This window comes from Papaver somniferum, chromosome 3, assembly GCF_003573695.1.
Source record: "Papaver somniferum cultivar HN1 chromosome 3, ASM357369v1, whole genome shotgun sequence".
Taxonomy (NCBI): domain Eukaryota; kingdom Viridiplantae; phylum Streptophyta; class Magnoliopsida; order Ranunculales; family Papaveraceae; genus Papaver; species Papaver somniferum.
The window spans coordinates 99046537-99111969 of record NC_039360.1 but is presented as its reverse complement, the minus strand read 5'-3'; the positions used below and the strand labels follow the sequence as shown (position 1 = coordinate 99111969).

General features: G+C 38.4%; 5 protein-coding genes across 5 annotated transcripts; 2 read left to right on the top strand and 3 right to left on the bottom strand.

Annotated features, from left to right (window-relative positions):
• Positions 1–22312: 22312 nt before the first annotated feature.
• Positions 22313–24286, top strand: LOC113356945 (serine/threonine protein phosphatase 2A 57 kDa regulatory subunit B' beta isoform-like). The gene is made up of 2 exons (XM_026600182.1): positions 22313–23572; positions 23668–24286. Exons 1-2 carry the CDS (start codon positions 22532–22534, stop codon positions 23974–23976), a joined length of 1350 nt encoding a protein of 449 aa, XP_026455967.1. The 5' UTR covers positions 22313–22531; the 3' UTR covers positions 23977–24286.
• Positions 24287–24510: 224 nt separating this feature from the next.
• On the bottom strand, positions 24511–35609 carry LOC113356944 (transportin-1-like). The gene is made up of 29 exons (XM_026600181.1): positions 35255–35609; positions 34121–34408; positions 33896–33985; positions 33694–33771; positions 33514–33594; positions 32858–32908; positions 32525–32610; positions 31681–31747; positions 31526–31582; positions 31401–31430; positions 31235–31294; positions 30924–31040; positions 30330–30443; positions 30103–30201; positions 29788–29913; positions 29634–29708; positions 29415–29486; positions 29180–29290; positions 28298–28381; positions 27390–27497; positions 26876–26977; positions 26724–26786; positions 26561–26635; positions 26137–26208; positions 25925–26049; positions 25570–25621; positions 25422–25490; positions 25283–25342; positions 24511–25182 (listed from the first exon to the last, which is right to left on the bottom strand). Exons 1-29 carry the CDS (start codon positions 35435–35437, stop codon positions 25099–25101), a joined length of 2679 nt encoding a protein of 892 aa, XP_026455966.1. The 5' UTR covers positions 35438–35609; the 3' UTR covers positions 24511–25098.
• Positions 35610–35901: 292 nt separating this feature from the next.
• LOC113361512 (chromatin-remodeling complex subunit ies6-like) lies at positions 35902–37877 on the top strand. The gene is made up of 4 exons (XM_026604738.1): positions 35902–36061; positions 36856–37041; positions 37301–37368; positions 37587–37877. Exons 2-4 carry the CDS (start codon positions 36867–36869, stop codon positions 37716–37718), a joined length of 375 nt encoding a protein of 124 aa, XP_026460523.1. The 5' UTR covers positions 35902–36061; positions 36856–36866; the 3' UTR covers positions 37719–37877.
• An 864-nt stretch (positions 37878–38741) lies between these two features.
• LOC113356943 (probable prolyl 4-hydroxylase 3) lies at positions 38742–43358 on the bottom strand. The gene is made up of 8 exons (XM_026600180.1): positions 43021–43358; positions 42833–42920; positions 41925–42022; positions 41585–41682; positions 41183–41312; positions 40883–41070; positions 40615–40701; positions 38742–39132 (listed from the first exon to the last, which is right to left on the bottom strand). The coding sequence occupies exons 1-7, from the start codon at positions 43221–43223 to the stop codon at positions 40628–40630; spliced, it is 879 nt and encodes a 292-aa protein (XP_026455965.1). The 5' UTR covers positions 43224–43358; the 3' UTR covers positions 38742–39132; positions 40615–40627.
• A 15081-nt stretch (positions 43359–58439) lies between these two features.
• On the bottom strand, positions 58440–61962 carry LOC113356942 (RNA pseudouridine synthase 2, chloroplastic-like). Its single transcript, XM_026600179.1, has 8 exons — positions 61577–61962; positions 61349–61492; positions 60528–60788; positions 60175–60377; positions 59729–59807; positions 59282–59457; positions 59078–59174; positions 58440–58865 (listed from the first exon to the last, which is right to left on the bottom strand). The coding sequence occupies exons 1-8, from the start codon at positions 61919–61921 to the stop codon at positions 58848–58850; spliced, it is 1323 nt and encodes a 440-aa protein (XP_026455964.1). The 5' UTR covers positions 61922–61962; the 3' UTR covers positions 58440–58847.
• Between the last annotated feature and the right edge of the window lie 3471 nt (positions 61963–65433).

The window sequence follows — 65433 nt, the reverse complement described above, 5'->3', positions numbered from 1 at the left end:
ATATATACTGATCATGCCGCTTTGAAATATCTTCTGTCTAAGAAGGATACGAAACCTAGATTGATTAGGTGGATCCTTTTGTTGCAAGATTTTTCTCCAGACATTAGAGACAAAAAGGGTGCCGAAAATGTTGTAGCAGACCACTTGTCTAGGCTAGTTGTTAGTTCCCCTGATGATTCCCTTCCTATAAGGGATAGCTTTCCTGATGAACAATTTTTCTTTGTTACCCAACTACCTTGGTATGCGAATATAGTGAACTATCTTGTTACTGGTCGAATGCCCCAACATTGGGGTAAAGAAGATCGTTCTAGGTTTTTAGCTGAGGCTAAGCACTTCTTTTGGGATGATCCTTATTTGTTTAAGTATTATCCAAACTAGATTATTAGGAGATGTATACCTGAGAGTGACCAGTCCAGTATTATTTCCTTTTGTCATGATCATGCTTGTGGGGGTCACTTTAGTGCTAAGAAAACTGCTGCTAAGATATTGCAGTGTGGATTCTATTGGCCTTTGTTGTTTAAAGACTCCCACAGTTACTGTGTGACTTGTGAACGTTGCCAGAAATTAGGAACCATATCACATAGTAACATGATACCCTTGAACCCTATTTTAGTTGTTGAGGTCTTTGATGTGTGGGGTATTGAATTTATGGGTCCGTTTCCTAATTCTTTTGGTAACTTATACATCCTTGTCGCTGTAGACTATGTATCTAAGTGGATTTAGGCGGTTGCGTGTAAAACCAATGACCATAGGGTTGTGATTGAGTTCTTGAAAGATAATATACTTACACGTTTTGGTACACCACGACCTATAATTAGTGATGGAGGGTCGCACTTTTGTAGTTGACCTTTTAGGCTTTTGATGAAGAAATATGGTATTACACATAAGGTAGCTACCCCGTATCATCTACAGACTAGTGGTCAGGTAGAAGTTTCTAATAGGGAGATAAAACGTATATTAGAGAAAACAATTAATCCTAATAGGAAAGACTAGTCGTCTAGGCTTACTGATGCCTTATGGGCTTACCGTACTGCGTTTAAGATCCCCATTGGAATGTCTCCTTATCGGCTTGTTTATGGCAAGGCATGTCACTTACCTGTTGAGTTAGAACATAGAGCTTATTGGGCTGTTAAGCAGCTAAATTTTTCACTCGACAAGGCAGGAGCCCATAGAAAACTCCAGCTCAATGAGTTGGAAGAGATTCGTAGAGATGCATACGATAGTGCTAAGGAGTATAAGAACAAAATGAAACTTGTGCATGATAGAAATATCTTAAGAAAGTCATTTCTCCAGGTCAAAAATTTCTTCTGTATGATACCCGCTTGCATCTTTTCCCTGGGAAGTTACGTTCTCGGTGGACGGGTCCTTTTATTGTTCGCACTGTCTTTCCTCATGGAGCTGTTGAAATCGAGACACCGGATGGTAGTAGTTCTTCGAAGGTTAACGGTCATAGATTGAAACCCTTTTTAGAGCCCTTTCCTACAGGTGATATTGAGGAGGTCCCTCTGGAGGACCCTGTTTACCCTTGATTGGCCATCGAGGCGATTGTGTGTTGTATATTAGTTTTTGATTTCTCTCTTCACTCAGGTACTATCTTTCCGACTTCTCTCTTTACTTATTCCTCGTGTTACTTTATTTTTTGGTATTGCTCTTTCATTAGAAACATTGAGGACAATGTTAGATTTAAGTTTGGGGGTGGGAAAGAAACTTTTTAGCTTTTGGTTGCAATAAATAAACTCCAGAGCCTAGAAATTTATGCTTATTAAGGTTGGCACTAACCAATCTAAGTGGATGGGAACATATTGGTTGTAGGAGTTGAGGAACCAATTTGATTATATGGAAACATCTAAAGAGTCTATTCATAAAAGCACAAATCTCAGGTGTTAGAATTTAAAAAAAAAATGATAGTTTCGCCATTTTTCGTTGAATCCTAATCCTTCTATTTTTTTTAAGTGATTTGGTGGGGCACACGATTCAAGTTGTTACCATTGTTAGGGTGAAATAGAGTGATTAAGATTCAAAAAAAAAAAGTTGAGTATTGAGACCAGACCATCAGACCAACCGAAATAAATTCAATAAAGTCGACCGCTGGTGCCCTTGTGTATGCCAGTTGTGTTGACTTAGAGTTAGGATTATCGACCGCTGGTCCCCTTGTATATGCCAGTTGTGTTGATATTAGTCTGACCGGTATCTCAGTCCATTATGAAGGGTTCATCCTGGCAGAGGCCTTCAGACAGATATGGGAAACACCGTTCACTTTAAACCATCTTTTTCTTTATCCATCTTCTTAATCTTTCCATGTGATTGGTTGACTCCGGTTATGATGTCCAGAAACTATCTGAGTAGAGCTCTGTCACTTTATATGAATTTTAGTATGCTTGAGTGCAAACTCGTGTACAACAATTGGAATTTCGCATCAGGGTACTTCCTGTTGTAGTCAATGATTGTATGCCAACCAAGGAGATTCTTTAGTGCCTTCCAAGGTTCTGTGTAGATAGCTAGGGTTTGGAGTAATGGTTTTGTGGGTACACCTCTGGTAAACCCTCCCGAGATTAACTCGGTTTTATTTATTTTTTTAGTTTTGCTCGAGGACTAGCAAATAATAAGTTTGGGGGTATTTGATAGACGCATTTATGTGCCTAATTTGTCCTCAATGTTTCGTATTGTTAGTACTTGTTTTCGTCCTTATTATGGTGTTTTGTGTGTTTGTAGGTATTTTTTGGAAATAAATATTGATGGAAAATTCGGCTCAAAAAGTTGTTAAAGGCACCCCGGAGGACATGTGTTATTCGGACTCCAGCAACGGATAAGGGGCGACCACTGGATAAGGGGTGACCTTCTTTAACAAATTCAAAAAAAAAAATTGGCGGGAAAATGGTGAAGACAACTGGCAGATTTTCAATCGGATGTTTGGACGTGATTTAGGAGATTCAATCCCTGAAACTTAGTGGGTAGAGTTGATATGACCATATGAAGCTGTTATGGGTGTTCGTATGGATCAGAATTGGCTTAATCGTGTCATGGAGCGAAACAGGGACGCACGTGCATGAGAGAAACATTTCACGGGATTGCATGAGTTTTGGAGAATTTGAATGTGTTCTGAACGTGTATGATGACTAGAGCAACAGTTTGGAGCGTATATAACTTATATTTGGAGATTAATCCAGCTGCAGACACGTGATTGAAGAAAAAAAGGAAAGAAAATATTTCCGAATATGAGAGAATATTGGGAGTAATTGAGCGAGATTCAACGGGTTGTAGGTGTATAAATAGGTTTCTGGTAAGTCGAGAGTTGGGTGTCGAGAGTTGGAGGTCGAGAGTTGGAGGTCGAGAGGATAGCTCAGGAGCAAGAAATCACGAGTTGATCAAACTCTGTTTCTGCCGCTGCTGCTGATGAAGAACACCAAGAACACGAAGAACAGACTCGCGGAGACAGTCGTTTATCAACAGTGATAACGACACAGAGGCGGGGGTCGTAGAAGCTTAACAGGGACAGTTGGCTTTAATTGTTTTATATAACAGTGTTTTGCAACAATTAAAAACGTTGCAAACACCCGATTTTTAATAGTTTTTCTCCAATTCATCATTTGTAAACACTTTGAGCAATGAAATCAACTTTTGAGCGCGTTTCCACAATAATGAGCTAAACCCAATCCTTGGGGCGACGGAGGATGCTATCTTTCCAATGAAAAAGTGGTAATTCTTAATTATTTAATTTGTGCAATTTTTATTTATGACTATTTGCCTAGATTGAAAATAGATTTTATGGTTTTTGTTAAACAATTGTATTTTCTTTTGATGGAACATGCTTAGCCTAGGGTTTTGATGTCTCATGCTTTGGATTAACATTTGTTGTTTCTAAAAATCTACTTTTGCAATAGTTGAGAATTAATTTGAACGTATGAAATTGCATGATTATAATTAGTATCACTTTGGAATTGGTAAATAGCGGAATCCTAGCCCCAGTCTCTCCATAATTCTCACAACACTTTTTATTCGAGTTTGTTATATTTTTTTATTTATAAAAATTAAGTCTAAAAAAATCTTCCTTCACAAGTCTCAACGAACCATTTTACTACAACAACTTGAAAACACATCAAATTTTTGGCGCCGCCGACGCGGACTTGTCTTTAGGCTAGAGTTTTTAGATTTTTTTTTTAGGTTTTTATTTATTTGTTCTACTTTACGTTCTTGGGTTTTTGTCTTTTTACTACAGATTTTGGAATTCGGAGCGAAAGAAAAATTTGCCAAAGCTTTTGGTGAAACTTAAAGATTTGGAGTTAAAGATAAGCGAAAAGAGCGATAAAAAAAAAGAAAATTTTTTATTAGATTTTGTTTTTATCTTTTTGAATTTTTTTTTAGTTTTTAGAAATTGTATTAGGATATTCTCTATTTTTGTAAATATTTTATTTTTTTTATTTTTTGCATTTCCCTATTTGGACTCTGGACTTTAAATTTTGGGACATTATTTTTAAACCCTACGGAAGGGTAGTTTAAATATAAACTGTGTGTAGAGAAGGACGACGATTACGATATCGTCTCGGCCCCTCGGGTTCGTACATGACATAGGAGTCATGGCCCGAGTCGACTACAAAGGTTCATCCCCCGTCTGGTACGGGAGGTAAGTTTGTCGAAACACTCGTGAATTCCATGTCAGCGAGTTACCGTCTTCCTTCGTATGCATATATGTTGAGGACTTGAAAACGGCTGCTTTAATTTCCTAGTAAAGTGCAAGGATTGGCCATACAAGATAAGGGTTCGGATTTTATCACCGTTCTCTTCTTGCCCGCCTTAGGAAAACGACACCAAACGCGAACCTAAGCCTAAAATTTTGACTAGAACGAGACTGATAGGGTAACGAGTTTAATAGGAAAGTCATTCGAAAAATATTGGTTACTCTTTTAAGAATACTTCGAAGTTCTTGACGGTTTCTGTAAGTTGAATGCGTGACTGCGCCGCCTTGTAATACCGGTGAGGCCTTGGGTATCAAAGCTCCACCGAGCTTCCCTCGCCTCTATTAAACTTACTTTAACTCGGATTGATTCCAGAGGGGTTTGTTTAAATTGTAACGAATTCCCTTTCGAAGGATTAGAAGCTGGTCTAGAAACAATCTAAGTGGTGCCATCATGCTTTTTGTTTGCTAGAAATCAATAGGTTTGTCGTGGTGGAGTCAGCCTTGTTTGTATTTGCATAGAACTTCCCTTGTAGGACTTTTCTTTTTAATTTTGTTTTTCTAGTGTATGCCCGAGGTTAGAAAACGGGATTGGAAAAGAAACACTCTAGGTCGTTTGATTAGTGACAAGCCTAGTAGTTCTTCAATTGAAGGCGGGGAACTCGAAGACTCTTCTTTTGAGAGTCCTGCCTTTGGAGATTTCATCTTTGAAAATTTGACAATTGGTGAAGAAAGTACTCCTAGTCCTTTGGTAGTGCCATAAATGGCAACTTTGAAAGCTTTGTTAAACCCAACTAGGACCTCTCGTCCGTCTTGTATCAAGTTAGCTGAAACCGAGGAAAATTATGAACTGAAACCTGGGACTTTACAGATGCTCCCAATGTTTTTAGGTAAAGAGAATGAAAACCCCTATTTTCATGTTAGGGAAATTGAGGAAGTTTGTATCACTCTGAAAATTAAAAACCCTAAGTGATGATGCGTTGAAACTTAGGTTATTCCCCTTTTCCTTAAAAGATAAAGTCAAATCTTGGCTGTATAGTTTGGCCTCTGAGTCAATTGAAACCTATGACCAACTTACTTCTGCCTTTATACATAAGTTTTTCCCAAGGCATAAAACATCGTCTATTAGGACACAAATCTGTACTTTTGCCCAACAAGAGGGAGAATCTTTATATAGGTACTTAGAAAGGTTCAATGACTTGATATCTCAATGTCCTCATCATGGTTTGGAGAAGGTTAGGTTAGTTCAAATCCTCTACGAGGGTTTAGATTATTCAACAACAACCATGGTTGAGTCCTTATGCACAGGTGGGTTTGAGAATAAAATTGTTGATGAAGCGATGACATTTTTGGATGAAATCGCCGATAAGACCCAACAATGGGAAAATAGTAGGGAACCACAGAAAACAATTCTTCTAAGTAGAGGAAATGTTAATCGGGTAGAAGGAACTTATGAGTCAGATGCCAAAATAGCAGTTATAGCCAAAAGGTTAGAAGCCTTAGAATTAGGTCATTCTAATGGTAGTAGCGGAAGAAATGAGCCTTTTTGGGAAGGCCTTGCTGTTGAAGAGCAATCCAATGCTCTTTATAACAACACTAGGTTTGATAACCGACAGAAGTTTGACCCATATTCAGAAACCTATAATCCTGGATGGAGAAACCATCCAAACCTTTCTTGTTCCAAGGGCCAGAATCAAGGTCAGTCTAGTAATGCTCAGTTTCCCCCAGGTTTTGGCTATACTAAGAATCCTTCAGCTCTGGCACAGTTTCAGAACCCTTCGGATAAGAAGATTATGAGTTTAGAAGAGTCTCTTGCTTTGTTAACTCGTAACACTGTGCAGTTTCAGCAATCTGTTGCTCAAGGTTTAGAAGAAAATAAGAGAATATGTCAGGCTAACTCTCAGGCTATTTCCGAGTTGGAAAACCAGGTTAGTCAGATAAATGAGTCTTTAAGAGAAAAAGGTAAGTTTCCTAGTCAGACTCAACCCAACCCTAGAGGAATTAATGAAATAGGTGAAATACCATCTGATCATGTGAATGCTATTAAAACTCTTAGGAGTGGTAGAGTGATAGACAACAAGGTTTCCATGCCTGATAGTGAACATGTTGTAGTTCACCCTTCTGAACCAGAAACTGAGGAGACTGATAGAGTCTTTAAAGAGACCAATGAGGGTCATATTGAGCTCGTCTTTGTCCCTAGAGCCCCATTCCCGCAGCTGCTAGTTCCAACTAAGAGGGAGTCCAATTTTAATGATATATTGGAGGTTTTTAAGCAGGTAACTATCAACCTTCCACTACTAGATGCAATTAAGCAGATTCCCTCTTATGCCAAGTTTCTCAAGGATATGTGTACGTGAAAGCGAAAGCTTAATGTCCAGAAGAAAGCCTTTCTAGCTAGTCACGTGAGTTCTATTATTCAGAATACCACTACTACTAAGTATAAAGACCCAGGGTACCCTACCATTTCTTGCACAATAGGTAAATACCGTGTTGAGAAACCGTTGCTTGACTTAGGAGCTAGTGTGAACTTACTGCCATATCATGTGTACCTTAAGCTAGGACTTGGTGAGATAAAACCTACCCAGATGACACTTCAGTTAGCTGATAGGTCCGTTAAAATTCCTCGTGGTATGATCGAGGATGTTCTCATAGAGGTTGACAAGTTTATTTATCCAGTGGATTTTGTTATCCTAGATACCCAACCTGTCCCTGACCCAGAGAACCAGATACCGGTAATTTTAGGTTGCCCCTTTTTAGCTACATCCAATGCGATCATTAACTGTCGAAATGGCATTATGAAATTGTCTTTTGGTAATATGACTATTGAGCTGAACATTTTTAATATTAGTAAGCTACCCTCTGAACTAGATGACTCGAACATAGAAGAGGTGAACATGATAGGAACATTAGTCGAGGAGTCATTACCAAACACTTTGTTAGAAGATCCATTAGAGAAATGCCTAGCTCACTTTGGGATTGATTTTGATGATGATAATGTGATTAATGAGGTGAATGCTTTGTTAGATTCAACCCCTTTGTTAGATACTAGTAATGGATGGAAACCTAAGTCGAACCACTACCAGTTTCTAAGTCTACCCTAGTTCCTTCGTTAGAAGAGCCTCCTAAGTTGGACCTAAAACCATTGCCAGATCCCTGAAATATGTGTTTTATAGGCCCGTCTGAGACTTTACCTGTGATTATTTCTTCCGTCTTGGATAGTGACAGGAAAGTAGGCTAGTAACCGTCCTTCAAAACAACAAGGAATTAGGGTGGACCATAGCTGACATTAAGGGTATAAGTCCCACTGTTTGTATGCATCAGATCTATTTAGAGAGTGATACCAAACCTTCTAGGGAGATGCAACGTCGACTAAACCCTAATATGAAAGAGGTAGTTCGAAACGAGGTCCTTAAGTTGTTAGATGCAGGCATTATCTACCCCATTTCAGACAGTAAGTGGGTCAGCCCCGTTCAGGTTGTTCCCAAGAAATCCGGTATTACTGTAGTCCAGAATGATAACAATGAGTTAATCCCGACCCGAGTGACCACGGGTTGGCGTGTTTGTATTGACTATAGGAAATTGAACAAGGTCACTAGGAAGGACCACTTTCCCCTTCCCTTCATCGACCAGATGCTAGAGAGATTAGCTGGACATAGTCACTACTGCTTTTTAGATGGCTACTCTGGATATAATCAGATCGTTATTTCCCCAGAAGACCAAGAGAAAAACACTTTTACCTGTTCCTTTGGTACCTTTGCGTATAGACGCATGCCTTTCGGGCTTTGTAATGCCCCTGCGACTTTTCAGCGTTGCATGATGAGCATATTTTCTGACATGGTAGAACGGTTCTTAGAGGTCTTTATGGATGATTTTTCAGTATTTGGTTCGTCTTTCGATGAGTGCTTGCATCATTTGTCACTAGTGTTGAATAGGTTTAAGGAAAAGAATTTAGTACATCATCTTCCTTCACAAGTCTCAACGAACCTTTTTAATACAACAACTTGAAAACACATCACAACCACACCCAATATTTCGTTTAGGCAATCTGTATGGACTAACTCCAATATAATTCCAAGAGAATCAATAAAACAACCAGACTCAATGAAGGAAAATATATCCAAGAGTTATATCTCAATTTCTCAAATCAATCTGCAATCGAACAGATAGAAATCTATGAACCGGATCAATATGAGAAATAACTTGGATGGTACCAAAGACCAATATCCAAGCGTCAATCAATTTCAATCAACATCCAAAGGTTGGATTCACCAATTGATTGAACTATGCACAACCTGTGATATTGCAATTATATAGAAAATATAATGTGGAAAAGAAATAACACAGACACCAGAAGTTTTCTCAACAAGGAAACCGCAAATGCAAAAAAAACTCGGGACCTAGTCCAGATTTGACAACTACACTGTATTAAGCCGCTACAGACTCTAGCCTACTACAAGTTAACTTCGGACTGGGATGTAGTTGATCCCTAACCAATCTCACACTGATTAAGGTACAGTCTCGTTCCTTACGTCACTGAATCCCAGAAGAACTCTACACACTTGATGCCCTTAGCTGATCTCACCCACAACTAAGAGTTGATACGACCCAAAGTCGAAGACTTGATAAATAAATCTGTCTCATACATAAAAGTATATTAAATAGATAAATCTGTCTCCCATAGAAATTCCTACGAGTCTTTGTTCCGTCTTTTGATAAATCAAGGTGAAAAAGAACCAATTGATACACCGGACTTATATTCCCGAAGAATAGCCTAGTAATATCAATCACCTCACAATAATCTTAATTGTATGGTAGCGGAACAAGATATTGTGGAATCACAAAGAATGAGACGAAGAGATTTGTGATTACTTTTTATCTTACCTATCGGAGATTAAATCTCGAGCAAATCTTAGAGAAGATAGTACTCAATACGATAGGACAAAGTAAGATCAGAACACGCAACTACAAAGAAAATAGTTGGTTCTGGCTTCAGAATTTCAATGAATTATTTAAGTCGTTAACCTATAATGGTTTTAGGAAAAATCTAGGTTAAAGGAGAATCGACTCTAGTCGCAACGAGTATCACACGGGAGGTGTGGGGATTAGGTTTCCCAGTTGCTAGAGTTCTCCTTTATATAGTCTTTAAATCAGGGTTTGCAATCAATGCTAACTTGGTAACAAAGCATTCAATATTCACCGTTAGATGAAAACCTGATTAGATTCAAGCTAATATCTTTCAACCGTTAGATTGTAATGTAAACCGTAAGTGATGAAAGCAATACAGAGATTGGGGATGAGAAAGGAAGAATCAGGATGAGATATAGACGATATTTGAAAGGAGGAATAAGAAAAGATAAAGAGAATCGTATTAAACGATAATAATATTGATTGATTCATAAAATATTGTTCATCCTAAGACAAATGTATGCCTGTTAATATAGGCTATCGTTACCTAAAATAACTAAAGTTCTAAATAAAAATAAAATACTAAAAAGGAAATAAGATAACTTGTGGACTAAGGCCGAGATGTCCTACATCAGTCCACCCTTCTTGAGAAAAACTCGAGATCGAGTTGTCATCATAGAACATGAGATTTTTTTCTTTGTACAACAGCTTACCACGATCAAACACAAAATTCACATCATTAGTGGTTGTATTTGAATCAATCCTGCAAGCATCAACCACGAGTACAAATAATGCTTCTCCTAAATTATGAGCTACGCATGTGAGTGCGCATTCAAATGATTCGTTCCTCTGCTGGTCCAAGAAATAGAATAGTCCCTTGACTTCAGTATCTATATTTCTGTTTTGAAATAAAATCCACCAACCAAGTCTTCTAATTTCTACGTACGTCTTGCATCAACTGTGCTATACAGTAATGTCCGAACAAATAATGTAGGAGTTGTTAGTGAAAAGAACATGGTACTTATGTTAACCACGTTAGTAGTGACTACTACCTTCCTTTCTTTTTTTCTACTTGGTTGACCCAAAACATGTATTTCTCGAGAAGACTATCCATCTTTCTATCATATACTGTTCGTGCTGATTTGCCACGATCAAAGACAAAGTCCGTTATTTGAACTCCTTGTTGTTTCGTACATCTGTGAATGGTGTAAGACGTACACATGCCATGTCCATTAAACTTGAAAACCAGTGTTGATGCAGCAGCAGGAAGCGAGAAAAATGTGTAATCATTAAATTCATTTAACCATCACCCATCAGTAAACTGATCTTTAAAAATGTCAGATTACTCCGTTACTACTTTGCCTCTCTCGTAGTACGTAGTTACCAAATTTATCAGACAAATCAAAATCCAGTAGACTTGTTTGATTGCCTGTGATCTTTGTAAACATAAAACCACTAAGTTCTGATATTTTCTTCCAATTTTCTAGTTTGTCCTTATTGGATTGATATGCTCCATGACCAATGTGTTTACTATTTCTACAATATAAATAAGTTCATCAACCCATGATTGAACAACAACAATGCCACGGAACTCAAGCAAACAAAACTGAATCTATCATAACTTATCTTATTTAAACTCAACAGTTCACAAAACTTGCAGAAGTCTCCAACACATCCACAATCCTTCAATCATTATTGATCTCACACACTTCTCAGCTTCCCTCCTACGGATCGACCCTCATCCCTCTTTGTGACCGAATTAATTCTGGAACGACCATTATCTTGGTTTAGACCGAAGACCTACAGATTGATCTCTCGAACTCAAAGCACTCCCGTGTAATGCATTTTTTTGCTAAAGGTTTAGGAAATTTGCTCGATTGAGGAATCGCGTCTCTCTACTATTCCTCAAAAACTAGCAAATCGTTTTTACCCATCAACAATAGCCTAATTATGTTTCTCATAGAAAACCTAGGTTTTAGAGGATAACTTTAGATTAGAAGATAGGGAACAAGAGTGCCAGGGATTACAAAATCTTGTTGCAAGAGCTTTGTATTTATAGATTTTCAAGGCTCTAGGTAGCTTTGAATTCAAGCTAGGTTAGCTTGAGATCCAAGCAAATATTTTTCCATTTTATATGAAATTATTATTAGGAATTCATGTAATCGTGGGAGGATCAATATTGAAATTCTCAATTTAGTTCACTCGTCTTTAGCCAATTATGAGTTAAGAGGTTAACATATGAGAACATATAAAATATTTGTTCTAATCACCAAAATATGGTAGGAAAGAACAATTATCACAAAATAAACAATACATGTAATAATCAATAAAGATTAGGCATTGCAATCATCTTCAAAATCAAATTCAACTGAATGAACTTCAATGTAATTGAAAGATGATAATATTTGAAGTACTTAATGCAGAACACATTAATAGCGTACTTCAAACGCTAGTGTTCCTTCTTAAAACAATAAAAATAAAAACCTACAAGAAGTTAACCAGAAATGCGTCAAATTACTCTTAAGATCTTGAGTGGACAATTTATTCTCATTATTGAAGATTCATTGATGATGGGGTCATTCAACTATTCAACATCTTCAGAGGTGTCAGTCAACTCACTAAGTTGTGCTTTAAGATCATACAAAAAATTCTTCCATTGGTTATACCTTTGTGTATATTAAGTTATCTCCTTCATGGGACGGGTAATCGATCCGAAACTTCAGAGCATTCAGTTGGTTTATGAAATCTTCCACAGTAGGTCTAAACTCATTGTCACTGTGACAAGTTGACAAAAGACGGGAAAATGAGGATTCTTTTTCATCTGTTGAAGGATTCTCCTTCTTTATTCTTGATGACTTGATTCCTTCACAAATAAAAACATTGACAGCTTCCACAACATCTCTGTTTGTAACACCTCTAGTTATTGGAGCCATAATTCTATACCTATTTTCAAAGGAGCTGAAACATACATATATGTAGGAGAATCATCAAGAAAGGAATTTCATATAAATAAGGAAACTGGTCTTTTCAAAGCATCCCATGAAGGAGCCGTGACCAAGTAAAACACGAGTAGGCATGACCAGTCCGTTCATGAACCCTTTAGTACATCTTACATACAAACCTTTTGACATTCTTTCATGATTATCACGTTGTACTATTTGTTAGATGTTCATTCGTTGTGATGAGTAAAATTCTCACTTAAAAACCTTTAAGTTTAAATATCAACTTTATGAAATAGAAAATCTAAGAGGATAGAATCTATTTTAGCTTGTTAGATAGAATTTTCCATGGATCATGATCTCGTATATTACTTAGGAATCACACATAGGCAGAAAGAACTATAAAAAATAACATAAAATAAGTTTATAACCTTATCGAGCAATTATGTTTTGGACTAACTACTGATGATGTGGTAGCACCTAGTCAAATCGACTAAGTCAGAGGTGCGAAGAAGACAGTGACGATAACGGGATTCAAAATAAACATAGCCAGTTGCGTGACTAGTGTTGAAGTAGTTTAATTTGTTGGAGCAGGGTTCAATAATTAAAGATTAACCTTTTACTGTCTTATTTTTCAAGGAGAATTATGATCCAGACATGATTGGATCCCATGAAAGCAAAGGGAAAAACTAGTCAAACCATAAAAGATTGTAACAGATATACTTGAGAAACCTTGGCATCATAAAACATGGTTTTCATGATGTTTTCTGCGAACCTCATATTCTCAAGTCAATATTTTGAGGTTGCACACATTAAAACAAGCATTCAGTGATATCTGATACTCAATTACCATACTCTAATCTAGACCTGGAAATTAGGGTCATAATCCGCGTGTTGGACCTAACTCGACCCCCTTAAACCCAACTCTGCTCGAACCATTGAATAAACATGACGGGTTAGGGTTAATGTTTCCAGGGACCGCCGAAAAACGAGTTGGCCCGCCCCGTCCCGCGGGTTACCCTCAACCCGTTTAAATCATGTGATTTTTAATTTTAGGTTTTTTGTGGTGAATTAGGAACTGAATTCCACTGATTATCAATATACCAAAGTTCCAAACGATCTAATATCCAATTCCAATCAACAATTTAAGACCTTTTCCACCAAATTTTCATCTTCAATGAAAGGGTGGAGGTCATAAACAAATATGACATAGCTAAGTGGGGGTAAAGGACAAAGTCTAGATAAGAATTTCTTCATGACTTTGGGTCTTAAGTCCACATCATCTTTCGTCTCTAAGTTTTAAATAAAAAGTTTCACATTACACCTTGAGGATTGGAGATGAATAGGTAGAGAGTCTTATATTTGTTTATTTTTATCATGTAATAAATGACCAACAACCAAAAGGTGTTGATAAGACCTCCACATAGGATGGCCTTCACTCCTAGCATTGGAGATGCTCTTATAATCTAAGCGGATCACGTAGTCTGGTGGATTTGGAGTTAAGAATACAACCTAACTGTTCAAGGTTCTAGCATCTTGCCAATAGCAAAGTTTTATTTGATTGTTTTAAATAAAGAAATATTCGCTTGAATTAACTATAGTAATAATCAGTTGGTAAGGAACCTGCCACATGCTGACCCTAACCCGACCCGTTCCCAGGTTCACTCTAATCCTAGTTCGAGACTTGACTTTAGTAGACTAGAAAGCAATATATAGTTTTGTACATTTAACACTGACAACAAGCTTGAGATAGCAAAAATTGATAGTTCGAACGAGCGATGCTCTAGCAATTCAATTGTCACATCCATGAGTATTACAGAGAGATGGATATGGATACTTATATGCTCATTTCATGACATTTGATATGTGCTTAGAGAAGTTGTTGGATTTTCTCCAACAACCAATAAAAAATGAGGCTGCAACATCGTCTTTAAGGCCAAATCAAAGAATAACTCGAGATCAGAACTATTCTTGTCCGCAAAATCATCCTAGAACCATCAATCCGAACACACAAGGCCCTGCCAATTGTGTAGTAGAACAAACGATGGGGCGCTTAAATGTTAGTTTCGATTTGACAATGGCTTTGTTCCTCGAACTCGATTATCGGCAGATTATCTTGCTTTACCTGGTGGACCGAATGATAACAACTAGGTTACAGACATCGGAGAATATTAATCTCTTAACTGTTAACATAAACAACCTGGACATAGATCTATCATGAATATGATGGTATTGAGCCAGTTTACGTTGGAAATGATAATGTTCTACCAACCTCAGATGTTGGTAATGCCTCTTTGACCAATATTTTCATCTCAAGAGTAATTATTATATCCCAACAATACAAGAAAATCTATTATCCGTATCATAAATTTGTAAAGATAATAGTGTTTTTTTTTTATTTCATTCAAAATAATTGTTGTGAAAGACCTCCAGACAGGGATAACGTTGTTGAGCAACAAGAAATAAGAATGGGTTACACATCTTTAATAATGTCTGAGAGATATACAAAGCAACTTCAACCTCATTTGTTTCGAAAATATTTCCTATGTAGCATCAACATCTTGTACAACAATGATTCGCACGATATTAAAAATCATGAGGAATTTTTCTTTTCAGGTTTTCCAGTAAGAAATTTGATATTCTTTTTTCACTCTTGACATGTTAGTAAGACCAGGAAACTTCTTTTTCCAGTCAACAACACAATATATGACAAACCTTTAAGTTTAGTTGACTCTGATTTATGGGTTTCTCCATATTTATCAACAAATGGTTTTCGCTATTATCTCTTGTTATTAGATGTTTACTCTCACTACACATGGATCTATCCTTCAGTTCGTAAGTAAGATGTCATCCATTTCAAAAAAATAAAAATAAATCTAACAAGTCATAAAAGTAAAACCTTCCAGTCTAACAATGGTAGTGAATACAAAAAAAAAGAAAAAAAGAAAAGAAAAAACTTACTGCCTTCCTCAATGGTTCTGGAGTAGTGCATCGATTATCATGTCCTCTACACCTCATATCAAATATGGTTTAGTTGAACTTCAAATTCAATAAAAACAAAATCAGGTCTAACTCTTTTATTTCATGCTTCCGCACCTACTAGTTGCTAGTCTGAAGCTTTTAATGTAGCATGTAATATAATAAAAAAAGATCCCATATACACAATCAGAGATAATCTCCGTTAAAACTTCACTTTTAACAGAAACCAGATTGATTTTTCTTAAGGGTATCCGATTTGCTTGTGATATCCAAACCTATGTTTGTATACCTCAAACAAACTAGAGCCAAGATATTTAGCATTTGTCTTTATATGATATATTGATGCTCGCAATGGGTTCCCGTGCCTTCATTTTCTAACAGACAAGCTTTATATTTCTCGGCACATCACATTTCAATAAAACACATTCTCATTTCTGCCAAGATACAGGCTTGAACTGTAAAACATCCCTCACAAAGAAACCCAAATATAAAGTTACTTACATAACCACCTTTGTCTTCGACCAATTCATTGCATTCACCCCTACTAGTAAAAGTACTCACATCTATGCAGCAACTTGAATGAATTTCATCACCAAAAATAAAAAATGAACCTACAACAACTTTCACAACTACATCCAACAAGAGGTCAGAACCAAAATTCCAGTTGAGAGTATCACCACTACTCAAACAGAGCCATCTCATATCCATTCAATGGTAATTGGTGCAAAATCTAGAATAAAAAAATATGTAAATAAATTGTGTCTGATAGTTTTTAAGCATCGATCATTTGCAGGTAACTACTTACCTTGTGGAACCGACGTGCTACAACAATGCATGCTAACATTCGAAATGACATAAAAATATATGGACTATGAATATAATGTTCTAATACAAACGAGATTTGGACATTTCTTTCTTATATATGTACCTGGGATGAATGTAGTGTGATTAAAAAGATATCTCGAGTAAAACAAAACGAGCATAAAAATATAGATCGCTATAAAACACGGTTAGTCTCCAAGGGCTTTCGTCAACAAGAAGGAGTAGACTATTGTGACAAATTCATCCCATTTATAAATTTGTGCACCATACGACTTGTACCAACCATTGCAATTATGAATAATTGGACAATAAGTCAACTAGATGTACAAAATGCTTTTCTACAGATATATTGGATGAGGAGATATATATGAAACAACCATCTAGTTATGTAAATCCACGAGTTCTTACATATGTCTACTGGTTATACAAAGCAATATATGTCCTAAAACAGGAACCAAATGCATGGTTCTCTTGGCTAAACCACTATTTATTAGAGTTTGGATTTATAGGTTATATTGTAGACAATTTGTGACGGCCGAAAAATTTCGCTCAACCGCGCTGGCCGAAGCTTCCCGATGCACCACCCGTGAATGAAGTGGTCGAGCCTTAGAGTTACAAGCTCATATTCAAACATGATTCCTTATAGCCTTGAGGAATAATGATGACACGTTTGCATGCATTGCTGACTTTTGAGTTCAGACCATGGAGAGCGCATCACTTAACTACCCAGTTTCAGGATTAACAAAAGTTCACGAACTATTCAATATGACTATGTTCGCTTTTTCTACAACTCCAATAGACACTTCTAAGACAAATTTATTCACAAAATCACTTTAGGATTATGTATTATTATTTATTATTAAGAGTTATTGAACACCGCTATGTGCTTACAAGTTCAACGACATACTTTCCGCTATGGACTATCATTGTAAATAGGTCCAGAATCCTGGACCATAATGTATATTCTTCTATGTAATTTCATGGCGGATTTTTCACATCCTTACATGAATTCCTAATAAAAATTGCATATAAACTAGGAAAGTGTTTGCTTGGATCTCAAATTAACCCTAGCTTGAATTCAAAACTATCTGTAGACTTTAAAATATATAAATATAGAGGTTCTTGTGACAAGATTTTTAATCCCCGACACTCTTAAGTTGCAAAGCTAAAGTCGTCCCCTTTAACCTAGGTTCTTTATAGAACTGTATTCTAGGTTCCGACTTTGAAAACTTCAATAAGGGATTCGTGAATCCCGGTAAGACTATCTTTTAATTGATCGTTCATGTATCCAGATATTTTTCTTATTGATCCTTGTATTTTCCTAAACTTAGGATCAGGAATGAGGTAGATAGAAATCACCAAGTTCTCTCTGTCTCAGACTTTGTGATTTCTCAAGATAGATATCTAAACTCTTCTTTGATTTGTTTGGATTGTTCTTGAGAGGTGGTTAGTAATCCAGGCTTCTCATCTAACTGAGTGTAAGTTTTCCAAATTCGTGAGGTTTGCTGGACTTAAGTCTATTGTAGACAGATTTATAAACCTAGATTGGACCATATCAAAATGGAAATCAAATAGGCTTGTATGTTAGATGCTTATTAGTATCAGAATTCTTCGTTAAGGTTGAAGCAACTCTTAGGCTGTAAAGGACGTCATCAAGAGACGTGAGGAACACGACTGCAGATTAATCACCCGGAGGTTTAATTCGGTCTCAACTACAATTTTGTCCGAAGTTTGATAGTGGGATAGTGTATACAGTGGTTTAATATACTATGGTGTTCAATCTAGACGGGATCCTAGAATTTTTTTGCAGGTGCATTTTTCCTCATCAATAAAATTTATGGTGTCTCGTGTTTTTCATTTTCCTTATTATATTATTTAACTTTATAATATAATTAGCACAAGGAGTACGTGAATCAATCTAGATAGTTTAAGTCCTTATCATTTAAGATCAGAAACAAGACTTTCCCTTGTGAATTCATATCTTGAAAGATAGATTGCAAGTTTCATATTATGATCCTCTTAATTCGGATACAACTAGATTGATCTTGGATATTAATTTTTGAGATTATCCAAGAGCTCTTCTAAACGATCAGGTACACACACCTTTGGTCTATACATATTGATTGTGGAAGAGAAAAAGAAAAACACTATATACAATCTTCTTCAAGGGTCTCTGCCTTGACCAACTTGTGAGGGTATTTCGTTTTGTCCATACATTGCCGAACAAAAAAGTTGGTAGTGTACTTGGTAGCCCCTTCTTTTCACCAAACTTGGTAGAACCAAATCTGCTAGCATGTCTCTCGATGACCAGACTCGAGTCCAATAGCAAGGACTATGAAGTTTTCATATCCAATTTTGTATCATAGTGTAGTTCGAGCACTACAATATCTTCATCTAACTCGAATTAGCATCTCAGTAGTGTTTAATAATTAAAGCTTGGAACACGTCAAGTGAATCCTCTAGTACTTGAAGCATACAATCAATTATCGTTTTCATTTATGTCAGTCGAGGAAAAACACTTTACATGCTTATTGTGACAAGAATTAGGTCAGAAACCTTGACGATAAACGATGAACTAGTGGCTACTGCATATACTATGGGGGAAAATTGATCTCCTGGAGTGCAATGAAGAAAAAACATACTCAAAGTCTAGCACATAATGAAAAAGAGAAGGTACCAAGTACACCACCAACTTTTTAGTTTTTTTGATAGGATTATGAACCTGTATAGTACTTTTAACAATCAAAATATGCGGAAAATTAAAAAGCACACACACACACAAAAGAGTTTTTTAATGAGGAAATCACAATAGCAAAAAAAGAACCTGCGACCTCGTCCAGATTCGAACTCCAAACTGTATTAAGATGTTATAGACACTATCCTATTATCAGACTTCTACTGGAGTGTAGTTGAGACCGAATCCATCCCCCAAGGGATTCATTTACAGTCGCGCTCCTAACGTCTCATGAACCTCGTAAAGCTCTGCGCAATTGATTCCCTTAGCTGACGTCCTTTACAACCTTAGAGTTGTTTCAACATAAGTGACGATTTTTGATACCAATATGCCTCTAACATATAAGCCTATTTGATTTCCTTTTAGATCAAAAATCAAGGCTTGGAATTCTATTTGGAAAAGACAAATATGGCAAACCTCACAATCCAGAATACTTATACACAGTTAGATGATAAATCTAGATCTTTAACCATCTCTCAAGAACAATCTTGAACTAATCAATTAAGAGAAGCTTTCATATATCTATCTTGAAAAATCACAAAAATATGAGACAAAGAGAACTTTGCGATTTATATCTATCTTTCCTGAAAGAGATTATGAAAACCTCGATAACTAAACAACAAGATTAGGATACACAAACTATCAAGATAAAAGATAGTCGCATCTGGCTTCATGGATTCCCAAAGCGAAGTCTTTTAGTCATAGACCTAATTATGTTTCTCATTGGAAACCCAGATCAATAGAGTAAGACTTTATCTATCAAGTAGGACACAGAACAGTCATGGATTGAATTTCCCAGTTTAAAGAGCATCTCTATTTATAGTTGTTCAAGACTGAGGGTTGCTTATAATTCAATCTAACATAACTTGAGATTTAAGTAAACACTTTCTCTGTTTAGATGAAACTCTAATTAGGATTTCAAGTAAGCATGTGAGAATTAGTCTTACATAGAAGAATATACACAGTGATCCGGTTACAGAACCATATATAGTGATCGCTTTTTGACAAATATGCCTTATGAACTATAAGCAATTGATGCTCATTTAAACATATAAGAACTTAACCATGATGCATATACACAAGTGTTTTGGTGATTAATGATGTCTTAGATGTTTTAATGAGATTCATAGCAATGCTAAACATATTTGAAAAATAAGTCTTTAAGCATCTGCTAAAATTTACTGGGACCGTCAGTGAAACGGTCGTGAATCGTAAGGCATAGTTCACAAGTCAGGGTGCAACGGTTCGTGAACCGGGTTTGCCAACCCTATTCGGCTCGAGAACTCATATGGATGCGGTTCGTGAACCGAGTTCGCCAACTGCTTAGCCTTTACACCAATATTGAAAATTCAGATCACTACGGTTAGTGAACTGTCCCGTTCTGAACTTATGGTTTGCGAACTGGTTTGCCAACCTTCCATGTATTTCTGAAACTCAGATATCTATGGTTTGTCAAGTGGTTCGCCAACCTACCCTGAGCCGAAATATCATAAGTTATGTATTTCTCTCTTTTGATGTTTGAAACATTCCTGAATAAATAATCATTCATTGGGAATTTTTCAAATGATCCAAAAATTAATTCTTGAATAATAAATTGTTTCGATCTAATATTGTTAAGGACCTTTGAATATCCAATGCTTGAATAATATTTCGAGATGTTCAACAAGATAAGCTTGACTCGAAATTTCTTCTTTGCAATAAATCTACTAGAAGTCATACGACGTAGTCACAAAGAGATAGAATGGTAAGATAGTGAGTAAAATATAGCGATTCAGTCTTCACATACCTTGTTGATGAAGTTCTTCAAATGTCCTCGACGACCTTCAGTTTTCGAGGGTGATGTCTAATACTCAACTACCATATTCTAAACCTAGTCTGAACTTGATTTAGTAGACTATAAATCAAGATATAGTTTTTTTCATCTAACATTGACAACAAGCTTGAGATAGCAAAACTTGTGGTTTTAGCCGAGCAATGCTCTAACACATAAGTTGAATATCAAGGAGTAGTAATTGCAGCTTCTGAACTAATATGGCTACATAATCTCTAACTTTCCACAACCACCATAATTAGTTGGTATAATAACATGGGAGCTACCTATCTCACAGCTGATATAATTTTTCATGCTTAGACAAAGCATATAGAAATTGACGATCACTTTGTAAGAAAACGTGTTGCCAGCGAGAAACTACAAGTAAAGCCAATTTCTTTAAAAACAGCTAGTTGATTCACAAAATATCTGGCTTCAGTCCACAAAAGGTCTATCTTCAGTCCAATTATTTGCGAGACAGCTTAAACATTCGACCACTCATGCTTAACTTAAGGGAAAGTGTCAAGGTACACAACGTCAACATTTTTGTAGGTAACAGCGAGACTGAGTTTGATGACTTGAAAGAGTCTTCTAACTGAATGAGTCTTGATCCTATTATTTCTCCACTTTATTATATGACTGAAATCTTTCCAAATTTCACTTAAGTATGTATCTAATGCAATTATAAAAATTAAAAGGTATATAAATAGTGAAAGTTTCCTCAATAAAGTGTGAAATTACACCCATCCATATTTGTTTCAAGCATGGCTACTAGTCTTAATAAAAATGAAGAAGAACAGAAAAATGAAGATAAATGGTGAACAAATGAATGACTGATATCTTATCCAGAGACATTCAAATTGGTAAAACCCCAAAATTAACCATTTAACAATAGATTCTAACGGCCGGGGGTTTGGAACATATTCCCTAATATTCCCTAATGCTTATCCTTATGGATCCGATTCCACAATATATTAGTGAAATCGGGACATATTCCCGAAAAATTTAGAAAAAATGAAAAATGAAATACAATCTAGAAATTGGACGGACAATTAAAAATATAAAACTTGTCCCATAAACAGTATTGGCGTATGGAAGAGTACATGATTAACGACACCTAAAACCTGATTATGACTTATAATAACTGTACATTGAAATTAAAATAAAAAATAAATTCTTGTAGGGTTACCAAATAAGTTTATGTGCCGGCCCTTACGATAAGGTAAAGGAGCACATGAAGATAATGAGGAGAAAGTCCACTTGGCAATGATCCTCAAAAACAGGTGGCCGAGAATCAAAGAAGAAATCAAAGCTACCTAATATAACCCAGCTGTCCTTGTCTCTTTGATTATTTTGTCGATTTTGGTCTACAAGTTGAGAGAACTCCATTTATCGAATTCCACGATCCTCCTAACTATAACGAACTTCTTCATTTTCCTAACCTCTATAACATCGCTGTCTTTTTGGACTCACTCTCACAACCCAAACAGAGTACCTTAGTTTAACAGCATTATTTCCAAGTTCAACTCTCACTAACTCACTCACTCTGTAGTACAATTATCTATCAATCATGAAGAACTCAAAATACCAATATTCTAAGTAAGTAGTGAGGTACTATTAAAAGGAGAAGAATAAGAAGTGACAGAGATAGAGTCAGAGGAGGTAGAGGTATGGGTATGGGTGCTCAAAGAACACCCCAAAAGAAAAAATCAACAACACTTGAATTCCTGTTTAGTTTGGATTCATCATACACAAACTATGGAGATAACACTATCAACAACAACCAATCATCTTCACAAGAACTTCTCTCAATCATTTCTTATTGCACAAACTTCATCTACACTTTCGTCGATCCATTAGAAACGGTATCTCAACAAGATTTCAAGAAGCTTAAGCTCACTCAGCTTCTATCTCTTCTAAAATCACCTGAAAACAACCTCTTGGAGGATGATGAGATTCAATCAGCACTTGTCTCTATGATATCTGCTAACCTGTTCAGACCACTCCCACCATGTCCAAATGCTTCAACCACACCAGTTGATTCACCTGATGATGAAGAACCCATGGCGGTTCCTGTACCTTCCTGGCCACACCTACAAGTTGTATATTGTATTCTTCTCCGACTAGTCATAAATGCTGACCCGAAAACTCTACGTAACCACATCGATCATTCGTTTCTTGTTAATTTACTCTTACTCTTTCAATCAGAGGATCCTAGAGAGCGCGAGACTTTGAAGAACGTGTACCATCGGATATACTCGAAATTCACATTTTACAGGTCAAATATGAGAAAATCAATGATAAACGTGTTCTTACACTATGTTTGTGAGATGGAAACTCAGTGTGGAGTCGGAGAATTGCTCGAAATATGGGGAAGTATCATTAACGGGTTCGCAGTTCCAATCAAGGAAGAGCACAAGTTGTTTTTGGTTAAGGTTCTTATTCCTCTTCACAAGCCCAAAGGCATCCAGACTTACCACAGGCAATTGGCATATTGTGTCTCTCAGTTCGTACAGAAGGAAACTGTTCTAGGTGGGATTGTTGTCAGGGGGATTCTAAAGTATTGGCCGGTCACTAATTGCCAAAAGGAGGTTTTGTTAATTGGACAATTGGAGGAATTGGTTGAAAATATCGATCCGGGTGAGTATAAGAAGTTGGCTAAGCCTTTATGCGCACAATTTGCGAAATGTCTGAACAGTTGCAACTCACAGGTAAAATCCTTAATTTCATATGCTGATCACTATTCTTAAACAACTAAATTTCCTAGTAGTCTTGGCTATAGTTTTCAGACATATTTGCTTTGTAGGTTGCAGAGCGAGCCCTGTACTTATGGAACAATGAGCAGTTTGTAAAAATGGTGACACTGGAAATGGAAGAGGTGTTTCCTGAAGTGGTGCAACGCATTGAAATGAACCTTAAGGGGCATTGGAGTAGGAGTATACGTCAACTCACAGAAAGCATAAAACCAATGCTGGAGGAAATGGACCCGATTATGTATTCTAAGTGCGTAAAAGAGACTGAACATAGAATAAACATGGCAGAGCAGGAAGAAATGAAGAGGAAGTTGAAGTGGGAAGAACTAGAAATGGCCGTCGCCAAGAAACAAAATCTTTGATAACCCCACTGTAATTTCAGTTGTAGATTTAAGTTAAACTGAGACTTAAAGTTACATTAATAACACAAAGAACCTGACTGCTTTACTTTAGCCTTTCAAGAATTTTTTTTCTTATCAGAAGGTCTTCATAGTTAGATAGCACGTCAACTCTGCTTGGTTTTCTTCCAACTGGTGAGTGAGGTCTTCATAGTTCATACGTGAATGCCAAATTCTGTATTATGTTCAGTAAATACTAAATACCCTTCAGTTAAGATATTTGTATCCTGGTAATCGAAACAATCTATATACAAGACAGACTGAATTTGGCATACACACAAGACTCGATCCAAATCAGCAAGAAAAATAAGCACGGAGGTGCTGGAGCGGAAATTGTCTACACTAAATTGCTCTATTTATAATTACAACGGTCAAAATGCAGCAACATCGCATGGCACCTTAAAGTAACCATCTGCCACGGCACTAACCATCTTCCAGGTAGAGAGGCGTAGTTAAAAAAATATCTTACAATCAAATCAAAAAGAGGTTGTACTAAAATACGAGCAAGAGAGTTTCATCTTACTATCATAAAATATCAGATCAACCAAGAAAATTTATCACTCATGAACAGATTTACTATTATATCACAACAGTGGAAGGTGAAAACACAGATAACTCCACTGACAGAAATGACAAGAGACAAATTATGACTTAAAAATAGTATAAAACAATACTCCTACTCTTTTCTTTTTTTTGACTAATGAATACAAAACAAGGGGGGAGAGGTCAAAAATGTTCCCCAAAGTGCTTGAAAAGCCGCACCCATGGAGTCCATATTGACCTCACAGATCAGCCTCAGCTTCTTCAGATCCACAACTTCTGACTGCTGATCAGTCAAGAACCACCATTTAAAAATAAAAACTGAAGAATCCGCAGTACTTCATATTCTGCTACGGGATCTCCACAATTTAATCCTTCGTTTTCATCTTAATATACTCTCCCAGGGCAACTACGACTCCCTCAACCTCATCCAAAAAAAAACCCACAATAGAAAACAACACCAGAGATCTCTCACACATATACAGCTCCAAACTGTTGACTGATGTCAACCACGACAAGATAAAACACAACATTTGATCAACACAGTTATACTAGATATTTTGACAATTTTTCCTTAACGGCAGGATCCAAAGCTGACATGCATTGTTCCCATGCTCCATCTCTTAGCATCTATACAATGATTCGTCCAAGTTTAGGTTACTTTTGTGCTCTATAAAATCAGTTGCGCAACTACAACTACAAACGTAAATGTATAGGCGAGGAAGCTAACCTGTTTATACCCATTCAACACTTGACAAACTTCGTCATGCAATTCCTCGCTCCTTATTTCCTGCCAGAAGTTTTTATCATCAGATTAAGAACTTTTTATTCGCACATAGTTGTTTAAAGTCAAATAATTTCATGCTTACGTGCCAACTTGCGATAGCTATGCACATGTACACAAGAGAACTCAATGCCCCTGAAGGATTTGCCCTAACCTGCAGAAGTTTGTAACTTTTATGAGATGAAGTTAATGATCTCAATTTAAAAACAGTAGGATAAGTTATAGGCATGTACCATTGCACATAGACCCCGGAAAGCATCCTCCTTCTCAACATCATCACGGATCCTGCCACAGTTCAGTTGCTTATGAAATATTCACGACAACAAAAGAAATTAACAAACAAAAAATGAAACCACGCTCCAGATTCCAAGTCTCTAAATCCGACCACGTCTACTATCTCCAGATTCTACACGGCTACACCATCAAAAGAGAATCTAATAAAAGCATAAAAGCGTTTACTAATAGACTATTGACACCACAATATTGATAGGAACAAACATATATGTGCGTGTAAGCTGTTTTGGACAATAATGTCAACAAACAGCAAATTATTCAGTGGCAGCAGAAGGTGGAAGAAGTTTATCCTACTTGGACAAAGCAGTACACCACGATTGCATGAAATGCTCCATATGAGGTGATACAAGATCGGGACAGACCCATGAGAGCCTTCCAAGAGTGATGGCACTATTTTCGACAAGTGACTTGTGGAGAGCCTGTTCAACATTACAAAGTCAAGTAAAAGATAATGGAAATTCCAGAGAAAGGGAAACTAGTGATGGCACAACCAGATCATCGAATACCTGTGCATTTTGCAGAATAGGGACTAGGCATGAGATAACTGTCATCACAACAGGAGAAACTTCTTGGCGAACCTGAAATTAAGTATTATCAACGTATGTCCATAAACCCCACCAAAATGGGTAAAATGGTTAATTTTCTGAAAGTGGTATATTGTTTATTACTTTCACTGGCATTGCATTCAGATACTAAAACTAGGAAAGCTATAGGAGAACAGTCGCACTAATATCTTACTGTCAGCTTCCATATAATCTCACAGTTTAAGAAATTGATATGAGAAAATTTATTGCATAACTAAGGCAAAAACACATTCTAATCAGGAAAGCAAGCAGGTTTAGCTTTCTCTGTCATTATAAAATGTCGAACTTATTACAAGGAGGATATGGTCTAATTTGGTTGGACCAAATGGTTAAATGATGAACTTACTTTGACTGCTAATTCTCCAATCGCCCAACATGCATTATTTGCCACTGATACAGTTTCTTTGAGCTCAGGGGTGCTCTGCAAACGCATGTACATATATGTCTTCAGATTCTGCCAAAAATAACTGAACTAGGTATACAGAATCATGAAAAATGAGTTTGCATACCAGTTGTTTAGCTGCAACAGTGAGAAATTCTGACAGAGAAGGATGCAAATGTGTAGGACAAACCTGGTCATAAATGATCATTAGGCATGAGACAGGTATAGACACTGGAATAATAGAAAATTGAAAAGGGAAATAACAAACTTGAAACTCACTCTTGCAAGATCTCCCAGAAGCGCGAGAGCACTTTGTCGGACATCTAAAGAACCATCCTGGCAGCACTGGAGAAGTAGTTCCCTTAAACTGCTTTGTGCAACCTATGAAGATTTTCATTGAAATGTATAAGCATACCTGGGTAGGTCAGTCTGAATCTTCCACAGAAGTGATTAGAAGACCCCCAACAGAGAGATAGTATCTAAACTGTAAGCAGTTGATCGATAAATCTAAGGTGTTTGAGCTATGGCACATCGAAATAAGAAGATCATGTTAAATTTGCACATTCACAAAATATAGCAGCAGCCGTTATTGCTACTAAAACAAAACTTTTGGAGATTTGTTAATTTCACCTTACTTATATATATATAGCAATTAAGCAAAAGCAATTAAGCCATTACATTTCTAACAACTGAATAAGTGACTACCATCCCAGAGCAAAATGACATAACATGGAGGAGGCAAACATATCAATAAGAAAAATTCAGATTAAGAAACTCTAAGAATAGAAAGTACCAAACTCTCTACTCCACTGCCAAGACCTTCTGCAAGCCCTGATAGAAGGTCCAAGGAGCAGACAACAAATTCCTTCTCATACTGAACTCCAGCCGAGACAGGATCAACCTGCAAGAGAAAAAAAATCATCAGGGTGAAAACTAACTGAAAACTTCTTTTGGTCAGGCTAAATGTGATACACACTTAAGTGAAGACAAACTTTTCAAAAATAGCATTACAACAGAGCTGGTTGCAAGACATCTGCATCACAACATGTGCCTAGTTAATCTAAGGGCACTCTGCTAGAATTATTTCTCCCTGTTCTAGATGCCTTTTCCACCAAAAAAAAACTTATGGCATGATGCAACTCTGAGCAGAAGCTACCAAAGACAGGGAAACATGCAAGGGCAAACTTTCAAATCTTGAAGCATCAACATGGTATAAGTACCCCATGCCACGGTGAACGACTTGGGTTATGATATTAATTGCAGCTTCCTGAGGACTGAAAGAAGAAACTGCATTTTCTTCTCATGTATCAAACTTCATAACAAATTAAATGGCATCAACAAGAGCAATTAAATTCATTGGTCATAAGCTTAGCGCAAGTAAATCTAGGCTGGTTAAGGAACATAGATGGTTAAACTACTGTTCCCAGTTTAACTGAGGAGGCTGAAAGAAAGTCTAAACTATGTTTGTTTTATCCTATCCAACTAGCTCATATTACACCGATCCAGATACTTAAAAGCTTACGCGACACAGTTAAGTATTTCAACAAACAGAGTAACAATGGAACAAACTTTCAAGATCAATAGAGGTGATACACCTTCGTAAAATCCACTAATAATGAGGGACAAGTCAAAGGTTATCTATCAATGAGATAGCAAACGTGAATTTCTATAAAGAGAAGAAAATGGAAGGAGTTGAGATACATTTGCCATCAGTTGGGTCTGGATGAGGCTTAAGCACCTCTGAAATACAGGTTCAGCAAACTGCGAAAATCCGGGACCTAATGCCTGAGACAGATAAAAAAGAGTTATTATTCTCTGTGATTTCTCAACATATACTAGTTGTCAACATCTTGGAAAAAGCTAGACAAATAATACCAGATGTTACCCAACGGAAATTTCTGAATAAAAACAGGATGCTGACATGTGTTTCAAACAAAGTGGTCCAAGCCTATTACTTTGTAAGGAAACAAGGATCTAAAGAGATTATATTTCTATTAACTATCAGTCTGAATGATATGCAAAAGATATCTGGTCAAAGTTTACTCCATAAACCATTAGCATACGCAAATCCCTTATCTTAACTGTTGCAAGCTCCCGGAATAGCATGAGCTTATAAGTTACAGCAGTATGTTTCATCTTTGGAAATTTCTAAAATGAAAACAGCATGCTGACATGCGTTTCAAACAAAGTGGTCCAAGCCTATTACTCTGTAGGAAAACAAGAATCTGAACAGATTATATTTAAATTAACAATCAGTCTGAATGATAAGCAAAAGATATCTGGTCAAAGTTTACTCCATAAACCATTGGTATACATAAATCCCTTATCTTAACTGTTTCAAGCTCCCGGAATAGCATAAGTTACAGCAATATGCTTCATCTTCAAAATCATTTCTAAGAACTTCAACTCGTAGTCCACATGCATATATGCTTATTGGTCTTTTCCTTCCCATTAGGTCACCAGACTGGCTTATTTTCCTTTGAATATAATAGAGTTTGCCTAATATGATACAATTGTTTACAGTACATGCCAAAGACAATGACCTGAACAATGAACCACGACAAGTAGAAGGGAAATTCAAACCTGTGCTATTGACGTAAAGCACTCAAGCAAAGGAAAAAGATCTTTATCTGAATTTGAGAGTTGCTGCCACTTTGAGATTAATGGAGGCATCAGAATCTCAAGACACCTGGGCTGCAAATATAAGGACAGAGACCACATAAATTTATAGATAAGTAGCTAATAACTATCCAGCTATACCAAATATGAGTACAAACACATTTAAACAACTTTCTGGTGTACTTCACAAAGAGAGTACCTGATTTAGCTCTTCCCCAACAGCATCTGCTAGAGTACCAATGGCATCATACACAATCCGGAGATTTCGCTTCTGTAAGAATACCACACAAATAGAATAACATCAAAATCATGTGCATGACATAACACTCTTGCTAGAAAATTTCCATTGCACAGAAATATTTGGAAGTTCGTTACTCAAACAAAAGTATTTCAATAAAAGCAATAGTCATCAAGAAACCTGATATCTCCCAAAGGCACACAAGAGGTGCTGCAGAATAATCTCCAAATGTGGACCCAACAACTCCGCAGACTCCTGAAGTTTACAAATGGTATAAGAACATGAAAAGGGCATGAGCAAGAAAGTAAGAATTGGGTACATTCACAGTAAAAACCTCTTCAAGTGTAGCAAAGGCTGAACAAGCAGCTTCTTGTACACGTTTGTTAGTATCTAATACTCTTCGCAGAAGTCCCATCAACACCTTCTCATATTGTTCATAACCTTTTTGATGGCTAACCCCCTGAATACCGTCAAGAAAATAATGGTCAACATCAAAGTTACACCATGTTTGCTTAGGTTTAGCAAAAAAAAAAATGGATTAGCATTTAAAGGTTAACAAATATGTGGATCACTCCTCTAACACTGAAAAGTGTAATGAGAATAAACTTGCTAAAACGAATAGCCGCTAGAAATACGTTGATTTGTGTACCTGAACAACAAACTTGCTATAACGAGACAGTGTCCAACAGGTGATGCTTCTTATAAGAGGAAATTTATCATCTAAAAGAGGGATGAGGAACGACACGATCTGCAAAATTCATATATCTGAACCGTGAGCAAGTTTACTGTTCTTCAATTCAAGTATAACTGAATACACACCATAAGAGGGCAGGGCTAATCAGATATATTTAAGTAGACACATGACCACAGCATTACCTCTGGCAGATGAGGGTAAAGACCATTGATGCAACCTTCAGCTATTGCTCCAAATGCCAAAACAGCAGCTTCTCTTTCCTTCCACACTTCATCGCCTCCATTGGCTAGCTTGGCCTGTGAAACACAGTGAAGAAAGATTTAGGAGGACTGGCTGCCTGCATAAGCAGACTTCCGGGTGTAACACATAAACAATCCTATAGGTAGATTGAGTGAAGATCGTGGTCAGCATTAAGTTTGCATGATTTTTAGTTAGTCTATCTCTGTGGATATAAAGATCTGCATCAAATTCAAAGCTACAGCATAGACATGCTGAGTTATTTCATCTGAATTAAAAAGAAAAAATAAACATAACTGCAATGATTACACTAATGCAATTAGTGTCAATTGATGATTACAGAGGACATATGCAACTATCAGCCATTCACATCTTCAACCTATTAGAAGGTTAAAGTGAAGGGGAATAGATGGGGAGGTTAATGGTGTAAATAAAGAACGGACACCTCTAACAAGCAGCATCCAAAATAACACAACACTGGAGCCAGAAATCGAGAAGTAGTATATGATCAGACTTACTTCACAAGAACTAACCAGTACCTGAACCAAGGGCATCAGTGTTGGGAGTAGATCGTCACCGTACACATTTGAGAGGATATCAAGAGCAGCTGCACTGCATTTCCTTAGATTCCAAACATTGACTATGTCGTCATCATCCTGTAACAGAAGAACTTTAAATAAACAAAGGACGAAAACTATAGCTGTATTTCTCTTAAAAGAAGGTAACAAAATTATTGTTAAATTTGGTAGAATCATAGAGACACTGATCCGATTGCTATAAGGTTGCAAGTTAAAATATTCAAGGAAGTAGTGGAAGTAAACAGAAACACAGTGACTGTTTCAGTCCGTACATCATCTTCTGCATTTTCTGATCCATGAAATCGTGATGCATGAAAACGTGGCTTCAGATCCTGCGATGCAAAATAAGTCAGCATTGCATTTTCAAGGACTTATAACTCCGGTAGCAATAATAAGTAAAATAAAAAGCAAGGCATCTTAGGAATTCTAATTTTGAACCTGATCTCTATCTGGGAAAGACTCGTCCTCCTGCAAGTAATCACCAAAATGTGAGTTAATCAAAGTCAATAGCACCACTGATTTCCTCAAGGATTTTGGGACCGAAAAATTTAAGAGAAGTTCACCTCAGCATCAACAAGTGACTCATCATCCTCAGCATAAACCATGTTCGACAGCAATAGCTACAATAAATTTGATAGGTAGAGAAAAGATGTAAAAACTATCCTTAGGTACTACAAGATATGGTCAAAAAAAAATGATGCAGGAAGGTGAACCATACTGGAATAAGACGCGGCAAGAACTCTACTAAGTTTTCAGGAGGTAACTGCGCTTCACAATATGCTGACCTGTCAATCAGGAAATCGTACGTTAAAAAGTAACCATGCCCTCAGTTAGCTGAAATCGCAGTTGAACTTATTTGCTTTTCACACTTCATCAATATGGATGACAGGAACATAATAAAATAAATATTTATTTGTGTTACAGATAGAAATAGAATACAGCAAGCCAACAACTTTTCTTTTTTTGTTAGAAAAGGAAATTTTATTGAGATGCAAAATTACACAATTATACTGATGAAAGGAGCGCAATCACCCAGCCATTCACCTGCACAATTATTTCGTCTACAATACTTGGCCACATTATCGGCCATGGAATTAAAATTTCTACTAATGTAAGCAGGAATCTAAATCTTGTGTCTTGCTATAATACATGCATCTGACAAACGATGGTTGTTAATATGACATGCCATTATAAAATATAGAAGCATATTTTGTCTGCCATTGGTACTGAATTGGAACTTCGACCTAATTTTACTGATAGTTTCGGGTGAAAGCACAAGAACGGAAACATCATTCACATAATTGAACTAAATCTAATTAAAAGAGAAGAAGTAGAAGAAGAAAAAAAGGGCATTAAAACTTCCCAACAAGCATATCAAGGAAGATGTCTAGAAAAATCAAGATCAGCACCCACTACTGCAGAACCAGCAATACGATGTAGCATTGCACCAACATTTCTTAGAAAAATATTGAACTTCCAAGTTCCAACCAGCCAATACAGTACAGAAGTATTCAACAGTACAACTTAACATACCAACTTATGAAGCAAGTTTCGTAATTTACCAAAATTCACAAGCTTCAAGACACACTTCATCGTCTGTGTCCTTGTTAGCCAGCAACATATATTCACCAATATTTCGCAGATGAGGCTGCAGCATAATTGTTAAAGATTACGTAAGAGCAACGTCAAAAGATGCCAACAAAACATAAACAAAAAGAGTCAGCAATCATATACGCCTTGATTTTAAGTTTTGTTTTGGAATAGCTGGACAATAAAAAATGGTAACATGTGATATGAAATTATTTTTCATCACATGTAATATAAACCTATACAATAACGTGGGATGACCAAATTGAAGATATTAGATAACAATTTCACAGAACAGAGATACCCACCTCCAAGAAAGACGGACGAACTTCAATAATCTGAACAAAGGCAGAACAAACCTGTCCGTCACAAGCACAAAAGATAAATAGTTAACGACAAAGGTAAGAATATAACCAGGCATGAGTAGTATAGAAAATAAAAGAACTTCAGCAGACATTACGATCCGCACCACAAGCAGAGATGTCGCTCCCCAATCACTAAAGAAATAACGTGATAGCTTAAACGAACTTCAAAAAAATTAATACAAATTAATTATGCCTATTTATAATAATATATTAATATATAATATAAGGCGGTTGGTTTTGCATTTTCCATCATCAGTTGAAATTAACTAATGACTCTATCCATCTCATCACCCAATGCAACAGCTTTTTAACATCCGAGCAACAGTTAAAATTAGTCTAATAACTATCTGTCAGATTATCTGATGCATGTAGTTTAGACGGTGTTGCATGTACCTAATGGTATGAGTTTGCACATATCCACAGATCCTTTTATCCAAATGTAAGCGCAAAAAACGCACAACCCACTACCATATTTGAAGATATAATTTTGAAAAACAAGGATTTAATTAATTTCTACCAGATTTTATGCAATGAGGCTGCAATTGCCATGGACAATGGATTACTACAAGTGGGAGAAGGGGGGGAACCTCTTGACTTACCAATTTTCGCACCTCTGCAGTAGGATCAGTAGCAAGAACAAACAAGCCCTGGAGAAATTGATCCATAGATCGAACCAAAACCTAGGAGGGAAAAGAAAAGAAGAAAAAAACATAATCTTGGTGCCTCCATATATGAAAGGTTCTTAATCCAAATGAAAAGGATAATTGCTAGATACTTACTGTTGGCATCAACATGATGGACTGATTAACAGCACCCAAGGAAAGCTTTCTGAGTGAAGCATGTGATGATTGGAAGAACTGGTACGGAAGGAAAGATAATTAGATAAAATCTTAAGCACACTAATAGAACAACCTCCAGATCAACAGGAATGTCACATTGGGAGAAGTCAGTGAATTTATAATGTATATACGCTTTATTTACCTGGAATAATCTGGGAAGGAATACATTGATAGGACGTTCGGCTAATCCAGGTACATCTACATCAAGCTCTTGCGGAATATCTTCACAAATCTATGGTACACCACACATCATCATATTGGTAATCTAATAAATAAATCTGATGCATGAAAACATTTAAAAAATTCTGAACAACAACTTCAATGGTAAATCAACCCAATGGCAACTATATTTACAAGTTGCACATACCTTGGATAAAGCATCCATTGCACCTTCCATGTGATTTAACTCCTTACTGTCCAAGCAATGTAGAAGAGCTTGCAAGAGTTCGGGCCAGCCAGGTACTCCTCCTTGTTGAATGATAACACTGATAACTGTCCCAACAGTAGATCTGATGTGCCTATCTGATGCCCCTAAGCAGGGTAACAATTCTGACTTTATATACTGCTGATATGATGGGGTCAAGGATTTGAAAGCAGTTCTCAGATTATTTTTCAGAAGCAAACCAGCTGCCTGCCGTATTTCTACAAGTGTGCCCTGTTTGAGAAGCAAAAGGCAATGTTCACGCCAAAAGCAAATAACCATTTAAGTTAACAAGAAACACGATGTCTCCTGAAACAAGAAAATGAGAATTTTCTCACTTAAGATACTGTTAACTCAAAACAGCATTAGGCCGACATCGAGATGTCATAATTAATGCAATTCAACTAGAAGAAAGAACTCACACTTCAGTACTTATTTCTACACAAGTAAATTACTATTGAAACGTGTCAATCTCCAAAAACTAGGCAATGTTGGAGAAAAAGGAGCTGGGCAACAGATTATCTCATCAGTGCCATAAAAGCAGAACCTATAAAGTTCAGTTTACTACAAACGAGAATTCACTCTAGCATACATGCTCAATAATGAATACAGAAGTACATTAGAATAAGTGAATAACCAGTCATATATTAGGTTCCATCAACTGCATAGAGCTTAAAGATACTACTTACTTCTCTGTGTATTGGGTGTAAGAACCCTAACTACAATTTACTCCATATACACAGGTAACAAATTCAAATGTTATGCCAACTAAATAATTCTCAAATAATTCATAGTGCCATCACTTCAAACAATGTAAAACCAATCTAACACATACAAATAAGTAACAAATGTCTGAGTATAGAACACCCAAACAATCACTTAACAGCAACAACAACAAAAAAAAATGATCAAAACATCCAAATCCCTATCCTATTCCCCCAATATAAACTAAACCTATAAAAATGAATTCCAATCCAATCTTCACAGATATCAAAACTAAAACCTAATCAAAACAAAAGCCTCTAGAAACTAATCAAACTGAAAATACCTAGTTATCAGTAATAAAAAAGAAAAAAGTACCTCAGCACGAGCGAGAATGAAAGTGAGATAGTTATTGAAATCAGGGAATTGACTACAGTGTTGAAGTTGTTGGCAAATCCTAGTTTTATCAGAAGTAGGAGATATATGTTGTTCAAGTAGAGCGCAGATCTCTCTTAAACCTTCTTCTTGTGGTTGCCATAACCCAGATGTTGCCGCAGCCATATCTACTACTGATATCAAGGTTTTTGAGACTATGAGCGATTCTCAGAAGAATCAAAACTCAATAAGAATGGAAGAAAGAAATCTCTACTCAGAGATTGTTAGAGAGAGAGAGTAGAGTAGAGAAATAATGGAGAGATTATTATTACGAATGAATTTATGAGAATAAGTTTTTTTTTCTTTTATGGAATTTGGGTTTGGGTTTTGATTTTTAATTTATATTTTTGATTTTTTTTTATTATTTATTAATAATAGAGAAGAAAGAGACGGAGCTTTGTAACCTAGTTTGTGGTGGGTTATTATCACCCACTGTAAGAGTAACTTCACCTATTTGTAAGTTACCCCATATCAGTTTTGAGATATGGGTTATAGCAGATTTGTAAAATTCGACTCGGTTATATGAACGGACCCGGCACAAATCCGAGTCACCTTTGGTTTTGTTTTCTAGAAAATGGTAACAGGCTTCTTCTTCTTTATAGTATATATCTGTCTAGCTTTTGCAGCTCTCGTCCATTGAAATTTTAAGAAACACTGCAAGTTCGAATTCCCGATTTTTTTTTCAATTTCTCAATCGTCGTTCGGAAAGTGCTGATCAAACTTCTGGGTGGCATCTCTCGTTGAACACTGGTAAACAAAAATCCTAAATTTAGGTTTGATATGTTCTTGCTATTCCGTTTCTATGTCTGTTCTCAATTAAGATGAATAGTGGAAGGAAATTGTAGTATTTGATTGAGTAATTTTATGTTTAGAACATACTCAGTAAACAAAAGGTTAAAAAATTAGGGAATTTGAGCTGGTATAATTGTGTAGTGTGTTGAATCTAGGGCTTAGCTGCATTGGTTTACCTATAAACTTTAACTTATTTTCTTATCCTATCACGTTTGTTTTGATCACTATGTTTTCTATGTTTCCTCTGTGCTGCATTTAGGTGATATATAGCAATCTCTTGAAAAGTTAAGTTTCTTGTTGATTTGAATTTCCTTGCTTTACTTGACTGTAGAAAGTGAGAATCATCACATAATTTGAGGTAGCCAAAAGAAATGTGGCCAAGCTTACGATGAGATAGTCCTTTAGATGAATTTTCGAAGTTATCACTAGTTAAAGACAAGAAGAAATAGGCACAAATAGTTGGTGGAAATCTCTTTCAGGCAAGAGGAACCTCATGACATGTTATTAGCAGTTTCGAGATTTGCCTTAGAGTGATTATATTGTGTACATATTATTACTCGTGCGCATGGTCTAAGCTAAATTCTGTTCTCTGATTTGGTTTGTGAACTTTATCTTTACATGAATATCATTAGCTGTCAGGTTGTCTCTGATTAGTTTAGGTTCTTGTTTGTTCTTTCTCTTTACTTATTAGTTGTCTCTGATTGTTGGTAACATATTTTTCTTGTTAAACTGATCAATGGCGAAAACAATAGGTGAATAGAAGATGGAGGCAGAAGTAATAGAATCAAATATATTGTTGCCTCAGCATCTCAGTTTCAAGAGGGTCCAGGTATCGGAGAAATACCCAAAAGGCCAAGCAAGAGGGAGGCACTGGAAACATTTGAAGCAAATCTTGCAGGGCGAAAACTACCAAACTTGCTCTCCAGACGACCCAACTTGTGAGCAATTCACGACTCAGTTACAGGATTTATATGTATAGATTTCGCAAAGTTGCTTTGTTGTATTTGATATCAGTTTACGCTCCATATCTTGATCTTTTGCACTCCAACAAACATTCTGTATGATCAGGAAAAATGCATGGTTTTGGTGCCTGTGTATTACTAAGAGTATCAGGATGTAATAACCAAAATTCCCATCAGCTCAAATTAGTTTAAATATGTAAAAGCTAAACTTTATTTTGATTTTCTTCTGTCTCAGATGTCAATATTGAGACGCCACCTTCGAAGTATCCTTCAAAGAAATTTTGCGACATTACAGGGTGTGAGGTACAATTTTTCATATTATTTGGAAAGCACTATCATTCTTCTGTATGTTTCACCTCTGAACATATGCATCCTATATAGCATCATCTGATATTTAATTGTAAGCTTTGCAGCTTAATTGTTTGATCAAAAGCTAGAGAAACGTTATGTGGTTTCGTTTTAGTTAATATATTTGTTTGCCATCATTACATTGTGAAAGTTGCTTCATTTCCTCCCTGCAGGCACGTTACATAGATCCAAGGACAAATCTTCGTTATGCAAATACTGAGGTCTTCAAGGGTATAAGAATGCTGCCGAACGAATATGTTCAGAGATATCTGACTCTCAGAAATGCTGCAGTTGTCTTGAAGTAACTTGGAACTTAGAACGTGGTTTCCATCGGAGAAAATTTGAGAATCCATTGTATCTTCGGGTTAATTTATTAATGTAGAGACCACAGCCTTTTTTAATTTCTGATAACTGTGTACTGGACCTACTGGTCATGATCAATTAAAGCTTTTTCTGGTCATCCACTGATGTCTGTATGAAATGATACCCACTGAAGAGTATATACACTACCGATCGTGAATTTTCCCGCAGAAAAGAAAAGAAGCAGTGTAGGTCACCTAAAATTTGTTCCATCTCCAACTGTAAGGATTTTCACTACTTGGAATGTTTGTGGAACTCCCGCAACCCCCTCCTTCAATGATTGGAAGTGGAGCACGGGTGAGGCGTGATGATACACATAAAAAAAGGGTGAATCTGATTTCCTTTCCTCACAGATCAGCACAAGTGTGGGGAAGTTTGTCATTTTCCTTTTTTGACACTCACTTAAGCAGTATTGTAACGGGGTTGTTTGGTAACCATTATTTTAATTGATTATCAGTCAATAATCCATTATGCAGATTATAATGGATTCTATATGTGTTTGGTAACCATTATAATAATTGATTATTTTAATCATAAAAAATCCATTATTTCCATAAACAGAAAAAAGTTGTTTAGAAAATTTATTATAATCAATTATTTTTTCCAACAAACTCAAGTTGAATTTTTTCTAAAATATCAAGAGAGAGACATAAAAACCACATAGGACTAAAAAAAAATTCTAGATCAATGTTCTTTCCTGTCTTTTTGAGATCATCACTCTAATATAATCAATTATTTGAAAAATGTGTTTGAAAAAATTTATTTTAAAAATACTTATATCAAAATCATTTATCAACTATCTATAATCATAAATAGATAATCATAAATTTTACCAAACAAGACCAACGTGATTGAGTAAATCAGACGAAGGACATTAACCAACACCGGAACCATAGCCCAGAACATTGAAAAACAAAGTGTTGTGGCAAGGGGTGGCTACCATCCATACCCTAGAGCTGTATTGTTAATCCTCAATTTATGAGTTCAAAATAGTAGTAAAATATTGCAATATTGCGCCATCAGTCCCGAGTAATGGAGTACATACAATTCCAGTATCGTTTGTATCAAAACGCAGAATAACTTCTATTCAGTTTTACAGTAGGGTATTGGAGCACCAGAGCCTTGACAAAACAGCCACCCACCTTTAAACATCCAACAAAAAATTTACTCAATTGAAACGATACAAAAATTTTATTCTATTACAGAGAATAGGGTTGATATCCCCAAAAGAACAATGAACACTCCAAATATCTCAGTGGAACTACAAACTGGAGGCTAGTAAGCAACTAATCTTCAAGGGTACACAAATCTAATCTCGCGCTACAGAGTCAGCCTCCAGGTGGATGTGATTAGAATTACCTACAATGCAACAGAAACTTTTGAGAGTAAATATCTTGTGCACATTATCACAATAACAATAAATCAGAAGAAGAACGTATTTATATTGTTCTAGCTAGATAGAAGCAACTTATTTAGTAATGCAAGTCCAAGGATTCTTGACCAGCTCAAATGTTGGCCATAGATTTGAGCAAGGAACATCACTGGCCCCTTGATGGTTGCTAAATCATAGGCCAAACTTTTAGCTGCTCAAGAATCTAGTCACGAAATTTGGGGTATTTAACATTTTCCTAACAACCTCCATATAGGAGTGCCAGCGTCGACTCCAGACTAGTTGTAAGAAGCCAAAATTAACAAAGAAAAAAAATCGAGCTCAGGGCTCCACAGCAGCCCAACATGAGTAATAAAACCATTTGCATCTTACAAGGCCATGAAAGTCTACCGAAATCCGAGACCAGGATCCTGATCAGTAAGCTAAGTGTTTTCATGATCCAAGTGTAAACTGATTGAGCAGAAGCTGCAGAATTTAAACATATCTTGCAACGACATGACATATGATCAAACTAAAATGGGGTTGACCATATTGAATCACACCATTGCGGTGATCTTGTTTTACTCACTACCATACAAGTCGGTTCAACAAAAGCAGACTAGGCAACGCAGTGGCAGAGCCACATATTGTCTTGGGGTAGCCATGGCCACCCCAACATTTTGAAAATCCTATACTATTTGTACCTGAATTTAGTCCTTAGTTTCTAGGCTAGAGATTGTGTTGTCCCCCAAAGATTATACTAAGTGATGATCGACCGTCCAAATGTCAAAGTAGCATATTAGAAATTTTAAAACTTCCTTGAATCTAGCATCTATCAATTAGCTTATATTCTGAACTTAGTTGAATTAGGATCCTATAGTTCACTGTGTCGGTCCTCTTGGCCTTGTATGCATAAACATTTTCGGTTGTGCGTATTGTCAATTCCCAAATACAAATTAGACCAAAAATATACCTAAACCAAATTATATAAACTTACAAATAAATCATCTTCTACTATGGATATTACCCGTTCCCGTCTTCACAATAAAATGAATGATAATTTACTGAATGTTTCTACTTACTTATGCATATAGAAAAATAAATTGCGGAAATATGTAGCTTAGATATAATGATAGATGATTTTCAGATTTTAAAAGAGCAACAAATTTATTATACTCCGGGGATGCACATCTTTGTCTTCTTAATTTTGATTAGTATTATTAATTAAAAAATTTCAACGAATCCAATTTTCTAGTTCTTAGTTTGATTTGTTTTCCGCATATGTTGTTATAATAAGCTGATTTATATTCGCCTCTCCAACATTTAAATCCTGGCTCCGCCGTTGAGGCAACGGCACTAGAACTATTGTAAATCAAGCAAAACCAATAGTCACAAGAAGGGAAAGAAGGCTCTCACAACATCTGTATCCATAACTACAAAATTTGTGAATAATTTGGGAACTAGAAAAATACCTTGCACACAAGCTTAAACCTTGTATTCATCTACATGAATCCACTTTGTAGATGACCATTTGTTACCTGAAATCACTGGGCAACCACCTGGAAAAAAATTGGAATGAGATATTAACTCTGCATATTTGGTAGGACATTTTTCTCCTCGTGTTTGTAGTTGAACATGTTTGTGTAATGGAATTTAGTGTACTCTTCAGTAGCTTAGGACATAGAATCCACAACAGTAAGCTGATTTTTCTAACACTAAAAGGAATAGAAGAACACATACCATGCAAACTCGATGGATCTAGAGAGGCATCAGGTCTCATGCTCCAGAACAGCAATGCATCTCCCATTCTTGGTTTAACAGAGAGACCCTTCTTTCCACACTCAGATAATTCATTCCACCATGGTACTGAACTGATGTTTCCTTTTGCAGCTGGAAATACTGTTTCACCTCCTTCTTCTACATCTGAGCTGTAAATGTAAACAAATAAAAAGGAAGAACATTTCAGTCTGTGACGTGCCACACAGAAGAAGAAAAAAAGCATTTAGTAAAAGAAGTGCATGAAGAGAGTAGGACTCTTACAGATACATAAGAACAGTAGCTATCCGCTGACCCCCATTCTTTGTGTTGAAAGCATCGAGAAAGTAGTCATAGTGAGGTTCATATTTCTGACCGACTTCATAGTGAAGAATTTGAAGTCCCTCTCCATGAGCTGTAAAATTTAAGGTTCGGATTGGATACATAAACAAAAGCATACCAAGAAAACAACGTATGTACCTCGCATGCAACATTCACACTGTTCAGATATATTTGTAAATGTATACTCTATCGTGTCATCCTCCAGGTCACATTACGCAATTTAAACCACGCTCAAAGCCTCAAACTATGAAAGACACTACATTTAAAAAGGTAAGACACAAATACGAACAGCTAGTTACCACTGAAGTATTAAATGTTTGGCATAAGTGAGATATAACTGCATACTTTCTGGTATAAATGTGAAATCTGCGATCCTTTTTTCTATGCTTCTGATAATCTTATCCTGCCCTCTCTTAAGGAAAGTCCCAGAGCTTGTACGCACCCTACAAAAACCAAGTGCATGCTAAGTACCTTGACTCTTATTGTTGTTAAACAACACTGTATCTGAGACAGTAAGTGCAACTGATCAGTTAATTGAAACAAGAACATGAAAGAAGTCAAACCACCTCCTCACTATAACCTCTTTTATTTTCAGAACTAAGTACAAAAAAAGATACACATGGGAACACTTTCCATAGTTCTGTATAAAATTAAAAATACAACGTGAGACATGGGTAGTACAAACCTGCTGTCTTTACTTTTACCAGTTTCGCTATCAACCACAGTTGACTTTTCCATGTGAGGTTTGGCAAGATCAATCAAATAATTGCATTCCTCCTCAGACTGCTCAAGAAACACCAAAGTCAAACTGTTATACCAATTACCTCATGATTTGCCCCTGAATAAAAAACACTATATCTTTCATGGATGTTGGAATACCCAGCGTGTACAATTTAAGGAGGCTTAAGACATAGATTGCACGTTTACGGTCGTTTTCTATTACCCAGTTACAGCTACACGTTGCTTGCTGATTTGTGAGGCGTGTTTAAAGTTTGCTGCAGGAGGCAATAACATGCTAAGTTTTAACATATAAAAGCATAGCGCATAAGAGTTTAACTGATATCCACCCATGCTGCCTTTCAACTCTCACTTTTATCACTAGGATATTGCTTTTGGTATGTGGTAGTAACTCAAATCAATGGGAGACTCGGATTTAAACTTTAAAATTAAAAGCCAACAAAGATTCGAAAAGCTGCCAGCATGGGCAGTAGTTCTTATCATCCGATAAGTGCGAGCCAGCCTCGTGAGTAAGTAACCAAGATAGTAATGAGTACTTTCCATTCATGAAAAGGACCATCTTTAATTCCATCATATACATAACAAAATTTATGCTATAATTGCAAGTTGCGACTTACTAAATGTGACATGATCACAAGAAGTCTGCAATGCCCAATGACATAAGATGGCAATAAGAACCCTTCTACATCATAAACTAAATCAAACCCCTATTTTACAAGCTCAAATCAAGTCATCAAATGCGGATCTTTAGAGCATCAACTATATCTTACTCCACAATGACCACATAAGTGAAAAACAACACAAAAATCATTTCAAAATTTCATTAAACAAAATTTTCATAAAACATGAACTCACCAAGAAATTGTGGTACACATAAGCTCTAGGCTCCCATGAAATAACTTCCATCCATTGGTCTCGCCTTTCCCCTAATCCATCGCCAGTTCTACAGAAAAAACAATATAATCAGATCAAAAAATTTAAATTTCCAAGAAAAGACATTGAAAACCGAAATTAGGGCTTTTTTTAGAGCTAACATTGTTTACCTCTTCGGTACAGTATTGTGAGCAACAGAACTAAGATCATTATCTTTAGACATTTCACTATTGTGTGCAGGCAGTGAAAGAATTCCAAGAGCTAACATCATCAATATAACGAATGAAAGCATTAAAAGCATAGCTAATACAAGTGTAAATGTAGATGATCTTCTATTCGAAGAACGAGATGAATATCTCATTCCTTTTGCCATTGTTGCACTGAAACAATGATCTCCTCCCAAAAGAAAAACCCTAAATCCAAGTCAAAATGAAAATTTCAGATCTGTTATATTTTTCTGTGTTCTGATTTTTCAGAAATGTCTTTCTTATTACAGTTGGATATGGACTTTCTTCGAGAAAAGATAGTAAAGAGAAAATGACAATAAACAAATTAAATTGACAAAACAGGACTCTGAGTTGTTAGTTTTTTTACGGTATTGTCAGCTAGATATAAGGGTAATTTTGTTATTTTCGATACGTTCTCCAGTTTCTTTCTGCAAAATATTTTTACATATCCAACTTACAAAGCCCCACGTTTTGCCAATATATACTGCCACGACAAAACCGCGTTGAAAAACTACTGAATCTGTTTTCTATGGTAGTGACGAGAAAATGTTCGATTTTTTTATTTGGGAATCCGCAGACTTGCAGCTGAACATGGCAGCCACTGCTTTTTCTCGAATCAAGCGAAATGTTTCGCGCATTGTGACCAGAAAGTGGTGGCTTAGGAGTTCTGCTCAGCCGGTGGACATACCACATTGTGACAAGTGAACTTTCTTGAGAGACCGATACGCAGAACTTTTACACGCTACCGGGGGTTACCATATCAATCATTTGGAAGGCAGCAGCCTTGAATTATCATACGATAACCATCCTCCTCAAACCAGGTAGGTAGTTCCTATAAAGAAAAAGACTCTACACCAAGGGTGTCAGTACGTATATCAATTGCCGGTCCAATCCAAAATCAGTTTCTTTCTGATGATGGCGGTTACATGTAAAACTGGATAATAGTACAAAACTTGTATGTCCACCTCTCATCATCCTCCATGTGTATAGAAAGAGACACGTGGAAGGCATGTGAAGCGAGACATCAAAACATGATAGCAAGCATTTCATCAGAAAATGCCATCGGTCAGCAGATCTGACGGTCAGGGACAGAGGACCACAGAGGTATGATTGCTCAGAGGAGCACCAGATAATACCCCTTGGGTATTAACGCACTCAATCCCGAGGAAGATCCCAGATCAACGGCCGAGAGGAAGTTCGGCTGACACAGATGTGACCAGACAAAGAGACACTTGTCTGACACGAGCAGACATCCATCTGCCCGCATTAAATACCAAAGAGATATACACGTGTCGATCAGCTCGTGGAAGAAGCGAGGATAACCCTTCGTGTTCAAGCTCAGGCCGCGGCATATACCGAAGACCTCTGCATAATAGGCACAAAGCACAAGAAGATAAGATTATAACGGCACTTCAGAGATGGGACCCACGTTCTCTCCCTATAAATACCCCTCTCCAATAAGAGAGAAAGGGCAGACCATTTTGGAGAGCAATTAGAGGAGAAGATATGAGAGAGAAATAGGAAGAGTAAGTGATCCACCTACTTCCGCAGACCCATGTATATTCTAAAGTCATTCGACTATCTTTGTAACCATTCAGTACATAGTGAAACACTAAACCCCGTGGACGTAGGCCTTAGTGCCGAACCACGTAAATCTGTCTCATTTACATTTCTGCATCTTACATTCCGCGTTAAACTTCATATGCTTTATATTTATACTTGTTTCTTGATTTATTTCCTTGCACGAACATTATTCATGATAATATTCGACTAGACAATGACAAGCCCGAAGGCTTTGAGTCGATGAATCGATATAATCATCCCGTTACGCATACGATGTACAATTCTAGAATTAGGACGTATGCGAATATTGTTTGTGAACACTTGGATGGCCTCGACATAAATGTATTCACAATTTGGCGCTAGAAACAGGGATTTTGTCCCGGTAAAAGATTTATCTTATCCTGTGATTTCACCTTAAAACGCGCATTATGGTTGTGCCCTTTTCTGGTTTCAGTGTGCTTTCAAAACCTTTTTTATTTTTGGGTTCATGTTCTTCATTTTCACAAACACCATTTCAAAGCAGACAAACCCGCGGCTATCTATCACTGATTTGCACATGAGGTGTTTTCTTCAACTAAGGCTTAATAATCCAGATTCGTGAGTCCTCGTGACGGATCTGCCTTTTCAAGAGTTATTTTTCAAAAGTAGTCTGAAAACAAGATTCATGATCGTTTATTAAAGGATTTGTATTTCAAAAACTAGACCCATGAAGTCTTTACATTTCTCTTCTATTAGGGCCCTTGGGAAACTCATTTCCTACTATTCCAATAGTCTTGCGGGTACGAATGACGCTAACCCAATCCTCGTGGATATATTTGGTTCTCCTTATTTATCTCCCTATGCAGGAAAGGATTAAACATGGATAAGATACTAGAGGCAGGAAAAACCAAGGCCTCATCAAAGGAGACACCGAGGGTTACCTCGGTCATGACCCGAAGCAAGCAGAAAGGAGACAAAGCTAAAACAACTACTCAGAGGCAGGATGCTGCGGAAATCACTTCACCTATGAACACTAACTCCATTACAGCCGCGGCTCTCAAAGCAACATCCACGAAGACTGTTGCGGCCCTCCAGGCTACAGAAGCTAACAAGACTTTGGTTTCAAGCCAAATCCATCAACAAAAAGAAGGGGTAGCAGAATCTATGACACATCAGCCCGCAGATCCACTAATCTTCGGAATGCCGTCAACCAACGGTCAGAATCAAACCATACCAGTGGTTTTAGTACCACGGGTGGAAGCTCAACCGAGGGAACCAAACTTGGAGATACCAACGATTGAAGCTGATCCTCGGCCACCCTTAATACACACTGTAGACGAAGGGGGAACTATGACCGTAAGGGTACCAGCCGGAACTCCCAATCAGGGATCAAACCAATCCCACCGACTGATGGTAGAGCTCGAAGAATTGAAAAGGAGACAGCAGGTCTACGTAGATGCTGTAGCTCTTCTGGCCAGGGAGAACCAAGACCTGAAAGATAAGATTGTCCAAGGCACGAAGACTAGCCAACAACTGGACGAAGCAAATTCTAAAGCACCAGAGCCTAATCGAGACAGAAGAATCATCCTAGCAAATGACGCCAGGGGAAGCAGTGCATCCCATCCGGAATATGCCACCGAAGAGTTAGACTATTATGACAGCGAAGATCGAAGAAAGAAACGCTCAACTGAGCATGAGAACGTGGGATATTACCGCGCAATGGAGGAGCTGCGTGATGAGATGATGACTGATATCAAACAGTTAAAAGCCAGACAAGGCGGAGGAAGGCTTGGAGAGGTGATGAAAGAAGCTAACTCCACGCCCTTAACTCATCGCTTGGCAAATACCCCCATTCCGTTAAAGTGCGCTGTCCCAACTTTTGAATGCTACGACGGATCCAGTGATCCTGCGGCACATATCCGGTATTATAACCGTGTCTTAGCCCGATGGAGTCAGAACGACGCCGTCCTCTGTAGATATTTCCCATCAAGTCTGAAGGGATCGGCTTTGTCTTGGTTTGACAACCTGCCACCTGATTCCATCAACTCCTACGATCAACTCGCAGAGAAATTTCTGAGGACATACATGTACAACAAAGCTGTCAACACTGGAATGGATAAACTTTTTTCTCTGGCAATTGGCTACAAGGAAAACACGAGGGAATACACCAACATATGGCACAAGATCTGCCAAGCCATAGGGAGTGTGGACCCAGTAGTAAGTATCAACTGCTACAAGTGGGGATTAGACCGAATGAGTCCACTATTTGTTGAGATTCATGGAAGCGTTCCTAAGACAGAAGGAGACCTTCGAATAATTATTGAAAAGCACGCTCGTCTTGAAGAAATCCAACGTGAGAACCCAAGGGCACACATGCAGAGGTCTCACCGTACCAATTCCTCAGAACAAACCAACGGAGCCAAAATAAATAGCTCAGTGGAACGGCCTCACGAAGATAGGAAGGAACGAAGAGATGAACGACGAAAAGACGATCGAAAATTCGAAGATCAAGTTTACACGAAGCTCAATGCTAGCTATGCTCGGATCTTGCGAAAGATGAAAGGAAGGGAAAATTTGGAGTGGCCGTGGTCTAAGGGAAAACAGCCCCCAAGAACCGAGAAGTCTAAAGATTACTGTGAGTATCACTGCTTCAATGGACACCAGACCGAGAAATGCAAAAACCTCAAAATAATGATCCAAAAACTGATTGATGTTGGCGAACTCAAACATTACATACGAAAGGAGGTCGCCGAGGATAGATCCAAACGGACCAAGCAAGTCCAACTTCCAGAGGGAAACCGCACAATCAACACCATCTCGTGTTCCGAATCCGCGGGGCCCTCCCTTACAGCGCAGATAGGAAAGAGGCTAAGGAAGCAGTTCGAAGACCACTGCGAATTTTATAAGATTGATGGCGTAGAGGTGGACGAACACGAAGAGTGGATGGACGCACCTATTATCTTCGATGCTGAAGATATCGAAGAAGATATGGAAGATCATAACGATCCCTTGGTCCTCACACTACCAGTGGCTGGATGTAACCTCAAAAAGATCCTCATAGACGGGGGAAGCTCAGTGAACGTTCTATTCTACGACGCATTCAAACGGATGAAGCTCCATGATGAACAGCTAATGACCTCTTATTACACCATCTACGGTTCAATGGAGCACCCACAAAGCCATTGGGAGACATCGTGTTGCAGGTGAACGCCGGACCCATGAAAGTAGAAACACGATTCAGCGTGGTTGACGCCCCATCCCCTATAACGCCATTATTGGACGAAAGTGGTTACATAAACTCAAGGAGTGGAGCAACTTACTACCAATATCTCAGATTCCCTACACCGAGGGAGTGATGGAAATCAAGGGAGATCGGGTCTCTGCAAAAGAGTGCCAGACCACTCAGGATCGTATCAACACGAACAGAAGAGCAGCGAAAAACCCGAAGGATTAAAAATAAAGAAGCGAAAGAAAAGGCCATAGACCTGTTCCTCAAGGAAACACGGGAGGGTTTGACAAAAGATGATAATGTCCTAACACAGAGACAGTACTTCAGCAGCCAACGAAGGACAGAAACATACCAAATAGCAATAAAGAACGTCCCAGTCCTCGGGGACCCGAAGCGGTGTTCACACCAGTAGAGCCCGTAAAAGAAATCAACATAGGAACGGAAGAAAACCCGAAGATGATCAAAGTAGGGACCATAATGGACGAAAGAAGAGAAGATTCCTTAACCAAATTACTTAAAGAATACGCGGATGTATTCGCCTGGAAGCTAGGAGATATGCCGGGGATTGATCCGAAAATAATCCAACACGAGCTGCGCATCAAACCAGGCACGCCACCTTTCAGGCAGAAAATAAGAAAAGTTGCACCGGAGTATCATAAGGCAGTGGAAAAAGAACTTCGGAAACTACTAGAAGCAGGTTCATCAAGGAAGTCAAATACCCTACATGGATCTCCAACATGGTCGTCGTTCCTAAGAAAAATGGAGGGGTTAGGATATGCATCGACTTTACTAACCTCAACAAGGCATGTCCAAAGGACAGCTATCCCCTGCCAAGCATAGATCAGCTGGTTGAAGCAGTGGAAGGATACGAAGAGCTGTCATTCATGGATGGATATTCTGGTTACAACCAAGTAGCCCTGGCAGAAGAAGATCAACTACACACAGCATTCTACACCCCACATGGCCTTTATTGCTACACTAGAATGCCCTTTGGACTTCGAAACGCAGGGGCAACGTACCAAAGAATGGTCGATGCTATCTTCAGGCCATGGATTGGTAGTACCTAGAAGTCTACGTTGATGACATGCTCGTCAAAAGTAGCTGCGCAAAGATCACCACCAGGACCTGAGAGATATTTTCGAAGCAATGAGGAAACATCACATGAAAGTAAATCCAGAAAAATGCACTTTCGGTGTCACCTCAGGGAAATTCCTCGGATATCTGGTAACAAAAAGGGGCATTGAGGTAGACCCAGCGAAGATTCAGGCCATAGTAGAAATGCCATCTCCGAAGAATTTAAAAGAAGTGCAGAAGCTCAATGGGTCCATAGCAGCCTTGGGCAGATTTATTGCCCGATCCTCGGACAAATGCAAACATTTTTTCAATATTCTCAAAAAAGGGAGTAAGTTTGAATGGACCGCAGAATGCGAAGAAGCCTTCCAAAGAATCAAGGAACACCTGGCTTCAATTCCAATCCTGCAGAAGCCTGATCCTGATGAGGTTTTGGCATTGTACATAGCAGCGACAGAAGACGCAGTTAGCGCAGTGTTGGTCAAAACCAATACGAAGATAGAACACCTATCTATTATGTCAGTAAGACCCTCAATTCTGCGGAAAGGAACTACACGAAGATCGAACAACTATCCTGGCATTGGTGGGCTACTCAAAAGCTGAGAACCTATTTCCTAACTCACTTCATCCGCGTCCCATGCAAAGCACCACTGGAAGCAGTCCTCAAAAGCGCGGGAAAAGTAGGCAGAATAGCCAAGTGGAACACCCACCTGGACCAATTCAACATCATTCATGAAATTCAACATTCCCAAAAATCCCAAGTTTTGGCGGATTTCTTAGCAGACCTCCCCCTGGACAACGACGAAGAGATTAGGGAATACCAGAAGCCGAGAGAAGAAAGCAAGGATCCATTGATGTCCTCGAACCCGCGAGTCAAAGACAATGGGAAGTCTTCGTTGATGGTTCCAAAAATAAGGAAGGGGCAGGAATAGGCATTGTCATCACCACCCCAACTGGAGAAAGGATCGTACAGGCACTCAGGTTAGAATTCAAAGAGCATACTAACAACATCGTCGAATACGAGGCAGTCGTACATGCCCTCCGCTTAATAATAGAGATGGGGGTAACGATGTAAGACTGACAAGTGATTCGCAGCTTGTCATACACAAATAGGGCTCGAATACAATGTGTACGAACACCCTCTCAGCTTACATGGCCTTGGTCCAAACATTGGCATCACAAATTCCGAACATCAAGTTCCGGCACTTATGCAGAAGGGATCTCAGGCACGCGGATGCCCTAGCATATATATCATCCATGCTGAAGGACAAGAGTATCGAAGCTATCAAAATAACAAGGGTATACGACCCTCGATTGCAACAATTTTCCTTTGCTACAAATCAAGATACAGTGGAAGAAAATATCGAAGATCAGGTGGGAGAAGACATCTGTGACGATTTTGACGAAGAAGATATCCTTTCAAAAGAAAATCAAGACGAAGATTTCAACAACGAAGATGATTGGAGAATGATGATCCATGCATTTCTCAAGGATGGAACCTTACCCGCGGATCACAAACTAAATAGGAAAATACTCTCCAAAGTAGGAAGATATGACCTTCGGGATGGAATCCTGTACAAGAAATCTTTCCTCGGACCGTTACTACGTTGCTTATCCAGGAAAGAGGGGCATCGAATTCTAAACGACATCCATTATGGTGACGCAGGGAATCATAGCGGCATGAGATCACTAGCCGACAAAGCAAAAATGCAAGGATATTACTGGCCCACAATGGTACAAGATGCCGCAAGAATGTCCCGACGATGTGAAGAATGTCAGCGTTTGGCCATTCCCAAAATGGAGCATAGATATCGTGGGGCCTTTCATCGAAGGATCAGGGAAAAGACGATTTTTGATAGTAGCCACAGACTACTTCAGTAAATGGGTGGAAGCCAAAGCCTTAGCCGGGAACAGAGACGTGGACGTGTTTACTTTCATATTCCAAAACATTATTTGCAGGTTCGGCATACCAGCGGAAATCGTGTCTGATAATGGTAAAAAATTACAGGGGGGAAAACATAGACATGCTCTTCGACACTCTCAAAATAAGGAAAAAAAAGTCCACCCCCATATACCCTCAAAGCAACGGACAAGCGGAAGCTACCAACAAGACCCTCGCCCTTATACTCAAAAAGCAATTAGACGAACACAAGGGGCGATGGTGTGAACAACTACACAATGTATTATGGGTATACATGACAACACGAAGATCTGCCACTGGAGAATCCCCGTTTCTCCTCACTTATGGAGCTGAAACAGTCATCCCAACAGAGATCCTCATGCCAACCACAAAGACCGAAGCATGGGAGAAAAATCTCACAACAGACATGATGTTAGAGAGACTGGACGACCTGGAAGGAAGGAGGGAAGCAGCATTGCAGAATATGGAAAATTATCAACGGAGACTAGCAAGGGAGTACAACAAAAAGGTAAAGCTTCGAAATTTTGTAGAGGGGCAGTATGTGCTAAGAACAATCCCGCAGTATCAACGAGAGAAGAAATGGGGAAAGTTAGCACCTACGTGGGGAGGACCTTTTATAATACATGACATTGCGGGAAACGGTTCCTACTATCTTCGCAATCTGAAAGGCGAGGTCCTCCGGCACCCTTGGAATGCTAAATGGCTCAAGCCGTACTACCCATAGGAACAGCGCAGCTTTGCATCTGCGTGGAGAATACCAGAAGAAGAAGGCAGCGTAACCGCTTTACATGTTTCTATCTCTGGACGAGGAGTAGCAGGCCTCAACCTATCAATCAAACAAGATTTTTGGGAAAATCTTCAAGTAAACAAAATTTATTAACAACATTGTGGAAAGTAGTTAAGCTACAATCTCTCAGGGCACCCCTATCAGTGTCTATGAGTGTAAGACCAGGGGGAAGGCACCCAGCAGAAAGAGATACCCGACCAATTTTAAGGAAATGGGTTGACGGAATGGGTGCACGTAAACATTTTCAATTAAGCATTCCATATCCTAGAACGCTGCCTCGGCCCCCACCGTTTGGGAATCCTCTGGCCCAGGATTCGCCAGCGGGGTGACAGGTCTCAAGACGATCACGAAGGTATTTACCTTCGTGTCGCACTCAAACACTCTCAACTTTTTACAAAACCAGTTATTTCCAGTTTAACACTTCACATTACTTTAAAATAAAAAAGATAAATTGATAACGCAGGTACGCCAAAAGGATGATCCATTTCATAAAGAGTTGATTACAAGACTCGGCAAATAAGATAAAACTGGAAACACATCAAAAAATGATCCGAAATTATATAATCAACGAGGATCAACATTCTATGACTAATAAAAGAAATCTACTTGGACGATACAGCTCCATCAACGGGGTTTTCTCTGCGAGATGAGGGTACACTACCACCTGAAGAGGGCCCAGAAGAACCAGGAAGAGGCGCGGGAAGGGGACGGCGCGGATAGTTCTTGACAAGACCATGTTCGACTTTAAGGCCAAGTTCAATCTTATCCAGGACTTTGTTCGTCTCTTCAGCCAACTGACATCGAGCCTTATAAGTGATAACAGCGGTCCGCTGATGGGATTGAGACAACAATACAGATAGGCGTTCCGCATCTTTGGAGGAAATTTCCGCTGCTTCCTCAAGAGACGCGGCCAACCCTTTGAAATAATTAGTTTGTCCTTCCTGCTGCACTAAGGCAGATTGAGTCTTTTTAAGCTCATCATTTGCTGCGTGAAGCTTTCCCTCGAGTGCTGAAAACAAAAAATACCAAGGGGTTAAAAACGAATAAATAACAGAATCACACTCGATAAAACGAGGTTATACCTTCGACTTTAGCCGAAGCCTCCTCATACTCATTGACAACTGCGTCCCGAGCCTCATCAAGAAAGTCATATTCGGTGGATAGTTTCTTATAATTCGTTTGAAGGTTCGTAAGAGCAAATTGACTGGCGTCTAAATCTACCTGCTTCATCGAATCCAAGTGACGAAGATGGTTGACTTCATCATTCACCTCCCCCATCCTTTTATGAAGTCGATATACATTCATCTCAAGATCTCTTTCAGACTCCACTTGGCGAGCAACATCCGCTCGATACGCTGCTAGGGCTTTACTAAGTGCACCAACCTCGGCCCTAGCATTATCTCTTTCCTCGGAAAGACGCAGCATACTATCCCTAACCCCAGGGCCTAAGAAAGAACGAGCCTGTTGTAACTCTCCTTCTAAAAAGCGCACTCTAGCCTCTAAGTCTGAAGCATGTTCTCGATCATCACGCAGGTTGTCACGCGTCCATAACAGCGTACCATTAAACAAATAACGGTCATGATTGTACTTATTTTGCATATCAACCATCAGTGTTCGCTTTTCACGCCACTCATCTGTTAAGGCGTTGTGCTCATCAGCACGAGCATTCCACTTCGCGGCTTCACTCTTCAACTTACCCACCAACTCTGCAATACGGGATTTCTGTCGTTCCCTTTCTTTCCGAAGTCATATCAACTCGGGGACTCCACCCACTGAAGATAGGGTGGGGAGACTCAGACAGAACACCAAAATACAGATAGGGAATCACAAGGAGTGAAAAATCCGTAAAATACAAACCTGTGAAGGACGAGACACTTCTACGAGTCTGCTCCAATTCATCGCGGACTATAGCAAGCTTTGAACGAAGACTCTCCTCAACATTGACCAGCTGTTCTTTTTCTTTCAGACGGCCCCTCAGTTCATTTATTTCCGCCTCAGCCGCAGACAATTCCTCTTCCCTATGACGAAGCTTGATCTCCAACTTTAAAGACTTTGCTTTAAAGAACTGGTATAGAACATGGTTACAGTGTTCGCTCCGCATCATCTACGTCACAAACAACAAACATTATTATACCAAAGGAAAAAGATATCACGAAGAACACAATGCGCGGATATCATAAAAGAGTACAAGGATTTACCTCTAACACACGCTGCTGGGGAAAACCGTACTGGTACCCATCAGCTATGGCCATCATGTCAGCAACAGATGAGGGAGGGTCAACCACTAAATTAGCTTCCGAAGCTCTAAGATCCTTCTCCCACATCTCAGCAACGCGGGCTTCAGAAGACAGTTGCATCATTCGACGAGTATAAGCGTCAGAATTCTTCTCACCAGTGACCACGGGGGCAGGGTTAGGGACGAACATCATATTCTTCTTCTTTAGCCAAGCCAAAATGGCATATTCACCTTCAGGCATTATCGAGAAAGGAAAATCCTCGGAAGGAGACTCAACCGCAGACTTCCCCTTGGCGGTTATCTCCTCACTCGCGCAAGTCTCGACATTACCACCCTCAGCATGGCCACCTGTGTTCTCAGCTTGCCGATCAGTGGTACATTCTTTTCCAAGGTCCCCAAGCACATCCCAATCATCATGTGAGGAAAGCAATGAGAAGTCCTCGGCAAGACCCATGGCAGCAGTCACATCGAAGGATTCCCCCGCGGAACATATCCCACCGAAAGAGAATTCTGGGGAAATTACGGGCAAAGTACCCACACCAACAATGTCATCACTAACAGGGACAGATCCACTCCCACCAGTACCACCGACGGTAACATTACCCTCAACCTCACCATTACCACCCGCGGCAACTTCTTCAGCCTCACCATTACCACCCGCGGCAACTTCTTCGTCACCATCACCACCCGTGGCAACTTCTTCTTCAAGATCACCACCCGCGGCAACTTCAGCCTCACCATCACCACCCGCGGAAACCTATTCTCCATTACCACCTTCGTCGTCAGGATAAGAAGTGTCGGTACTCTCTTCTCCGTTGGACATTTCTTCATCCTCACCATACCCTTGGTTTACGGGACTCGTAACCTCCTCATAACCCTCAGCCTCACTAATAACCGCAGTAGAAGATTGCTTGGGTCCAAGTTTCTTCTTCTTCGACACCTAAAAACCAGTATACATCCCACAAAAGCTCTTTTTTTTCCTCACTTCAAAAATGAAAATTATTTCAAGCAAGGAAAAAGGGGCAAAAAGATAGAGAATACAAGAAGAAACTATACCTTGGCAGCAGCAGTACTCTTTGATGGATGGATAGCACCAGATCCCTCCTCCTCATCTCCATCAACGACATCAAAAGCATAAGGAAAATTCATGCCCGCGAAATTAGGACGCCAAGGACAGAAATCTCCATAACGAGCAGGAGGAGTTTCACGAGGCTTGCTGTTTTCAGAAGGACGCCAACCACGTGGACCCGGAATCCATCTGTAAGCCCAAGGACCAACTACTTCAATAACAGTAGCATGTCATTCATAATCATGGTCACGCTTAATCCTTTCACGAGCAGGAAAGAGTTTCCGTTTAGCAGATCCCTCAGTACTAGGAACATACTTCAGCTTGGCATCACTCACCTCACTCAAGAGACGAATTTCACCACGGGGAGCAGCAATATTACGAAGACTAACACTCCACGGCTTACGGTTTCTACTGTTGACATAATCTCCAAAAGAACTGTTAAAGTTCTGAGGAGTGTACCACTCTCTCTCAGCAGGATTTGGAACATAGCAGGTCATCATAGTCTCTCCCTTGCCCCGCAGATAACATTCTTTCAGTGAACGAAGATAATTCCCAGATAATTGTGACAGGGAACAATTATGAGTGTTCGTAGAAGAGCCTTCGCGACTAGCCAACATGTCATAATAAAAGGAGTCACCCGACTTATATAAGGGCAACATAAGACCCGCCTCGAAGGCTCCAACCGTAGTTAACAGATGAAACTCGTCAAACTGATAATTAGCAAGGAGCTCGTAGGTGATATCATCGTCAGGAGCATAAAAGCGAACCTCAAAATCTTGGAGTTCATGTTTTTCCTTGAACATCTCAAGATCAATATGCTTGAAAGTGACCTTCTTCTTACCAACTGAAATGCTGCGTATCACGGGGACATTTTCTTCTTCGTCTGCGGAATTAGAAGTAGGACCCAATTCCGAAGCTTTCCTTTTAGAAGGAAGATTTGTAGACGGATCATCTCTCAATATAGTACCCTTGGAATACTTCCCTTTGAAAGAAGCCGCGGGAGGAGGTGGCAGAGATTTCTGCAGAGGCACTGAAGGAGGATCCACTGAACGAAGGGGCGGAGCTATCACCACTTCATTACGAGGATGAGGAGACCGCGCACTCCTAGAATCATCACGAGGAGGAGCATGCGTACTCCTAGAATCTTCACGAGGACGAGAAGGGGCGCGGTTAACAACATACCTAGACCCGGAAGGACCCTTCGGCATATCCCCTTTTTTAGAAGGCATAATCTTCACACCCGAGGAAGAAGAAACCCTATGACCCCGAGGATCAGATTGTGAAGACTTGTGAGGATCTTCCCCAAGTGGAGATCTATCAGGACCTCTACGCGGAGGGGATTTTGGCGGACTAGACGGCGGAGTTTGGTAAGGAGCCCGCGGACGATCAGACATATCTACAAGGAAACACAAAAACAGTTTAGAGAAGAATACGAGGAGATCACTAAAGATCAAAAAACCCATAATTGAAGGTTCATCCGGATAAACATGAAAATCCTAAGAAACTAAAAAATACTCCATCCGACTCCAGGGATAATACTCGTACACAGACGCTGTAACAAAGAACAGGGGCAAGCATATATGCTTCGACATGTATGATCTTCATCACAAAACCAAGAACACAGCAGCAGGAGACAAACGAATAAATATACAGATAAAACAATGGTGAACAACTGATAAGAAAATCCCATACCTGTATAAAAGACGACGACAAGCATTAACTGCAGTGGAAGAAAGGAGGATCGGAGATGTCGACAAATACAGGGGAAGCAACGATCAAGAACGAAAGAAGCAGAAGAAAGAAACAGAAAATTGAATGCTATATTCCTCACAAGGACGGTGATAGTAAATGACTAAAGAACAAGAACAAGAGAACAAGAAGAGAATGAACACTGACAAGAAGAGGATAAAAGTTTTTTTCACATTCTCTTTCCTATTTATGAAGCTAGAGAAGACAATAAGTGCTCCTCGTACCAAGGAGCAGTTACGGGAGAAGTTAATGCAAAGTGGGAAACGTGTAGGACTACCATTCTTCTTCAAAATTGCAAAATACGCCCAAGTTAGAAGAAGAGGGGCAAATTGTATGTACACCTCTCATCATCCTCCACGTGTATAGAAAGAGACACGTGGAAGGCATGTGAAGCGAGACATCAAAACATGATAGCAAGCATTTCATCAGAAAATGCCATCGGTCAGCAGATCTGACGGCCAGGGACAGAGGACCACAAAGGTATGATTGCTCAGAGGAGCACCAGATAATACCCCTTGGGTATTAACGCACCCAATCCCGAGGAAGATCCCAGATCAACGGCCGAGAGGAAGTTCGGCTGACACAGATGTGACCAGACAAAGAGACACTTGTCTGACACGAGCAGACATCCATCTGCCCGCATTAAATACCAAAGAGATATACACGTGTCGATCAGCTCGTGGAAGAAGCGAGGATAACCCTTCGTGTTCAAGCTCAGGCCGCGGCATATACCGAAGACCTCTGCATAATAGGCACAAAGCACAAGAAGATAAGATTACAACGGCACTTCAGAGATGGGACCCACGTTCTCTCCCTATAAATACCCCTCTCCAATAAGAGAGAAAGGGCAGACCATTTTGGAGAGCAATTAGAGGAGAAGATAGGAGAGAGAAATAAGAAGAGTAAGTGATCCACCTACTTCCGCAGACCCATGTATATTCTAAAGTCATTCGACTATCTTTGTAACCATTCAGTACATAGTGAAACACCAAACCCCGTGGACGTAGGCCTTAGTGCCGAACCACGTAAATCTGTCTCATTTACATTTCTGCATCTTACATTCCGCGTTAAACTTCATATGCTTTATATTTATACTTGTTTCTTGATTTATTTCCTTACACGAACATTATTCATGATAATATCCGACTAGACAATGACAAACCCGAAGACTTTGAGTCGATGAATCGATATAATCATCCCGTTACGCATACGATGTACAATTCTAGAATTAGGACGTATGCGAATATTGTTTGTGAACACTTGGATGGCCTCGACATAAATGTGTTCACAAAACTCTTACGTTGAATTACACAATCTTCCTTTGCCTTATATGTGTAAAACAGATCATAAAAGTTTACTTCAAGAGATTGTTAGTTAGGCTACTGTGGTTGAATTTCTATGCATTTCACGCTTTTTTACCTACAATTTTGTTCTCTCTGTATTCCCCGTCTTCAAAATAATTGTTCTAGTTATCCTCATGCCAGGTAAGATCATTCTTTTCAAGAAAGCGGTCAAGTTCTGTGTTCGGCGAAACTTAATTGACTATGAGAAGAACCTAAAGTGATCGATTGAAAAGAAATAAAAGGTGATTTTTTTTTCCTGGTATCAAGCTGATGCCACTGAATATTATTCATTGCGTTTATCATGTCCATGATTGTGGTTATAGCCTTGACCTGTGTGACTGTGACCACATTCATCTGCCATTGGCATCATTGGAGTCCCCGTTGTTCAACTTCCTCGATTCTTGACACCTTGAGATGCATGCAGAAAATTGTGACAATGCCATCGACCATTTTAGCTCATTGTTTGAGTAATTCATTGTATGTTGTATTAAACTACATTAGACTTAACATGCTAATTACATGATGCTAAAATGATAAACAAAAATAATTAACAAATTATTGCAGAAAATATAACAGCTAAATCTAACAGATGCCGACCACACAAAAAAAGTTAGATACCATCTTTTCTGGGCAAACATGTGTCATCATGTTTCAGGAAATTACACTTTGCCCGGACACCCTGCTGTGGCTACATATGATTGGGTTGAATCGTACCACTGTATGTCATTAAATTCCAGTTTTGCGCAAGTATTTGGCCAGTCCGCTCTATGATATCAATGATATAAATAGCATCTTTTACCTCTCTGGTCGCTAGCAGCGAGAACTATTTCTTGAATGAAAGCTGCAGTACAAACATATTCATATCCAACTGTCAACATTTGGTTTAAATAGAAAGGCCGGAGACATAAATCCCAACGTTCAGTTTTTCCAATGTAAACAGAGAAATCACTCAAGTGGAAACACCTTTCACGGTATACTTACTGTTCATATTAGCTGATGCAACTTGGGTTGCAATTTTGCAAACACGGAAAGTTTCAATTCTAGAAAAATTACCTTTTCAATATTTTGAAGCAGACTCAAAATCTCAGTGAAGTCGGCAGGTGGTGGGCACGAGAACTTCATATCCTTTCCAGTGTGTGGATGTTTAAACCTACAAAAGATTCGACAAAGAGTGAGACAACAACAATAACCACATAAGATATATAGAGAACTTGTAGTCATTGAATAGTTCCAGGAGCTTGCATTTAACACTCATACCCAAGAGCATACGCATGGAGGCAAGGTCTCTGAAATTTATCGACCAGTTCTGGAAGGTAATTGTGCCTGTTTGATGGGGTTTTATGTCTAAGCAGTGACAGAGCCATCCCCTTTGTTCCTCCATACACTTCATCACCTAATAGAGGATATCCCAGATACTTTGCATGGGCACGAATCTACACGTCCAAATTATCAGTGTGAGTGAGTAATACATAATTTCCATTCTGATGCAGAACATAAATCCTATAGGTGATGAAGTCCTTTCAGCAAAGAGGTCAGGAAGTTTTCTGATAACCCTAACCTTGAGCATAGGTAAAACAGAAATCTAGAAAAGTAGCAGTAACCCGAAAACAAAATCCAAAAAGTTTATCCTTTTCTTTAATTGATGATGTTAAGGAGAAAACAGAAATTCCATTGGCACGCTAATATCACAGAACATTGAAGTACCTGGTGAGTGCGTCCAGTTTCTAATCTCCACTCAACCATTGCAGAAGCACCACCAGCAAGAACTTCAATTACCCGGTACCTGATTTCATTCGAAATAGTGTGATAAATCAAATCGTAAAAACTTATTAATGTTTTGAACTCCCAGTAGAACCAGTACAACATCATGTGGGTCTTCCACTAAACCCTGTGAAATCCGACAAGGTACTGACGTTTCAAAATTTTAAAGACTTATCCTAGACTAGAATGTGTAGAGTAGGTGTACCCATCCCTAACTAGGTCAATTCCTTCCTCCATGCTTGCTAAGCATGTTTTCAAATAAAATTCAAAGGGATAAAGGAAAATATGCTCCCATAAGAGAATTATACCAGAAAATTATATTTGCTCTATTCCTTTTTTGAAATAGGAAAAAACGCAATTTTTTGTAATACTGGTGTAGTATGAATCACCTACTGGCAGCATTACGGGCCTGTTTAGTGTTATTGGATCCATTCACGGCAGTCATACGAAGCCGATTGTTTGTATCACGCCCTATTGCAATATCAACACGGCCAGAAGCTGGGGATGGAACACCATTGGTGAGGCTGACGTACACTCTATGGATGGTATGTAGCTTGAATTGTTCTGATAGGTGCGCATGAGAATGCTCATCCTGCCATCAAGAGAACATACTGTTGAAGATGAGTTGCAAACTCGTGGATTAGCCTAGCAGCTATTTAAATGAAGCACTCAAATTGGAGCATCAGATGAACAAAATGTAAATTCCATGTTTTAAAGTTAAAAAGTAACATGACATATTAACCTTTGCAACAACAAGTAATCCACTGGTTCCTTTGTCTAGTCTGTGCACTATTCCTGGACGAATTAAAGCCGCTGATGACCTAGAATTTAAGTCTTCACTAGAATTTTGATCAGAATAAAAGCCTTCCAACTCCTCATCGGATATATCCTCTGTCTCAGAGAATATGTCATTATCTGGTAAAGCAACTGTCGGAAGTCTACAATGATGAAGGATACCACTTACAAGTGTACCAGTACGGTTGCCAGGTGCAGGATGAACAACCTAAAAATACAAAGAACTGAAGAAAAGTCAGCTGATTGACTAGAAAAATGAATCAATAAATAAATATATGACTTCTTAAGCGCAAAAGACATCTCAAGTTCTCAACAAAGACAAAGATGGACGCTTTCATCAGCTTAAAACTTCATCATCAAATCATTATTTAAATTATTACCATGTACCCAAAGATTCAAGGGCAGAATCTCGATCTAAAGGAGAGAAAGAAGGACCATTACATCCACATACTAGGTAACACAGTTCGAAGACTTCTTAATTGTAGCCACAAAAAATCCCACTAAACAAATTTATGACTCAAAACAAGTTTCAAACTATACATTTAAAAGTTCATAGTGCTCGGTTGATTATTCTAACACTAAGGAATGATATGCAAAGGGCATAACAAACCCCTTTTCAAATCTACATTATTGAATAAAAATGTTCTGCGATCCACGGGAAGAACAAAACTTGTAACCTACTTCATGATATTTCAAAATGTTCTAACAACAAAAAGATAAGCTTAAAATAGGAAGAGTAAGTTATGCAACTAAGGGAATAGTGATTACCATATGTGCAGGTTTGTTGACAACAAGGACATGATCATCCTCAAAAACTATATTTAGTGGTATATCTTCTGGTTCAGCTCGTAGAGGTTGCATCTCCGATATTGTGCAATTAACCTTATCCCCAGCTCTAATAACATGTGAAACCTAAATAACAAATCAACCAATTAGCCACTGCCGCATTTAAACTTACTTACAATAAGGCTGTATACATAATCGCAATTTGCTTACCTTATTAACAACTCGACCATTAACTTTAACAAGACCAGATTTAATACTAGACTGAACGCGAGCTCTACTAACACCAGACATCCGAGAAGAAATCCAAGTATCAAGTCTTAATTTCTCACCACCATTTATCTCTTCTAACTTAGCACCAGCATAGTTCCCGCTTTTACTAACAAAATTGTCTTCTTCAGTAGATTCGTCAGTTACTGAATCAACTATTGGAGAAGAACTAATGATACTAAAAACCCTAGAAATGCTAGGTTTTCTTCTCTGAAGGAAAGATAGAGAATTTGAGTTACAGATTGTTCTAGCTGAGGATGGAGCTGAAGAATACGAGAGTGAAAACATCCTTCGCTCTCCGACTGTCTTCTAAAAATTCTCCTTCTGGATAGAAGTTCTCACTTCTCACACGAAATGAAGTATATACAAGTGCTCGAACCGGTATTAGTCAATCTGGTTCCATATCTACGACGGAACCCTTAGGCCAATTCCTACGGGAATGAACAAACCCATATCTTTGTTGAGCCCGATGGATGGCCAAACTGGTTTTTCCACTATGGTAAAGCACTTGGCGATAGATAACTAAACGCACGATCGAAAAACAAACGCTGGAGTTTCAAGGTAAAGCGTCGGCGTTGGAAGGACAAGCTCTGGAGCTCAAAGCTTCAACGCGACGCTTGAACGTAGGTCGTTGGCGTTTGTAACAAAAACGCCAACGGGTAGTTTTTTAAAATTCAAAATTCACTTTTTACCCCAATAAATTACCATCAATGTAAAACAATTCACTCACACCAAAATTCACTTCTCTTAAATTTTCTCTTCTAAAATCTATTTCTCAATGGCTGAAAAGGCGATCACACTTTTTTGCGATGCAAAACTTGAAGCTGTTGTTTCTAAGATATGTGGGAGTTTTAAAAAGATTGAAAATTATAAGAGGGAAGTGCAAGTTTTTGAAGTTGCTCCAAGAAAATGTTCAGCTAAAAGGCAAAGAAGAGCTCCAGTTTTGAAAGTTAACAACAAAAAATTCAAAAACAAAGGTGAAACTGTCAAAGAGCGCGTTGAATGGAAGATACGTCAAATGAAGATAAACAGGAGGCCAAAACTTGTACTTGATTTTTATTGAAGTTGTTAGTATGTTTTACTATTGCCTAAGATTATATCTTGTAAAAGAATTGACATCAATGAACGAAAATATTTAGATTTTAAAATAGAGATTTCCACTTCAGATTAAGCAAAATTTATTACAATTTGAACTTGCAAATAATATCAAATCCACAACAAAAACATCAAACTACATCAAATCCAGCGACATTCTCTCTGTAGAGATCATAGCATTCAAAATGCTTAAACTCTCTTCCGCTTTCTTCAGTAAACTTGCTCTGAGCGATGGTTTTCTGTAAAACAGATAAACAACAAGTTCAGATATTTATGATGCAGTTGAGCAGTGAGGAAAAAGGTAAGATACTCACCAGTTCTTCGTTGGATAATCCAGAATAGCTACGGTGAACCATCCACAAAACTTTCGTATAATGTTTGACTTCCTTAGTGATGAATGCAATTCTTATTCTAGGCTCTTACTGTTTCTTATGGCTTCGTTCCGCAATGTTACAAAATGTCCCAATACTCTTTCCCAGAAATTGTCATTGTTCATTGGTCTCATCATACGATGAAACCAACGTCGAACAAGAGCAACATCTTCTTCCATTGTAAAGACTGAGAGCGGATTCGAGTGCAGTAACGATGTGCTTGAGATGGACCATCTTTTAGAATTCTGAAACACGCTTCGTAAAGAAAAGGTTTACCTTGAACTTCCTCCCAATTATCAAGAGTTGTTTGGATCGCTTCATCTTCAGTTACACCGCCGAAATTTTCTCGATCAATTTCCATTACCAGAACAAGAAATGGTTGGACTGCAAGCCTAATAGATTGAAAATGAGCACACAATCGACGAGCATCTCAGTTTCCTGGGTTTCCCGTCAGTGAGATGAACATTGAAAAAACGTTCTCACAAAAAGAACCGTCATGAAAAATAATAATACCAGTGATCACCCTATGAAAAAAATATGCTTAAGTATTGTTATATCCTCTTCTTCAGTAAACTTGAGACCACGATTTCTAACAGACATTTTTGCAGAGTGGGAGAGATTAAGAGTTTTAGAAAAAAAGAAGAAGATGTGATTTTGGAGATGGGAGGAATGGAATTTATAGGTCGAGAAAGAAGATCGAGCCGTTGGGAATTTAGCCTTTGACGTTGGTAATACAACCGCGCGCGACTTTCCTTTAAGCGCCCGTTTGAATTACCATAGGATTTGGCGTTCTATAGTAAAACCGCGCGACTTTACTAAAACTGCCTGTTTGAATTACCAACGCCTATTTTCTTGTTATAAATACAACACCTCTCAACCAAACCAACATATTTCTTTCTCAAGATCCACCATGTTTTCCTAAAGGAAAAGCGAAGCAAATATTATGTGTTGAAGCAAAAGAGGTTTATCCATTATGTTTCATGGATAACCACAGTCTTATGCAATGCCCTTGGATGTATTCAAAGTGTCCGCGGGAAGGTTGTTCACGCATCAGAATGGTGATTGAATCACAACCGGAAAAGCTCAGGTATTTATAATGTCAAGATCCCAACTGTCCAGAGGAACCACATATGCAGATGATGCTATGAAGATTAAAAAGGAAGAAGAAGAAGAAAAGATTGCAACACTCTGCAAAAACTTCAAACTTAAAGCCAAATTGAAGAAGAAGTTATTACACTGCAAGCATTGTGTATATGGAGATCACGAATACAAACATTGTCCACAAAGAATTAGTGGATGCTCAAAGCCCGATTGCAAGACTTTTATGTATTTGCGGACTTCTTATGAAGAAGACACATATGGAAGGCATTTCTGGGAATGTCCTAAGTGTTTTTTGGTGGAGTGGGCTGATTGAAGTTGAAGGACAAATCGATTCACTATGGTATTATGTCATTTAATTTGTTGTTTATTTTGTGTTATTATGATTATCTGAAACCATCAATATCATAAGTAATTTAACTTTTTCCTCGATTAAACATTGCACCATCAATTTCATAAATAAAAACATATTGCATTGAACAACCACATCATACATGAGAATAAAAGAAATACATTAAATTAAAACAACTACTACATAGGCGTCAATTCTCGGCGGGTGGTGGAATTCCTAGGGTGATGTAGGGATCGTATCTGTTGAGCACCCTAAGAATGTTTAAACAAGCATGGAAGTCGAAAGGACGTCGCAGATGCTTGCCATGTCGCTGAAGTTCTGGGCAACACTTCATGTTCGGCTTCACCGTTGAGCTTATTTTGGTGATTCTCCATCAGTTGGGCGACAAACTCCAATATATTCATACTAATTACACTAAAACGATGCTACAATCCGCCAGAATCACGCCCATGGATATTCCCGTTTCAGCGGCGAACATTCTAAAAACTTTCTCCCAGAAAGTCAACGTCGAATTGGCTATATTACTCATGACAGCATCTTTTGTGTGAAAAACAAAGGCTCTACAAATAGCTAAATCCTCTTGTTTAGTGAATTTAACACCACGAACGTTGTGAGGCATTTTTGTAGATGATTTCATAGTGAAGAATGTGTAGAATGTGTGAATTTGGAGTTGAAATGAGGAGTATTGATAGAGCTCAAAAATTATAGCCGTTAGATCACAAGAGTTTCTAGCCGTCCAGATTCAGCCGTTGGCGGCTCTATGACAAACGTGCGCTGGAAGCACGAGCTCTGGCGTTTTAGTGAAGATTGTGCGTTGGAAAGAAAAGCGCCAGTGTTTGAGGCTAGATCCCTCGGCCTATCATTAAACGCCCGCTACATCCTCC

Bases quoted from the DNA above. Each gene is read 5' to 3' on its own strand.
- LOC113356942 (XM_026600179.1), bottom strand. From the start codon at position 61,921: ATGTTTTCACTCTCGTATTCTTCAGCTCCATCCTCAGCTAGAACAATC. The intron at 60,789-61,348 runs GTAATCACTATT...TTGTATTTTTAG, and splicing joins TCAACAAACCTGCACATATG to GTTGTTCATCCTGCACCTGG. The intron at 59,458-59,728 runs GTACTTCAATGT...TTGGACGTGTAG, and splicing joins AAACTGGACGCACTCACCAG to ATTCGTGCCCATGCAAAGTA.
- LOC113361512 (XM_026604738.1), top strand. From the start codon at position 36,867: ATGGAGGCAGAAGTAATAGAATCAAATATATTGTTGCCTCAGCATCTC. The intron at 37,042-37,300 runs GTGAGCAATTCA...CTTCTGTCTCAG, and splicing joins CTCTCCAGACGACCCAACTT to ATGTCAATATTGAGACGCCA. The intron at 37,369-37,586 runs GTACAATTTTTC...TCCTCCCTGCAG, and splicing joins GCGACATTACAGGGTGTGAG to GCACGTTACATAGATCCAAG.
- LOC113356944 (XM_026600181.1), bottom strand. From the start codon at position 35,437: ATGGCTGCGGCAACATCTGGGTTATGGCAACCACAAGAAGAAGGTTTA. The intron at 34,409-35,254 runs GTACTTTTTTCT...CTTCTCAAACAG, and splicing joins TCATTCTCGCTCGTGCTGAG to GGCACACTTGTAGAAATACG. The intron at 30,444-30,923 runs GTACTGGTTAGT...TGTGTTTCACAG, and splicing joins CACTGATGCCCTTGGTTCAG to GCCAAGCTAGCCAATGGAGG.
- LOC113356943 (XM_026600180.1), bottom strand. From the start codon at position 43,223: ATGGCAAAAGGAATGAGATATTCATCTCGTTCTTCGAATAGAAGATCA. The intron at 41,683-41,924 runs GTTTGTACTACC...TGGTTTTTGTAG, and splicing joins GGTAAAAGTAAAGACAGCAG to GGTGCGTACAAGCTCTGGGA. The intron at 40,702-40,882 runs GTATGTGTTCTT...ATTTTTTTCCAG, and splicing joins AGATCCATCGAGTTTGCATG to GTGGTTGCCCAGTGATTTCA.
- LOC113356945 (XM_026600182.1), top strand. From the start codon at position 22,532: ATGGGTATGGGTGCTCAAAGAACACCCCAAAAGAAAAAATCAACAACA. The intron at 23,573-23,667 runs GTAAAATCCTTA...TTTGCTTTGTAG, and splicing joins TGAACAGTTGCAACTCACAG to GTTGCAGAGCGAGCCCTGTA.